Raw genomic sequence first — 72089 nt, 5'->3', positions numbered from 1 at the left:
ATTTGGGTCTCCTATTCGAGCTTGCTGTGTGATTAAGGCAACCCACTTGCTCCAGGTAGCATCAGTGGCATGATGAGTAGAAGGAACTTCACCCTCGAACATCCAGCCCAGCACTGGTAATCAGGGCACCAGGAGGAGCTGTGCTTCAGTACCAATTACTTCTGATGCAGCTATAACCCCTTCATATACTGCCAAGATTTCTTAGTTGGAGTATAGTTGGCCTCGGAGCCTTTATATACTCCACTCCAAAATCCTAGGGGCAAACCTCGAGTCTCCCCTGGTGCTTTCTGCCAGAGGCTCTAGGTAGGGCCATTGTCCCCGGCTGTGGTATAGAGCACGTTTTTAATGCACCATCCTCTTCGGACAGGTCCAAGGGCTACTGTGTGCACAATCTCTTGTTTCATTTGCTCAAAGGCCTGTCGTTGCTCAAGACCCCACACAAAATCATTCTCCTTTCGAGTCGCTTCATAGAGAGGTTTCACAATCTGACTGTAACCTGGAATATACATTCTCCAGAAACCCACAACGCCTAAGAAGGCTTGTGGTTCCTTTTTGTTAGTAGGTGGGGACATAGCTGTTATTTTGTTAATCACATCCATTGGGATCTGGCGATGCCCATCTTGCCACTTAATTCCCAAGAACTGGATGTCTCATGCAGGTCCCTTCACCTTACCTCTTTTTACAGCAAAACCTGCCTTCAGAAGAATCTTGATTATTTTCTTACCTTACTTGAAAACTTCTTCTGCTGTCTTACCCCACCCAATGATGTCATCACTGTTTTGCAGGTGTTCTGGAGCTCCAGCCTTCTCCAGTGCAGTCTGGATCAGCCCATGGCAAATAGCAGGGCTGTGTTTCCACCCCTGGGGCAGTCGATTCCAGGTGTACTGGATGCCTCTCCAGGTGAAAGCAAACTGTGGCCTGCACTCTGCTGCTAAAGGAATAGAGAAAAAGGCATTAGCAATGTCAGTTGTAGCATACCATTTGGCTGCCTTTGACTCCAGTTCATATTGGAGTTCTAGCATGTCTGGCACAGCAGCACTCAGTGGTGGTGTGACTTCATTCAGGCCACAATAGTCTACTGTTAGCTGCCAGTCTCCATCAGACTTTTGCACTGGCCATATAGGGCTGTTAAAGGGTGAGTGAGTCTTGCTGATCACTCCTTGGGTCTCCAGCTGATGAATCAGGTTCTGGATGGGAATCAGGGAGTCTCGGTTAGTGCAATACTGTCATTGATGCACTGTGGCAGTAGCAATTGGCACCTGCTGTTCTTTAACCTTCAGCAGTCCCACCACAGAAGGGTCATCTGAAAGGCCAGGTAAGGTAGACAGCTGTGTAATATCCTCAGTCTCTACAGCTGCTATACCAAAAGCCCACTGATACTCTTTTGGGTCTTTGAAATACCCTCTCTTGAGGCAGTCTATGCCAAGGATGCATGAAGCATCTGGGCCAGTCACAATGAGGTGCTTCTCCCTTTTATTTCCACTCAGGCTCACTTCAGCCTCCAGGACAGTCAGTTCTTGAGTTCCCCCCATCACTCCAGAGATAGTCACAGATTCTGTCCCTTTATGATGTGATGGCAATAGGGTGCACTGTGCACCAGTGTCCACCAGGGCTTTATACTTTTGTGGCTCTAATGTGCCAGGCCATCGAATCCACACAGTCCAATAAACTTGGTTATCCCTTTCCTCCTCCTGGCTGGAGACAGGGCAACCCTAATGTTGAGGACAACATCTACCATTAGCAGATGAGTTCCTACATGGACTCGAGAATAGCTTACCATGGACTGTATCAGCCACCCCACTGCAGAAATTCTTCCTTCCATCTGCTTTACCTTGCAACTCAAGTACTCATGCCTGTAGGGCCAGAATAGGTTTTTTATCCCACTTACTCATGTCCTCTCTACAGCTGCAGAGGCAAATCACAGGAAATCTCTGAGCAGGTCCTGTTTCCCTTGAGTTGATTTCGTAGGAGGTTTTTTTTTTTTTTGATTGAGACATGGGTCAGTTCAGGGGAAGAGTGGGTTTCTTTCCCCTTCTCAGACATTTTTTCAAGCAGTTCATGAAAAATTTTATCATTTTTCTCATTTTGCTCTGCTATTGTCTTAATCATTTTCTCTGTTGTCTCATCCATTTTCTCGGTATTCTTAGCCACTTTCTCAGTTGTCTCAGCCATTGTCTTGGTTTGATCAGCCATGGTTGTAGTTTGCTCAGGCATTTTCTCCACAGCTGCCACAGTGAGGGGATGAGAGAGACTGTCTTCATGCTGTCGCACCTTATTAGCTACATCATTTACAGTTGGTGTATCAGTATCAGATCCTCCCCAGACCATTGTTGACAATGTGTGGGAATAATTTGATGGTGCACTCTGCACAAACTTCCTCAATAAAAATCGTTTGCATGGCATTTCATCAGGGTCTATAATCACTTGCCAGTTGCTATAAATCACCTCTCGTACAGACAGTTCCCTCAGGTACTTAATACCTTTTCCCATGCTGGTCCATTTGCTTGGACGGCATTCAATGTCATCCTTAAAGGGATACCTGCCCTTCACAGCTGCTAGCAGTCGCCTCCAGAGACTGAGGGTGTCTGCCTGTCTCCCAATGGCTCTATCAATCCCTCCATCTTTGGACAGGTTTCCCAACTGCTTAGCTTCTCTGCCATCTAAATCTATGTAATCAGCTCCATTGTTCCAGCATCGGAGCAACCAGGAGACAAGTGTCTCCCCTTCACGATGACTAAAGTCCTTCCTTATATTTTGCAAATCCTTCATAGAGAAGGCTTTAATGATTATCTCTGCATCTGAGTCCTCATCCTGTGTTAATACTGGCTGAGAAGGACCCTCTCCTTTATCTGCTTTAGCAGGACCCTTTCCTTTATCTACATGAGAAGGACCCTCTCCTGGATCTTCCTCAGAGGAACCCTCTCCCATGCTGTCTGTCTTGGTCTGGTCTCTGTCGTCAGAGGCAAGGGAACGAGCTGACTTTCTTTTCTGCTTCCTGGTCACCGGGGCAACTCATGTCGGTTCTGCTGGAGTTTGAATAGCAGCAGTGCTCGTTGTCGGAGCAGTGACAGTGCTCCTTGTCGGGGCTGGAGCAGCCGGTGCCGCAACGGGCAGGGGAGGGGCTGGTGATACAGGTGTGGGGAGGGCAAGCGGCAGAGTAACTTTGACCGCGGGCTGCTGAGTGACTGCTGCCGGCATGGGCCGGGGCGTGGCTTGGGCCGGGGCCGGGGCCGGAGCCTGTGTGGGGGGCAGCCGATGTGGGCCTGGCCGATGTCGGGGCCGGTGGTGGGGCAGCCGATGCCGCTGGCGCTCGGGCTGGTGTCGGGGCCGGTGGCGTTGTTTGTGTCTGTGCTGTGGATTTCAGTGGGGGCGTTGTTTGTATTTATGCTGTGGCTTTTGGTGGGGGGGTTGTTTGAATTTCTGCTGTCTTTGATTTCAGCCGTGGGGTTTGAGTAGCAGTATCAGATGTCACATAATACTCACTCCTGCACTGATATTTAACAATAAACTGCCCCTGCAACACATTCAGGAAAACCGACAACAGAATCACGTACGAATGAAAGTAACATTCACTCTCAAAACAGCCCGAAGGTTTTTCATCCCCTAATTCTGTTAGTGTCACTTTGGCATAATCATCAAAGGGCAAGGTAAACTTTCCCCAGGTAAAAATGAAAGTGTAATTTATAAAAGAATCCGTCACATGATGCCCGAGATATGCAGGTAGAACCATTATCCAAGCAATTATTTTATACATCTGAAGGGCAATCCACACCAACATCACACGTTTAGCCCACCACATCCAAACACAAAGAAGAAATAAACTATGCAATATATTCGGCCAGTTAAACACCACTGCATCAATTAACTTCATACAAAGCTCTCTAAAGGCACGATATAAGATTTCACGTAAGAACGACATGATGTGAACTGTCTGTTCTCCCCGAGCAAACTGGAATTCAAACTATTCAGGCAATCTATCAGAGCTCCGTTCATGCCCCATGTTGGGTGCCAATAAATCTGTTGTGGTTTTTGCCAAATTGGCCAATGGCCAGCAACAGATGCTCTCCCCCCACCTCTCGCACACAGAGAGGAGGAGGAGGTAAGATAAAGAGATTTATGAGTTTAGAAGGAACTAAACTACTTTAATGAAATATTAATAATAAAATAAAAAGGAAATAATAAAATAGATACAATGTATACAAAACCATATTAAGCTCCCAGGATGATATCACCGGCAGGCACTGGGGAAGTCCCAGACTGGATTCCAGAGCTGGAGTCAGGAACTCACGGATCGGGATCAAAGGCAGATGAACAGACAGGGTCCTCCTCAGATGACGGCCATTGAAGAAAGAGGGCTGACTCTTTGATCCCTCAGCTTTTATACTGAACATGGGGCAGATGGGATGGAATGCCCCTGTTGGTCAGTTTTGGGTCACCCATCCCATCTGCTTCTCCCTGCAGGTGGAACCCCTCTACGCTTTTCCATTTCTGACCCTCCAATGGGGCAAATAACAAAATTAGCTGACCTTGGTTGTTATAGCAATAAGTATAAGCAAGATCCTCTCTGCGTACCATTCCTTGGCACTAACTACAAACATCGGTCTTATCACTGAGAATGAACAGTTTTCGACACAATATGCTGTTAGTTTCAGAGAGTTAGAAGAGGCCTGGCTAAGAAGTAAAATTACTGAACAGAAAGTTGGTTCTGTTTTACCTCAAACCAGGACATCTACCTGCATACCTCAGGCATCACATGATGGATTCTATTACTAATTACACTTTCGGTTTTATCTGGGGAAAGTTTACTTTGCCCTTTAATGCTTATGCCAAAGTGACACCATCAGAGCTAGGGGATGGAAATCTTTTGGGTCATTTCAAAAAGGAACGTTACTTTCATAAATTCATGATTTAGTTGTTGGTTTTCCTGAATGTGTTGCACGGTTGGATTTTACTGGATATTTGGAAACATTTTTACACTGAAAGGGTTATTAAGCATTGGAACAGGCTGCCCAGGGAAGTAGTTGAGGCACCATCCCTGGAGGTATTTAAAAGACGGGTCGACATAGTGCTTAGAGATATGGTTTAGTGATGGCTTTTGTCAGTGTTAGGTTAATGGTTGGACTAGATGATCTGAAAGGTCCCTTCCAACCTAGGCAATTCTATGATTCTTTGATTCTATGATTGGTGCAGGAGTGGGTATTATGTGACATGCACTGCTGCTACCCAAATCCCACAAGCCATTCCACAGCCTGCACATGCACAAACCATTCCACAGTCTGCACCGGCACCAGCCACTCCCCTGCCCATGCTGGCAAAAGCCACGCTGCATCCCGTACTGTCACAAGCTACTCCATCCTCAACAACGAGCACTGTCACTACTCCAGCTGCTTCAACAACGAGTACCGCTACTACTCAAATTCCATCAGAACCAGTACAAGTTGCCCCAGTGACCAAGAAGCAGAAAAAGAGGTCAGCTCATTCCCCTGCCCCTTACAATAAAGACCAGCTCAAGCCAGATAGCATGGGAGAGAGTTCTTCTGACGAAGATCCAGGAGAGGGTCCTTCTCAGGCAGCGTCAATGTAGGAGGAGGAGTCAGAAGCAGAGATAATGGTTAAATCCTTCTCTATGAAGGATTTGCGAAATATGAGGAAGGACTTTAGTGGTCAAGAAGGGGAGACACTTATCTCCTGGTTGCTCCGATGCTGGGAAAATGGGGCTGATTCCATAGACTTAGAAGGTAGAGAAGCTAGGCAGCTGGGAAACCTGGCCAGAGAATGAGGTATCGATAAAGCCATTGGGAGAAAGACACGCAGTCTCAGTCTCTGGAGGCGACTGGTATCAGCCATAAAGGGCAAATATCCCTTTCAGGATGATATCGAGTGCTGATCTTTGCTGAGGATGTTTCTGCAGAGTGCACCATCAGTGTATTCCCACACATTGTCAACAATGGCCTGGGGAGGATCTGATGCTGACACAGCAACTGTAAATGAAGTGGTTAACAAAGTACGTCAGTATGAAGACAGTCTCTCTCATCCCCTCACTGTGGCAGCCGTGGAAAAACTGGCTGAGAAAACCAAGAAAATGACTGAGAAAACTGAGAAAATGATTGAGAAAATGACCAAGAGAACAGCTGAGCAAAATGGGAAAATGATTCAGAAAACGACCAAGAGAATAGCTGAGCAAAACCAGAAAAAGACTGAGAAAATGGTGAAGAAAAATTATAAACTGTTAGAAACACTGTCTGGGATGGAGGAAGAATCCCACTCTTCCCCTGCATGGACCCACGTTGCAGCCGTTACGAAAAGATGCCCTCCTACAAGACTGACTGAAGAGAAACAGGACCCGCTCTGAGATTTTCTGTGGCTTTGCCTCTGCAACTATGGAGAGGATATGAGTAAGTGGAATAGAAAACCTACCCCGACCCTACAGGCATGAGTACTTGAGTTGCAAGGTAAAACAGATAGAAGAAATAATTCTTCCATGAGGATGGCTGCTCTGACCTATGGTGAGCGATCCTCTGGTCCGTGTAGGAACTCATCTGCTAATCGTAGGTACTATGCTCAACATTTATGTGGGGCCCTGAGAAACAAGAAGCCTTTGAACAAATTAAACAAGACACTGTGCATGCAGTAGCCCTTGGACCAGTCCAAAATGTAAAGTGGCTTAGCTACTTCATCCGCCAATTCCCTCAGGACCCTCTGTCAGTTATCAGCATTGATAGAAGCTTGAGTGTATTTCAGGGGAAAAGGAGAGGAGAAAGAGGAACATGCAACCAAACTGGCAAAGAAAACAGAAGTAAAATACATGTGGCAAGGAGAGATGAGAAGGGGAGACAACCAGAAGAAAGGATATGTAAACAAGAGTCAGGAAGAGCAGGAGTATCAGAGAGGGATATGGGGAAAGGGCTGAGATGAAAAAGCAAGGAGTAGACAGAACTCTGCACTGAACTTTAATTTGCTGCCTGTTGTGGTTTAACCCCAGCTAGCGACTAGGACCACGCAGCCATTCACTCACTCCCCCTGCCCCAGTAGGTTAGGGAGAAGAGGGAGAAAAAAAACACCTCATGGGTTCAGATAAAGACAGTTTAATAGAATAGTAACTGAAGCAAAAAATAATAATAATGGTAAAATACTATACAAAATATATATATATACACACAGTACAATTTGCTCTAGCCACACCATCCAAGTCACAGAAAGCAAAGGCAGGGGCTGGGAGAATGAAGAACCACCCACTGTAGGAGAAGATCAGGTTCGAGACCATCTGAGGAACCTGAAAGTGCATAAGTCCATGGGACCTGATGAGATGCATCTGCATCTGCATCTGAGAGAACAGGCAGATGAAGTTGCTAAGCCACTGACCAACATATTTGAAAAGTTGTGGCAGTCTGGTGAAATTCCCACTGACTGGAAAAGGGGAAACATAAACCCCCTTTTTAAAAAGGGAAAAAAGGAAGACCCGGGGAACTACAGGCCGGTCAGCCTCACCTCTGTACCCAGGAAGATCATGGAGCAGATCATAGAATCATAGAATCTGTTAGGTTGGAAGGGACCTTTAAAGGACATCTAGTCCAACCCCCCTGCAGCAAGCAGGGACTACAACTAAATCAGGTTGCTCAGAGCCTCATCAAGCCTGGCCTTGAATGTCTCCAGGGATGGGGCCTCCACCACCTCTCTGGGCAACCTGTTCCAGTGTCTCACCACCCTCATTGTAAAGAATTTCTTCCTAATGTCTCATCTAAACCTACCCTGCTCTAGTTTAAAACCATTGCCCCTCGTCCTATCGCTACATGCCCTTGCAAACAGCCCCTCCCCAGCTTTCTTGTAGGCCCCCTTCAGGGACTGGAAGGCCGCTATAAGGTCTCCCCGGAGCCTTCTCTTCTCCAGGCTGAACAGCCCCAACTCTCTCAGCCTGTCTTGATAGGAGAGGTGTTCCATCCCTCTGATCATCTTCGTGGCCCTCTGCTGGACCCACTCCAACAGTCCTTCTTGTGCTGAGGACTCCAGAGCTGGACACAATACTCCAGGCGGGGTCTCACGAGAGCAGAGTAGAGGGGGAGAATCACCTCTCTGGATCTGCTGGCCACGGTTCTTTTGATGCAGCCCAGGATGCGATTGGCCTTCTGGGCTGCAAGCGCACATTGTTGGCTCATGTCCAGCTTTTCATCCACCAGTACCCCCAAGTCCTTCTCACCAGGGCTGCTCTCTATCACATCATCCCCCATCCTGTATTGATAACAAGGGTTGTCCCGACCCAAGTGTAGGACCTTGCACTTGTCCTTGTTGAACTTCATGAGGTTTGCTCGGGCCCACTTCTTGAGCTCGTCCAGGTCCCTCTGGATGACATCCCATCCCTCTAGCACATCAACCGTCCTGGAATCTCTGCTAAGCACATGGAAAATAAGGAGATCATCAGTGATAGCTAACATGGCTTCACTATAGGCAAATAGCTCCTGAGAAATTTGGTGGCCTTCTACAATGGGGTTACAGCATTGGTGGATGAGGGAAGAGCAACAGACATCATCTACCTGGATTTGTTCAAAGCGCACTGTCCCGCACGACATCTTTTTTTCTAAATTGGAAAGACATGGATTTGATGGATGGACCACTTGGTGGATAAGGAATTGACTGGATGATTGCACTCAAAGAGTTGCAGTCAATGGCTTGATGTCCAAGTGGCGACCAGAGACGAGTGGTGTTCCTCAGGGGTTGGTATTGGGACCAGCACTCTAACATATTTGTCAGTGACATGGACAGTGAGATTGAGTGCACCCTCAGCAAGTTTGCTGACAACACCAAGCTGGGTGGTGCAGTCAACATGCTGGAGGGACGAATTGCCATCCAGAGGGACCTGGACAAGCTTGAGAGGTGGGCCTGTGTGAACCTCATGAAGTTCAATCAGGCCAAGTGCAAGGTCCTGCACCTGGGTCATGGCAATCCCAAACACAAATACAGGCTAGGTGGAGAATGGACTGAGAGCAGCCCTGAAGAGAAGGACTTGGGCATGTTGGTGGATGAGAAGCTCAACATGAGCTGGAAATGTGTGCTTGCAGCCCAGAAAGCCAACTGCATCCTGGGCTGCATCAAAAGTGTGGCCAGCAGGTCGAGGGAGGTGATTCTGCCCCTCTACTCTGTTCTCGTGAGACCCCACTGGAGTACTGTGTCCAGTTCTGTGGCCACCAAAATAAGAAGGACGTGAACCTGGTGGAGTGAGTCCAGAGGAGGGCCACAAAGATGATCAGAGGGCTGGAACACTTCCCCTCCTCCTACGCCCCCCCAACCCCTGCTTGGCAGGACCAACACTGGAACCAGGACCAGTGATCTCTTTATCTCTCTCTCTCTCGCTCTATCTCTCCTTCTGTATCTCTCTCTTTCTTTTTATTTTCTCTTTTCTTTTAAAGTTTTTAAGTAAGTAACGCAAGGCATACCTTACGACTCACCACAATTCATTGTATGTCTGTTAAGTACCGCTTGCCATAAGTTGTTGTATATCTGTTGCTAAGTAACACAAGGCATAGCACCATATCACTTGCCACAATTTGTTATATACCTAATCAGTTATCATGGACCTAGTTAAGACATATATTAATCACTGAGGGATTTTAATAAATGTTTGTATACAGACCTTGAGAGTTGTCTCACTTTATTCCGTGACACTGGGGATTTGCGAATCTGAGTCACTCACCCCCCCTGTCTCCTGAGTGGGGCGTGACAGCAGCCCAGATGGGTTTTCCTCTGCGGTGCCAGTTGCTCTGCTTCCCTTGCTGTAACTACACCCACAGAGCATTTGCCACCATCCATGAGTCAGTGTAGAGATAAAGTACTGGCCATTTTTCTCATTCAGCAATATCTAAAGCCAGCTGGATGGCTTTCACCTCTGCAAAATTACTCAATTCACCTTGTCCTTCAGCAACTTCTGTGACTAGTTTTCCTGCAATACAAGACCCATCAGTGAACAGGGCATATTTCTTCTCATTTTCTGGCAGTTTATTATATGGTGGGGCCTCTTCTGCACGCGTCACCTCCTCCTCCTCTGGTGACATTCCAAAATCTTTGCCTTCTGGCCAGTCCATGATCACTTCCAGAATTCCTGGGCGACTGGGGTTTCCCATTCGAGTTTGCTGTGTGATCAGTGTGACCCACTTACTCCATGTAGCATTGGTTACATGATGTGTAGAGGGGACACTCCCTTTGAACATCCAACCCAGCACCGGCAGTTGGGGTGCTGAGAGGAGCTGTGCTTCTGTGCCAACCACTTCCGAAGCAGCTCGAACCCCTTCATATGCTGCCAATATCTCTTTCTCTGTTGGAGTGTAGTGGGCTTCGGATCCTCTGTGTCTTCAACTCCAAAACCCTAGGGGTCGACCTCGAGTCTCCCCTGGTGCTTTCTGCCAGAGGCTCCAGGTAGGGCCATTCTCCACAGCTGTGGTGTAGAGCATGTTTATAACTTCTTGTCCTGGTCGGACTGGCCCCAGGGCCACTGCATGGACTATTTCCTGTTTAATTTGTTGAAAAGCTTGTCATTGCTCACGGTCCCATTTAAAATCATTCTTCTTCACTCGCCAAGGAGACCAGCTCCAGTGCAGGTAAGTCCGCACTGGGGAAGGGAATCACATCAAAAAAGGGCCGCCTAGGGGCTCATTTTTGAGGCTTTTCGAAGCCGGGAAAAGTGGCAAGCCCAGGCCAATACCCAGCACTTCCGGGGGGCGGAGGCAGCTGAGAAGCTGAGGGAGATGCCAGCACCCCCAGCGCAGATCTAATAGAGGTGGGGGTGGGACCATTCCCCCTCCCTCATAAAAGAAGCCCTTCAGGAGAACACTAACCTGGTCGCTGCGTACCCAGTAAACAAGCAGTGAGTGGGTGTTGCCTGGGCGTCACCCGGGAGCACCACAATAAGGGTGGGCTTCCTGGGCTGGCAAAGAGGGCGGCCAAACAGGGCGCGACACAACAGTCTGGTCACAGCACTTTGCACAGCAGTTCATGCGGGAGAGCGCCGAAAGACTGCCAACCCGGCCAGGAAGCGATGGTATCTACTTGTATGAAGACCATGGCATCCCTGAGCTCCACAACCGCCAGCTCTGATGCAGCCTCTCAGACAGAGCTCCTGTGTGAACATGCTGCTACACAGAAACTAGGCTGCAGGGTGTGGCCGGTGTCGGATGGCTGTGGTGGGCATGCCTGCGGGAGATGTGCCCAGGTAGAGGATCTCCTCCACTTGGTGATGGAGATCAGGGAGGAGGTAAGCAGGTTGAGGGCCATCAGGGAATGCAAGAGGGAGATAGATGCTTGGAGTAGAATCCTGCATCCCACGACAGAAACCCAGCAGGCAGACAGAACCCCTGCAACAGAGAACTCCCTGTCCTTGCTCCCCCTGACTGAATGTGGTCACTTGGAGGACAGGGGGCATTGGCAAGAAGTTCCTGCCTGGCACAACAGGTGCTGCACCTGGGACTGCCTGGCAACTACCCCATCTTCCTGGGTGCCATAATGTAACAGGTACAGTGCTCTGCAAGGGAACCTGGATGATGACAAGCATGATAGTTCTCCTACCTTGGAGGTGTCAGTGAGGTCTAGTCAGACCTCCCCCCGCATCAAAAACCTCTGTGGTACAGAAGAAAAGACGGGTCCTTGTCATAGGTGACTCCCTACTGAAGGGAGCGGAAGGCCCAATATGCAGTCCAGACCCAGTACATAGGGAGGTCTGCTGCCTCCCTGGGGCCCAGGTCAAGGATGTGAAGAGGAAGCTTCCTTCCCTGGTATGGCCCTCAGACTATTACCCGCTTTAGTTCCTTCAGGTAGGCAGCGATGAGGTAGCGAAAAGAATTTCAAGGGTATCCTGGTTCCGGCAGGGAGAGGGTTAGTTCTCCCCAGGCTCAGGCAGGGACACAGGTATTCCATCCCATGTGAGCCATGCCCACTCTGAGCTGCCAGGGGAGGGGGCAGGAAGTCACCACTTGGAGCAGGCTGGGGGGTCCCCGGGTCCAGTCAGTGAGCAGCGGTTCCGTAATCGTGTTTGTATACTCCTCTATCTGTGGTATTGTTATTGTTTTCTTGTTCCCTTTGCTGTTCTGTTAAATTGCCTTCGTCTCAACCCAAGAGTTTTGCCTTTATCTTCCAATTCTTTCCCGTATTGAGAAAGCTCGAGAGCGTGACATGTGGTTCTTTGTTGCCGTCTGAGGCTAAACCACGACAGTCCTTTTTGGCGCCCAACATGGGGCTCGAAGGGTTGAGATAATGACAAAAAATCCAACTAGAGCTTGTAAAAACGAATTTGTCGTATGCGTTTATTGTATTAGGTAAATAGTTGCTGGTCATCATGTTGCTTGGTTTGTTCTCATGGCTGTGTTATGTAAATTCCTATATGGCTTATGTACTCCCCGCGATGATGTTTGTTACTTCTGGGAGAGGGATCAGGATTATCATTTTACTGTCCTGTGCAATATTGGCTTATGATATAACATCACTGTTCAGACAGCTATTTTGGGGTGTTTATGTGGTATTGCTGTCCTGCCTGTACGTTGGGCACCATCTCTCAGAATTTATTAATAATCACACCTCGTCTATGGGGGAAACAGTGGGGGACACTTTCCCCAGCTCTTTTGCCTCCCTTTTCTCCTTTGGGTCAGGTATGACAGCTTTTGAGAATTTTGAATATCCTTGGGATGCTCAAACCAGCCTGGTCCTAGTGTTATGTCTCCTGAATACGTTCCAGGTCCTGTTTAGGGTTAAACAACTATTTAAGACGACCACCCAGAGATCTGCCCCGAGGCTGGATAGTCAGGGGTGGCATGGCATGTGGGAGAACATGGGCAGGTACCTAGAGAACTTCTCACCTCCAATGGTCTGGGACTTCACCCCTGAACAATTGCAGGACCCTGTGTCCTGGTTTGAGGTAAAACAGAACCAATTTTCTGATTTGTAATTTTACTTTTTAGCTGGGCCTCTTCTAACTGACTAAAGTCTGAAATTAACAGCATATTGTTCAGAAACTGTTCACCCTCAGAGTGATAAGACCTGATTATACCAAGGAATGGTATGCACAGAGGCTCTTGCTTAGACTTATTGCTATAACAACCAAGGTCAGCTAACTTCACTGCTTGCCCCGTTAGAGGGTCGGAAGTGGAGAAGTGTAGAGGGGTCCCACCTGCAGGGAGGAGCAGACGGGACAGGTGACCCAAAACTGACCAACAGGGTATTCCATCCCATTTGCATCATGCTCAGTATAAAAGCTGAGGGATCAAAGGGGCAAGGCTGCTCTGGCTCACTCTTTCTTCAATGGCCGACGTCTGAGGAGGACCCTGTCTGTTCGTCTGCCTTTGATCCCGATCCGAGCACTCCTGACTCTAGTTCCGGAATTCAGCTCCTGTCTGTCGCTGACTCCAGTCTGGGAGTTTTCCTGTGTCTGCTGGTGATGCGATCATCATCCTGGGAGCTGGATACAGTTTTGTATATATTGTATACTTTTTTCTTTAATTTTTATTATTCTATCTTTATTTACTGTTTCCTTATTTATTAATATTTTCATTAAAGTAGTTTAGTTCTTTTTCTAAACTTGTAAATCTCCTTATCGCTTCCTCTCCTCTCTGAGGAGAGGGGGAGAGGGCCATCTGTCATTCGGATTGGCCAATCCGGCCAAAAACCATGACACCCTGATAAAGTGGTAGAATATTTGAAGGGAAAATGCTGTGACTACTCCAGAGAGGCACAACTCACCGCACTGTGCTGGGCCCTGGCCAGTATCTACCAGGCACTGCTCAGAGTTACGCAGCACCCTCGGGGGAAAGAGATGGAAACTAGATCGGCAGACACTGCGGCTACTGCAACCCCTGCGACAGACACTGCAGTTACTCCAACCCCTCTGGCAGCCACTGCAGCTACTCCAGCCCTGGTGGCAGCCACTGCAGTTGAACCAGGGAACCAACCCATGCCAGTATCAGTTGCCCCCATACAGAAGAAGAAGTACACGAAGAAATCAGTTCGCTTAGTAAGGGATGATGATGAACCAGGGCCATCACGAGAACAGGAGGAAGAGGCAGAACCAGAGATAATTACTCGATCCCTATCCTTGAGTGAGCTGCGGGATATGCGAAAGGATTTCAGCCAACTTTCAGGCGAGCACATTGTCACCTGGCTGCTCCGGTGCTGGGATAACGGGGCCAGTAGCCTGGAATTAGAGGGTAGGGAAGCCAGGCAGCTGGGATCCCTGTCTAGGGAAGGCGGCATTGACAAGGCAATTGGGAAGAAGACCCAAGCCCTCAGCCTCTGGAAACGACTCCTGTCAGGCGTGAGGGAGAGGTACCCCTTCAGTGAGGATGTTGTATGTCAGCCAAGCAAGTGGACTACCATGGAAAGAGGTATCCAGTACCTGAGAGAATTAGCCGTGTGGGAGATGATTTATTATGCCTTGGACAATGCAGACTTACCCACAGACTCTGATGAGGTGCAATGCACAAGGCCCATGTGGCGGAAGTTTGTACGGAGCGCACCATCGTCATATGCCAACTCACTGGCAGTAATGGAATGGAAAGGTGAAGAGGGACCAACGGTGGATGAGGTGGCTGGCCGGCTCCGGCGATATGAAGGAAGTCTCTCTTCCCCCCTTGTCTCAGCTGTGGAGAAACTGTCCCGGAAGGTCCAGCAACTTGAAGAGAATATGTCCTACTCCCCACCTGCACGGGCCAGCATCTCAGCTATTAGGAGCAGGCATTTCCCCACTCAAGAGAGAGAGTACAGAGGGTACACACCACGAGGCACCCTGTGGTTCTACCTGCGTGACCATGGGGAGGACATGAGGAAGTGGGATGGACAACCTACTTGGATCCTGCGGACACGGGTACAGGAGTTGCAAGGAAGGACAACCACAAAAGGGGATCCCTCCAGGAAAAGTGCCACCCCAGTTTCCAGTGGGCAGGTCCCCAGACAGAGCAGAAGGCCTGATCTTGCTTCGGATCCTCTTGAAGGAACTTCCAAGTCATTTCTGCAAGAAGTGAGTAATGGATACAATGACCAGGATTAGAGGGGCCCTGCCTCCGGCCAGGTGGAGGAAAGGGACAACCGGGTTTATTGGACGGTGTGGATTCAATGGCCTGGCACATCAGACCCACAGGAGTATAAGGCTCTAGTGGACACAGGTGCACAGTGCACTCTAATACCAACAAGCTATAGAGGGGCAGAACCCATTTGTATTTCTGGGGTCACAGGGGGATCCCAAGAGTTGACTGTACTGGAGGCGGAAGTGAGCCTAACTGGGAATGAGTGGCAAAAACATCCCATTGTGACTGGCCCAGAGGCTCCATGCATCCTTGGTATAGATTACCTCAGGAGAGGGTATTTTAAGGACCCAAAAGGGTACCGTTGGGCCTTTGGCATAGCTGCCTTGGAGACGGAGGAAGTTAAACAGTTGTCTACCTTGCCTGGTCTCTCGGAGGATTCTTCTGTTGTGGGGTTGTTGAGGGTCGAAGAACAGCAGGTGCCGATTGCTACCACAACGGTGCATCGGCGGCAATATCGCACTAACCGAGACTCTCTGATTCCCATCCATAAGCTGATTCGTCAACTAGAGGTTCAAGGAGTGATCAGCAAGACTCGCTCACCCTTTAACAGTCGGTGCGAAACCGGCATATGGCTGGTGCAAAAATCTAATGGAGAGTGGAGGCTAACTGTAGAGACTATCGTGGCCTGAATGAAGTCACGCCACCACTGAGTGCTGCCGTGCCGGACATGCTAGAACTCCAGTACGAACTGGAGTCCAAGGCAGCCAAGTGGTATGCCACAAATGATATAGCGAATGCTTTCTTCTCAAGCCCTTTGGCAGCAGAGTGCAGGCCACAGTTTGCTTTCACTTGGAGGGGTATCCAGTACACCTGGAATCGACTGCCCCAGGGGTGGAAACACAGCCCCACCATTTGCCATGGACTGGTCCAGACTGCACTGGAACAGGGTGAAGCTCCAGAACATCTGCAATACATTGATGACATCATCGTATGGGGCAACACAGCAGAAGATGTTGTTGAGAAAGGGAGTAAAATAGTCCGAATCCTTCTGAACGCTGGTTTTGCCATAATACGAAGCAAGGTCAAGGGACCTGCACAGGAGATCCAGTTTTTAGGAATAAAATGGCAAGATGGACGCCGTCAGATTCCAATGGATGTGATCAATAAAATAGCAGCTATGTCTGCACCAACTAGTAAAAAGGAAACACAAGCTTTCTTAGGCATTGTGGGGTTTTGGAGGATGCATATCCCAGATTACAGTCTAATTGTAAGCCCTCTGTATCAAGTAACCCGGAAGAAGAATGACTTTAAATGGGGTCCTGAGCAACGACAAGCTTTTGAACAAATCAAACAGGAAATAGTCCATGCAGTGGCCCTGGGGCCAGTCCGGGCAGGACAAGATGTTAAAAACGTGCTCTACACCGCAGCCGGGGAGAATGGCCCTACCTGGAGCCTCTGGCAGAAGGCACCAGGGGAGACTCGAGGTCGACCCCTAGGGTTTTGGAGTCGGGGATACAGGGGATCCAAAGCCCACTACACTCCCAACAGAAAAAGAGATATCGGCAGCATATGAAGGGGTTCGAGCTGCTTCGGAAGTGGTTGGCACAGAAGCACAGCTCCTCTTAGCACCTCGACTGCCGGTGCTGGGCTGGATGTTCAAAGAAAGGGTCCCCACCACACATCATGCAACTGATGCTACATGGAGTAAGTGGATTGCACTGATCACACAGCGAACTCGAATGGGAAACCCCAGTCGCCCAGGAATTCTGGAAGTGATCATGGACTGGCCAGAAGGCAAGGATTTTGGAATGTCACCAGAGGAGGAGGTGATGCGTGCTGGAGAGGCCCCGCCATATAATAAACTGCCAGAAAATGAGGAGAAATATGCCCTGTTCACTGATGGGTCCTGCCGGATTGTGGGAAAGCATCGAAAGTGGAAGGCTGCTGTGTGGAGTCCTACACGACAAGTTGCAGAAGCCAGTGAGGGACAGGGTGAGTCGAGCCAGTTTGCAGAGGTGAAAGCCATTCAGCTGGCTTTGGACATTGCTGAGCGAGAAAAATGGCCGGTACTTTATCTCTACACTGATTCATGGATGGTGGCCAATGCTCTGTGGGGGTGGTTACAGCAGTGGAAGCAGGGCAACTGGCAGCGCAGAGGCAAACCCATCTGGGCTGCTGACCTATGGCAAGATATTGCTGCCCGGATAGAGAATCTGGTTGTGAAAGTACGCCATGTAAATGCCCATGTACCCAAGAGTCGGGCCACGGAGGAACATCAGAACAACCAGCAGGTGGATCAGGTTGCTAGGATTGAAGTGGCTCAGGTGGATCTGGACTGGCAACATAAGGGTGAACTATTCATAGCTCGGTGGGCCCATGACTCCTCAGGCCATCAAGGAAGAGATGCGACATATAGATGGGCTTGTGACCGAGGGTTGGACTTGACCATGGACACTATTGCACAAGTCATCCATGAATGTGTGTCACTGTTGTTGTTTTCTTGTTCCCTTTGCTGTTCTGTTAAACTGCCTTTGTCTCAACCCACGAGTTTTGCCTTTTTCTTCCGATTCTTCCCTGTGGGAGGGGAAGCTCGAGAGAGCAGGACGTGGTTCTTTGTTGCCGTCTAAGGCCAAACCATGACATCCACCCAGTCAACCCATCCTTGCTTCCACCCTCTGTAGGCCTCCTATGCCTCATAAATAAGGTAAACACAAATACAAATAGTGAAAACATCCTTCCCTCAGGGAAAAACTACTGCATTCAAAAGCCTTTTCCAACTTCGGAAAGAAAAAGAGCAAACTAGTAAATAGTAGTATAGGAATATCAGTGTTATTTCTCCTGGGACAGTTTAACATACACAGGATCATGCAAAACACGTTCCCTGCCACATGTAATAGCTTTCTTCTAAAGAAACATCACAACTGTGCTGTTGCCTGGCTAAAGCCGGGATGATAACAGTGAAATAGTTCAGCTAATACTCTACTTTCATATCCCCTAGCAACTAATTACAGAGTGGCACGGGGACCTTACAGCTGCAGTTGGGAGCTTAGCTAGCATATTGGAGAGCAGTCCCAGGAGCTGTTGAGGGGATGGAGGAGTGACTGAGAGCGCTGTCATCCAACACAAACAAGCGCCATTATTAGATCACTGGTGAGTAGCCTCCTCCATACCTGGCCATGTTTAAAGCTAGTTCCTGCCCACAGAGAGTTGAACACAAGTCACATGAAGAATGAGTTAGTTGTTTGGATATGGGTATGTGATTTTGAAGACAGGTACAATTCCCTGCCCTGACCTTGCCCCAGTCCTGCATGGTTTATGTCAGTGATAGCCACAGCCTCTGTCTGACCAGGAACTGCAAAGCTGAGAAGATGGTGGTGTTCAGGACCACATGTGTTTCACCAGATGCCAAAGGATAGGCTCTAGACTCTCCTTGCAGAAGCACACACCTTGTGCTGCTCCAAAAGCAAACGAGTGCCACAAAACAAGGGAGATGCAAGCACAGCTATGATGGCAACACTATTGACCCAGTCGAACCCGTCGACCAGAGGCAAAAGCTTCCCACTTTCAGCAGAGGAGAACTGACTGTTGCTGGAATGGGGAACATAGTCACAAAGCCCCATGGGGGACTCTTGCTATGGACAGTATGTAAACACCTCAGACACTGAAAAACAGCAGCACTTGCTTTGACTCCACAAGATTAACATTACATTATTCCCCACCCCCAATAGCAGTGTCCATGTCAAGTTCAGATAAAAGCACTTGGAGTCCAGGATTTAGCAAACTTAGTTCACTTTGCCTTACAAAGCTGTAGAAAGAGAACCAAATGCAATATATCAATGAGCCATTCATCAGCTAGCAATCTAAAAGATACTGGGAAATCCCTGGCTACGTGTCAGGACTAGGAGGACCAGAGCAAATCACAAGCCAACTGCACCAGAAACCCTGGAAGAGCTGGAACTGGTTTTGCTGCTCATGGCAGGGACTAACGGCCCCTCAGCTGCAGCAGGGGAGCTGGAAAACACATTCATGGGCACCAGGCCAATAGCAGAAAACATCAAGACAGAAGCCTTGAAAGGCCTAAATCTGAGCAAGAAGAGCTCCCACACTGAGCTAACCAGGATCACAGTGTCAAGGCCCTGAGAGCCTTGTCAGCAGGCTTGTGCATTTTACCTACTTAAATACTCCAGTTTATACAATGTAATAGCAGCTCCATATAATTGTCAATGCTGTGAAAGGACTCAGCCACAAGCACCTCACTGCTGCACAACACCGTACTTACAACATGAAGTCCTGTTCCCAGCAGGGTTGGTCACCTCACATGGCTACTGTCATGCTCTTCATATTTTGCACTTTTAGGGTCACATACATATTGAATTTAACTGGAGAAAAAGAGGCAAAAAGTTATCTCCTTCAGTATACCATTTTATCACATAAGCACAGTATTTCAACTTTACAGACCAGTCAGGGGCAGAAGGAAAATACAGTGATTTATGCTGAATGTGCTAAAACTGATCTGTATTGCTTAAACCATCTGACCTAGGAGAACCATGTTACACTCACATTTTGATAAGACAGGCTTTGTTTAGATGTTTTGCCTTTTTTTTTTTTAAATCTGAAAAAAAGCCCAGAGCAACTTATTTTCCTAGCTGCTGGATAAGGCATAAAGTCAACAAAAATTTGCAGTAACTGGGGGAAAGGTAAAGGTGGCAGTGGGAGATCGCGACCACCAACTCAATTGGAGACTGAATTGGACTACCCCACCCCCCGGTGCTGGAGCATGCGCACATCAATTAAAGGACCTTGTAACTTTAAATGAAAGCGAGAGACTGTACTAACCAATAGAAATTGTTAAGATAAGGTACTAAATAATAACTATAATAATTAAGGGTGTGTATTTCTGTGTTTTGAACTGTATAAGTATTCCTAAGAGTTTGTAGGCCTGTGTGCTAGCTTTGTGGATTACCACCTAGCACCCATCTCTGCAGAAATGAAATAAATAAATAATACCTCTACTCTGTGTGTATATTGGCGTCTGCACACCGGGTAAATGACCCTGCTTTGGGACAACACATCTATTTCCAGTATTCTGCTGCATCTATTTCCAGTGGGTTACTACAGCATGTCCCAGCATCTAGCTTCACATATCCCAATAGAAAGGAAGGAAAAGGAAACTACATGATCCAGAAGCTCAGGAAGAAGTGAGAGTCACTGAAAGTCAGATTCCCTCATATCTAGCTGCACCACTTGCATCCTCCTGGGACACTGGGCTTGTCAGTGAAGCGATACGCTTCAATTGAGTTAAATCTAGACTATAGGACAAATATTTTGCAGCCCTGAGCAGTTTTCTTGATTGAAGAAAGGCTAAAGTACACATTCTCCCTTCCATTCTGGGCACTCAGCTTTCCTTCCCTGGAAATTCAAGGTTGGTGCAAACACAGATCTTGACCTGACATGGAGTATGGACAAGGAGACAGCAAAAGAATATGCACGAGCAAGAGATTGGGGAAGCTTTCAGCTATAACCTGAGGACCACTATATCAAGAGAATAAAGCTGAACAAATAAGTCATGAATAGAGCTGTGCAATTGCTTTGGATCTAAGCACCTGAATAGGTGTTATTCCAGAAAAAACTGCTTATTCTTTTGTAAACTGTATATCAAATTTAATTCAATAAATGTATTTGCCTGCTAAGGGATTCCTTGCTAGCTACTGAACCACAGAGGAATAGTTGCCTAGACTGTAAATTCTCGGTGTCACCAGCTGTTTGTTTTTATTTTATTATGCAGACACAAAACCCGGTGGATGGGATTTATGGACTGCCATGTAAGAGAATTAATCACTTCTGTGGTACCATCCAGCAACCTCGATCATGATTGAGAAGGCACTGAATCCAGACAGGAATGCACCAGTACTACTTGGTGGTCATTTTCAGATCCTGTTTTTAACAGGGACAGAGGAAGGATGAGAGGAAAAGGGAGGCTGGGGTGGGAATTGGTGACAGTAAAGGAATATCTTTCCTTGCCCATCACCTGTTCAAGACAGGTGAGCACGTAGAGGTTTCTTAGCACTGTGACACCAGGTCACATTCTCAAGCTACTAGCTCAGGCTGCCTGGACTCTCAGTGTAGTATCTGTCACTCAGAAGAAGAACATGGAGGAGCAGAGAGGAGGTAGATGAAAACTGTAGGCAGCAGCATGAGCAGGAGTGAGAGAGCAGGTGTCACCATTGCTGCGAACAAGCAGCAGAGCATAGCTTACCTGATGGTCCTTGGAGTTTAGCTTTTTTTTACTGTAAAGAGAAAAGAGAAAAAAAAGAAAAAAGAGGCTGTTAGTGATTTTCTCCTGCTACAGTTTCATTCGAGTCAGAGTGTCACACGGAATCAGATTAATTGGACAACATCCCTCAGTAGAGGCCTGGAAGCTGGAAATCCATACTCATTTTAACAGTTTAACAGATCTGGAGACGGAGCCTCTTTTGTAGCCCAACTCACCTCTCTAAATCGATGCATTTAAAAAATAATCATAGGATTAATGTTTGGAAAGCAATGTGATATGGCTAATGCAAAGCAATTTCAAAAGAAGTCCTTTGCAACCAAAAGTTATTGCTGCTTAGCAAGATGTCATTTCATACCACCTCACTTAAAATTACAGATACTCTAGAAGAAATAAACATTTCTTTATAAACAAATAATCTCTCCTCAACAGTGCAGAGCAGACTTTAAACACAACTTGAAAGTAATCAATCCTGAATTGTAGCTCTATAATGTGATATCTGTAAATCAAATTAACGTGCTATGCAAATGAGCAGCAGTTTAAATTCAAATGTCACTTTTCAGAGCTCTCCTCTGTTAATTTAATTCCAGAAGAGTATCTATCAAAAACAATGGTTAGAACATAAAACAGCACTGGTTCTTATCTCACCAGATAGAGAAGGTCCATGTCTCCCTAGGGGAGATTTTATTTGCATTTCTCTTCTGCAAGCTCATATCCTCACTGGTATTGCTAAGTGTAAGCACTAAGACAAGACATCTCTAAGCTCCAGATATTTTTCCTAGTGGAAAACTAACACTAAAAAGAAAACATATTTAACAAGCTAGGAAGCAAGATACACCAGAGAACAAAAAGATATGAGAACCGACATAGTGAAGTTTCCTCCAGAAAACAGAGCACCCAACACTTACTAAAGGCTCACAGGGTCTAACTTAAAAAATAAATGTTCTAGAAAGGAACAGTGTTTAAAAAAAAAAAGGCCCTTACACAGTTACATGCACAGAGATGCAATGGATGCAATGAAGTGTGATGCTGGAGAACACCCTTGCTATTTGAGAAATTCTCCTTTGCAAGCATTTACAGTTCAGGTTGATGTTTGGATGAAGGAAATGCTGCACCAAGTATAGTATGAGCCAGAGGCATCTCAAACAGAAGTTAGAAGAGCTGTAGCTTTTAACTAGACTGCCAAGGTCCAAAGCCTTAGACAAGCCTTAGGTCCAAAATAAACAGGTTCATTTTCTCCCAGGTTCAGGGCCCTGAAGTATTCCTGATGCTAAACCTAACTGTGCAAGCAAAACACACAATGACGGGGGCCAGTGTTCCTGCTGACTGAAGATGCAGATTCCTTTTTAATCTCCAAATCAATCAGTCTGTTTAACCACTGAGAAACAGGCAGGGCAACCTACCCACTTTCTAGGTACCTTTGAATACAAAAGCAGGTGTTTCATGAATAAACACTGCCCTGGAGTGGGCAGACACCAGCTTATCTCAGGTCCTCCCCTCTCCCCCATTTTGCAAGAGGCAGGAGACAAAGGAACAAGCGCATGTGCTTGAGGGAAGGTAAAAGGGAAAAAGAGGGCAGGGGATGCACAGTCAGCTTCAGCTGGTCTTTCTCCCTGTTTGTAACAAGCTCCATTGCTGTTAACAGAGACGTGGAGGCAACCCAGTGTGGAAATTTGGTATCATTTGTCAAAAAAAACAACCAGAGTGAGCCAATGGCTCCTAGACACAGAGATGAGGCACTATCTCTGCAGCAAGTGATATGCAGACTAAGGAACAGATGCTGTCTGTACATTGTGGTCTCAACCTCTTAATATTTAGGAGGTTCATTTGCTGAAAGGCAGCAAACCCTACACTACCTTGGCACACCAAAAAGAGTGCCCATGTGGGGCTTCAGCAGGAGCTGTCCCAGGGCTCAAAGCAACAGGGATATCCTGGGGCAGCAGTGAGGTTAAAAGACGACCTCGAGCCTGCTATGGACCCACGTAACAAAAATGTAGTCTTGCATCTTTATAGTATGTGTCTGGAATGAACCCCATGCCCCCAGACAACCCACATGTAACAAATTACACTTTCAGTTGCAGAAGCAGGGCTCATAAATAAGAGCTGGATCACAAACCTGGGAGTCTCATCTCACCAGTAACTCTCGCTCTTTCTGCGAGTTAACACAGCATGTCCAACAAGTACCCATGAAAAGTGACTTGGACATGTTTTTATTTTGTTAGCACTGGAAACCACTTCCTAGGGGTGTGTAAAATTCATTGCAAATGTACAGCTCCTACGACATCTCAGGATCAGGATTGATCGCAAGATCACAGGGTTCCCCATACCGCTGGGTGAGTGGCACAGGAGTTCAGAGCTGGAAAGAGCCATTAAACCTTGCCAAGACCTAGCCTGTTCATCAGCCCAGGGAATTCACAGGTCAGGTGCAATGTGCAGAATGGCATGCACCATGCCACTGCTAAAGGACCACAGCTTTGGAAAGGTACAATAGGTTAGCTTCCCTGGGGAAAATTTTGTACCCACACCTGCTCGTTCTGTCTCACTAGAGCTCCTATATGCCAAGTGTCCAAGAAAGGACACAAAGGAGCAACGAAGCTGTGAAGACACCTGGTGCATTAACAGATAATTACTCACAGTGTTGCAACAAAGACTGAAAACTCATTGCTACTCTGGGGGCAGGAGGACGTCAGGCTGAAATAAAGCCATGTGAAACAGATTTTATTTTATAAAATGTACTATCACAAAAGGAAACCATTCTCTAGAGCACTCAGCAATACCAAGTTTTACAGACGCAGTTGCTTCTGTATTGCCACAAAGGAAAAACCTGAAGACAAAATAAGTCAAAGGAGATATTTTCCGAGTCACTTCCATTTATCCCACAGACAATTCTGAGCTCTGGGAAAGCAACATTTTTAAACTAACTGAAAATGTTAAATTGCATTCAGTTTCAAATGGCTGCTCTCAACAAACTGAGCAGCACAGAAAGCCCAGCCATTCAGAGGCTCTGTCCTCAGTCCCTGGGAAAGTTATGGAACCAATCCTCCTGGGTATTATCACAGGTCAAATGAAGCATGTGATTGGGAAAAGACAGCATGGGTTCACCAAAGGCAAATTCTGCTTGACAAACCCAATTGCCGCCTACAACAAAGTAACCTGAGGGGCAAGCAGTGGGCACTGTCTACCTGGATTTCTCCAAGGCTTTCGACACGGTTCCCCACAGCCTCCTCCTAGAGAAACTCATGCGTTACAGTCTAGACAAGTGGTCTGTGCGGTGGGTGGGGAACTGACTGACAGGCCACACCCAGAAGGTGGTTGTAAATAGCTCCTTTTCAAACTGGCAACCTGTCACAAGTGGGGTCCCCCCGGGATCGATACTGGGCCCAACGCTGTTTAATATCTTCATAAGTGATCTGGATGATGGGATCAAGTGTACCCTGACAAAGTTTGCTGATGACACCAAACTGAGTGGGGAAGTGGACACTTCGGAAGGGAGAACCACCCTGCAGGAAGACCTGGATAGGCCGAAAGAGTGGGCTAACAAGAACCTTATGAAGTTCAACAAGGACAAGTGTAAGGTCTTGCACCTGAGAAAACATAATCCAGGAGTGCAGCACAGGCTGGGATCTACCCGGCTGGGGAGCAGCTCTGTGGAAAGGGACCTGGGGGTCCTGATGGACAACAAGCTCAATATGAGTGAACTGTGCTGCTGCTGTGGCAAAGAAAGCCAACAGGATACTGTGTTGCATCAACAAGGGCATCAGCAGCAGAGACAAAGAAGTCATTATCCCACTCTACTCAGCGCTTGTCAGGCCACACCTGGAATACTGTGTTCAGTTTTGGTCCCCACTATGCAAAAAAGATGTGGACAGGCTGGAGACAGTCCAGAGAAGGGCCACAAAGAGGACCAAAGGACTGGGAAGCCTGCCATATGAGGAAAGGCTGAGAGAATTTGGTTTGTTCAGCCTTGAGAAAAGAAGGCCTTATCACCGTGTTCCAGTATTTAAAGGGTGGCTACAGAGGAGATGTAGACTCCCTTTTTACAAGGAGTCACATGGAAAAGATGAGGGGTAATGGGTACAAGATGCTCCAGGGGAGATTCCGATTGAACACAAGAGGAAATTTTTTCACAGTGAGAACAATCAACCATTGGAATAATCTCCCCAGGGAAGTGGTGGATTCCCCATCATTGTACACTTTTAAGACTCAGCTGGACAGGGTGGGTGGCCATCTTGTCTAGACTATGCTTTCATCAAGAAAGTTTGGTCCAGAGGATCCTTGAGGTCCCTTCCAACCTGGGATTCTATGATTCTATGCAGAAGGGAGGGAATCCCTTCTGGGAGGGAAGCACTGGCTAGGCAGTGCTCCAGCCCTTCATATTTGTTACCTTTTCTGTAACTGAGCCTTTGGTAATAATTTTGCTGTCTGAACTCTGCACCAACAGCTATAGCACACATATTTCAGAGCCAGAAACTCAACACCTACTACTCACTTCTTGAAAGATATTTATAAAATCCATGAGAGGCTGGCGAGTGGTGCAAGACTGGCATATCTAACAAGCACTGTTCTGTCCCTGGGGAACCCACCCTGACGCACAGGTACCTTTTCCTCCCCTGGTCATATTTTACATGCATGGCCCCTGCTCATCCTCACCTCCCACTTGTGGGCGACTACCTGAATCCAAAAGGTGCTCCACACTGGAGGAAGCAGAAGCCATGCAGTGACCTGACCCCCTGATTTTAAGTCAGTCACCGTTTTGTTTCACATGATCCCTAGAAAAGCCCATCAGCATCTCAAGTATGCTATTAAATGCAATTGCACATGCCATAGAAGAACAGCAGTACTGACTGTGCTGTGAAACTCTTCTCATCCCTTCATAACTCTAAGAAAGAGCTTGATAAAACAGCACTTTAATGGTTTCTTGAGCCTGTTACAAGGATTTGGCATGTCACACCCACCTTGGTATTTCCAGCTTGAGGCAAGTTTAAAAGAAACACTCCACTGCATTCTCATACATTCAGAGCTAAATTGTGTTCAGAAGGAAAAGATTTTTCTGAACTAGGTCAGAGGATGGATAAGTGCACAGGAGCCCCCCCCAGGGACCCACTGGCACTCAGCAGCACCTCAATAGTCTCTACTATAACTGCAGAGAGCCCAGAGCAGGAGCTGCTTGGGCTCTGTCTCCTCACAGCAGAGCCCTGCTGAGTTAATGTGCTTATTGCAGCTGAGAGATTCCTTCAGCCTCAGGGGCCGTTGAGAGACGAGAGTTATGCTTTGTCTCTCTGACAGGGAAAACAAACCACTAGTTTACATATAAACATTATTTCACTGGACTGGGGAAGAGCATGCTTGAATGACATGATGGAAACACAGTGGGTACCTTCATTTATCAAGAGACATAAAAACTGAGACCGTGTTCACAGTAAATGGAAGATAACATTGTGTTATTGGTTGATGTGAATGGAGAACTGGGCTGACCAGAGAACTGCTCTGCCAGCAGGAGGAAGAGCCACTAAAAAATGCCACTTTCCTTGGTAACTGTCAAAGAGCGAGAACATAGTGCAGATTTCCATCAGTACCTGAAGAACTAAGGTTGCACTTAAGAGCAGAATTTTTCTGAGTTTGGAAGGACTATTTCAGGTACTGCTTAACTGAGACAACTGCAGAAGAATCCAGCAGCAAGCCAACAGTACCACTAAATTTACCTCAACTGAACCAAGAGACTGATTTGCTTTAATAAGTAGTCCAGTACGAATGGAATGGACACAATAAGAGTTTATTCATTTTTAATAGTTCAGAAAAATTGAGGGTGAAAAAACCCACCCACTTTTACATTAGAGTTCCCATTGAGAATGAATTAGAATTCCACCTAATTCACATGAATTAGCACCTTCCTGCTCAGACGATCTGCAAATTCATTATCCTGTCTAGAGACACGTAAAGCTAAGTTTATTTGATTTACAATACAATTTCCAACAAACAGCTTTCTAACAGTCTGTCATGGTCGGTGCCTGACTGGCCACTGAAACTAACAACAGATGCTCTCCCCCACCTCTCTCTCCAAGGAGAGGAGGAACATAGAGAAAGAGACTTATGAGTTTAGAAAGGAGACTAAACTACTTTAACAAAATATTAAGAAAATAATAGAAAGAAAATAATGAAAAACATACAATTGTCATGATTTGGGCCAAATTGGCCAATGACAAGACAACAGATGCCCTCCCCCACCTCTCTACCCTCCAACTCTTGCTTCCACCTCTTATTCCATACCATTTGCATCGTGCTCAGATCACTAATACTTTTATCTATCAAATCTATACACACATATATATAGATAGATACACGCAGGTCACTTGGTTATGATTTATCTTAATCACAAAAGTTCGCTAAGTCAATTTAGTTCATAGCTGTAGGATGTCATCTATCCTAGCAGATTCTCAGGGCTGGAAAGATGGTATGAAATTTATTGTGGTTCGTGCCCATGGGTATCATGTCCATCTCGAAGAGTCTTGCTGGATGCCACTTCATGAACTTGGCTCAGGTTTCATCACTGCTATGTTATCCTGAAAACACTTACTGAACACTATTAGTATTATAACAATCAATTATCACCATACAGCTCAGAATTGAGTATTCTCACCAAGGGTTAAATTTCCTTGAGGTACACATTGAATTTCTCCATTCTCCAGTATCATCCACCAAGTACATCCAGGTCCTTGAGCAAAAACAGTCCCACAAATGGGTTTGCCTTTGCCTGAGGCAGGAAAAACCCAAACAGTTTTCCCTAGCATATTCCTTTCATGCACCACAGGGACTCTATCCCCTTCTATATTATGTAAAAGGTCTGATTGAGCAGGATCAGCTTGACTGATGGATCCCATGGTGTTAACTAACCAGGTAGCTTGTGCTAAATGCTTGTCCCATTGCCTTCAGGGTAGTTTTTAACAATCCATTGTATTGCTCAATTTTCCCCTGAAGCTGGTGCACGATAGGGGATATGATATACCCACTCAATGACATGTTCGTTGGCCCAGTTACTTATAAGACTGTTTTTGAAATGAGTCCCATTGTCTGATTCAATTCTTTCTGGAGTACCATATCACCACAAGACTTGCCTTTCAAGGCCCAGGATGGTATTCCAGGCAGTGGCATGGGGCACAACATAGGTTTCCAACCAGTCGGTGCTTCTTTCTACCATTGTAAGCACATAACGCTTACCCTGGCGGGTGCCAAACTCATGACATTAAACCATCATCCCCCATACCACAAAGGTTTTAACCCTTTAGCTTCCTCGATTTTGGCACATGTTTCACAATTGTGGATAACCTGCGCAATAGCATCCATGGTTAAATCCACCCCTTGGTCACGAGCCCATTTGTACGTTGCATCCCTTCCCTGATGACCTGAAGTGTCATGGGCCCACCGAGCTAAAAACAGTTCAACTTTATCTTCCCAGTCCAAATCTGTCTGGAAAATCTTAGCAGCCTGATTCACTTGTTGATTGTTTCAATGTTCCTCAGTGGCCCAACTCATGGGTACGTGGGCATCTACATCTGCCTTTGCGGTGCCAGTTGCTCTGCTTCCACTGCTGTAGCCACACCCACAGAGCATTTGCCACCATCCATGAGTCAGCACAGAGATAGAGTACTGGCCACTTTTCTCATTCAGCAATGTCTAAGGCCAGCTGGACAGCTTTTACCTCTGCAAATTGACTTGATTCACCTTGTCCCTCAGTCGCTTCTGCAACTCATCCTGTAGGACTCCATACAGCAGCTTTCCACCTTTGCTGGTTTCCTACAATACAACAAGACCCATCAGTGAACAAGGCATACTGTTTCTCATTATCTGAGAGTTCATTATATGGTGGGGCTTCCTCAGCACGAGTCACCACCTCCTCTGGTGGCATTCCAGAGTCTTTGCCTTCGGGCCACTTTCTGATCACTTCTACAATTCATGGACGATTTGGGTTTCCTATTTAAGCTCGCTGTGTGATTAAGGCAACCCACTTGCTCCAGGTAGCATCAGTGGCATGATGAGTAGAAGGAACTTGACCCTTGAACATCCAGCCCAGCACTGGTAATCAGGGCACCAGGAGGAGCTGTGCTTCAGTACCAATTACTTCTGATGCAGCTCTAGCTCCTTCACATGCTGTCAAGATCTCTTTCTCTGTTGGGGTATAGTTGCCCTCGGAGCCTTTTTGTATCCTTGACTCCAGAATCCTAGGGGTCGACCTCGAGTCTCCCCTGGTGCTTTCTGCCAGAGGCTCCAGGTAGGGCCATTGTCCCCAGCTGTGGTATAGAGCACGTTTTTAATGTCCTATCCTGTTCGGACAGGTCCAAGTGCTACTGCAAGCATGATCTCTTATTTAATTTGCTCAAAGGCCTGTCGTTGCTCAGGACCCCACATAAACTCATTCTCCTTTCGAGTCGCTTCATAGAGTGGTTTCACAATCTGACTGTAACCTGGAATATACATTCTCCAGAAACCCACAACGCCTAAGAAGGCTTATGTTTCCTTTTTGTTAGTAGGTGGGGACATAGCTGTTATTTTGTTAATCACATCCATTGGGATCTGGCGATGACCATCTTGCCACTTAATTCCCAAGAACTGGATGCCTCATGCAGGTCCCTTGACCGTGCCTCTTTTTACAGCAAAACCTGCTTTCAGAAGAATCTTGATTATTTTCTTACCTTACTTGAAAACTTCTTCTGCTGTCTTACCCCACACAATGATGTCATCACTGTGTTTCAGGTGTTCTGGATCTCCAGGTGAAAGCAAACTGTGGCCTGCACTCTGCTGCTAAAGGAATAGAGAAAAATCCATTAGCAATGCATTAGCAATGTCAATTGTAGCATAACATTTGGCTGCCTTTGACTTGAGTTCATACTGAAGTTCTAGCATATCTGGCACAGCAGCACTCAGTGGTGGTGTGACTTCATTGAGGCCATGATAGTCTACAGCACTTGCTGTTCTTTAACCTTCAGCAGTCCCACCACAGAAGGGTCATCTGAAAGGCCAGGTAAGGTAGACAGCTGTGTAATGTCCTCAGTCTCTACAGCTGCTATACCAAAAGCCCACTGATACCCTTTTGGGTCTTTGAAATACCCTCTCTTGAGGCAGTCTATGCCAAGGATGCATGGAGCATCTGGGCCAGTCACAATGGGGTGCTTCTCCCATTTATTCCCATTTAGGCTCACTTCGGCCTCCAATACAGTCAGTTCTTGAGACCCGCCTGTCACACCAGAAATAGTAACAGATTCTGTCCCTCTATGATTCGATGGCAATAGGGTACACTGTGCACCAGTGTCCACCAGGGATTTATACTTTTGTGGCTCTAATGTGCCAGGCCATCGAATCCACACAGTCCAATAAACTCTGTTGTCTCTCTCCTCCTCCTGGCTGGAGGCAGGGCCCCTCTAATGTTGAGGACAACATCTACAATTAGCAGATGAGTTCCTGTCTGGACCAGAGAACCACTTACCATGGACTGTATCAGCCACCCTCCTGCAAAAATTCTTCCTTCCATCTGCTTTACCTTGCGACTCAGGCAGCCTGACTAGTGACTAGAGTAGTGACAGTGCTCGTTGTCAAGGCTGGAGCAGCTGGTACCGGTATGGGCAGGGGAAGGGCTTGCACTACAGCTGTGTGTGTGGGTGCAGGTGGCAGAGTAACTTTTACCACACACTGCTGAGTGACTGTTGCCAGAATGGGCAGGAGCATGGCTTGTGCCGGTGGGGGGTGGCCGGCGTGGCCAATGCCTCTGGGGGGATGGCCGGTGCCGGGGTAGCCACCAATGCCTCTGGGGCCAGTGGCAGGGTAGCCGCTGATGCCGCTGGGGCCAAGGGCGTGGCTTCACCCCATACGTGTGGGGGCAGAGGCGTGACCGGTGTCGGTGAGGGAGGTAGCTTGGGGAGTTTGTGCCTGTGCCAGCTGTGAATTGGCCCGTGGGATTTGAGTAGCAGCAGCACATGGCACACAATACCCACTCCTGCATCAATGTTTAACACAAAACCACCCCTGCAACACATTCATGAGAACCAGCAACAAAATCACGATCTTATGAAAGTAACATTCATTTTCTAAACAGCCCAGAAGGTTTCCATCCCCTAGCTCTTTGGCATAAGCATAAAAGGGTGAAATAAACCTTCCCCAGGTAAAATAGAAAGTGTAATTAGTAATAGAATCCATCACGTGATGCCCAAGAAATGCAGGCAGAACTGTTATCCAAGTAATCATATTATACATCTGAATGCCAATCCACACCAAAATAGCACATTTAAACCACCACATACAAACACAAAGAGTAAATAAACGATGCAACATATTCATCAGGTTAAGTAGCATTGCATCTATTTGAGCAACCTGGTCTAGTGGAAGGTGTCCCTGCCCATGGCAGGGGGGTTAGAACTAGATAGTCTTTAAAATCCCTTTCAACCCAAACCATCCTATAATTCTATATGATTCTGTGATATAGCATTTTGCTTAAGAATGACATCATGTGAGCTGTCTGTTCTCCCTGAGCAAGCTGGAATTCAAACTATTCAGGCAATCTATCAGAGATCTGGTCAAGCTCCACTCGGGCCCCACGTTGGGTGCCAATTAATCTGTCGCGGTTTGGGCCTGATTGGCCAATGATGAGACGACAGATGCTCTCCCCCACCTCTCACTCCAAGGAGAGGAAGAAGAACAATAAAGAGATTTATGAGTTTAGAAAAAAACTAAACTACTTTAATGAAATATTATTAATAAAATAAAAATGAAATAATGAAATAGATACAATATATACAAATACATACAAAACCATATCAAGCTCCCAGGGAGATGTCATCAGCAGGTACTGGGGAAGTCCCAGACTGGACTCAGCAACAGATGGGAACTGGAGTCTGGATCTAGATTCAGGAATGCACAGATCAGGATCCAAGGCAGACAAATAGACAGGGTCCTCCTCAGACATCAGTCATTGAAGAAAGAGAGCCATTGAAGAACAATTATAACCCTTTGATTCCTCAGCTTTTATACTGAGCATGATGCAGATGGGATGGAATACCGTGTTGGTCAGTTTTGGGTCACCTGTCCTATCCGCTCCTCCCTGCAGGTGGGACACCTCTATGCTGTTCCACTTTCAACCCTCCAGCGGGGCAAATAACAAAGTTAGCTGACCTTGATCGTTATAGCAATAAGTGTAAGCAGGAGCCTCTCTGCATACCATTCCTTGGTATTCACTATAAACATCAGACCTTATTTGCTATAAGTGGACAGTGTCTGAAAAATATGCTGTTAATTTCAGAGAGTTAGAAGAGGCTTAACTGAAAAGTAAAATTACTGAAAAGAAAATTGGTTCTGTTTTACCTCAAACCAGGACAGCTTCTAAACACTTTCAATGACAAAACAGATTCAGACAGTTGGAGAGACATCTCTATCTCATTTACAGGTTAATCTGTTACCAAATATGATTTGACACACTGACGTAAGATCATACAGGTTTTCATCCTCCTGAAGTTTTTCATATGCATTCTTGTTTGTTGCTTAGCTCAAGAACTCACCTACCTGAAATATTCCTTGAACTATTCCAGCAACAGAAATTCAGAGGTGAAGAAAAAAATGCTACAGAAATTTTAAAAGTTATAAATAGTGCTACAGAAGATATGCCACAGGGATTGCAGTTGTGAATGAACAGGGTTTTGGACAGAAGAAAAAAGTCAAACCTGTATCTCAAAGAAACAAACTGAAAGCAGAGCATCTTACAGAATAGGAAAAATGGAACTGAAACCACATACACAACTTGTAGAAAGCAACGGTGACAGGGAACAAAATGCAAGAGGAAAACTAAAGAGATCTCCAACTGGTTCCTTCCCTGAAGTCAGAGTAGACATCAGATTGGTCTTCCAGGGTCCCTACACCAGTACTTCTCTTGAAAATAGGATCAGACAGCAAGGTCATGCTGTTATTTGTTGGTCTGAAAACAAAATTTTAAGCTGAGCAATTAGGACCGGATAGGTTCACAGAGAGAAAGGGAGAGAAGAGACTCACAAAACAGCAGATCCCAAAACCCAGAGCTCCCCTCATCTGAACTCGCAGAAAGATACGGTGATTTTACTAAAAAGCTAACACAGAACAGGATCTACACTGGCAAAATACAATCAATATACCATGACCATTAGGTACTGCAAAAGGATTCCTGCATTTTAAAACATTCAAATCATTTTATCCAAAAGCCTCAGGAGATCTTACCAATAAAATGCTTAAAACATCAAGAAGTTATTTTGTAAACCACAGTTCAAATCATTATTACATTGAGCATTAGCACTTAGTGGAACTTCTGCTTTGCAGTAAGGAAGCTGCAAGAAGTTTACTTACAGCTGATCCCAGAAAAACTTCCTGAAAGGCAGTAGGAAGCATTCAATCGTTTTCAGATAAGCAGCAGCTGAAATAAGCTTGACAATATTGTTTCTTGGGAGGGGGGAAGGCAGCATATTTATGAAGCATACAGCCAAAAAAGCTGGAAACAGATTTTGGGAAGCAGTAAAGAAAGTAGGAGCGTGCAAGCCTTGAACTTTACAACCCCCTGTAACAGATTAGCACTACCAGTGAACCCAGAGTGCCAACAGCCCATAAAATATTTTCCATTTTTTACGTGAAATATACTTGGAAACAGAAAAAGTGCAAAAGCTTCTACTTCTAGGCAACTTGTGTGGCTAAACGCTGCACAGGAGAGAGAAGGCAGCAGCAGTTTGAGGAGAGGTGTGTAACATGTCACTCTGGAATTCCCAATGCCAGGTGAGACACATCAATGCAGACGTTCTTCCAGGCTATGGGGCTATCTATCCCCCTTTCTCCTGCCTGCATGGTCCCTCAGTTCAGCTGGCAGGCAGGCAGTCTCAGGACACTTCCCCATCCAACACAAAGATCAATCCATTGAGTGCAAGTCACCTTTCAAGTAACTCGAACAATTTGAGAATCATAAGCCATTTTCTGACGGCTTTGGGATTTGCTGGAATAACAGCTTCCCAGTGCCTAGACAAAAATCTTCCCTCTAGCAATGCATCTCATTATCATTCTTAAAGGCTGTGCATAAACTATTACCTCCAGCTCTCAAGAGCCCCACAGCTTGTTCTGGAATACAAGCTGCCTCAAAGATACACCAAGCCTGCGTGCTGCTCTCCAGAGCTCTCCTCCTCAACTTATCTGACAATAATAATGATCTCAATGCATACTGACAAGTTAATTCTAGCAAGGTGAGAGCCAGCATACTCAGATGCTTATTTAGAATTGTACTTTACTTCTTTATAGCCTTCCCACAGACATGTAAACATCTACCTGAAATTTAACTTCACTTCTAGCTGTCACCTCAACATCCATTTGCTACTCAAACCCAAAGGCCCAGACTCTGAGACGTAGTTAGTGGAGCACTCAAGCTGTCTTCAGATAGTGTTCTTCATCAAGGAAAGACCCTGAAGTGTCAGTTCTCCTGCCCTATTTCTCCACCCCAAACTGCAACCAAGTCACATTGCAGTATTTGCAAACAATACTCCATAGAGACTTTTTTGCCATCTCACAGATGTTTGCCTTGTGGTTACTGCCTCTCCCCCACCAGCACCATGGTGAACCCAGTCAGATTCGTAATTTCCCAAAACATCAGTTGTTTGAAAGGGTCTGACAGTCCCACAGCTCTAACTGTATGTTGGAATCCTCTGAGAGCTGCTTTGATATCAGTGATGTCTTGCACTTGGATCCCAAATCAGATGTCTCCTGCCCTGCAGGCCAAGGGGCTCTTTGCACACCTTCAGCAGGAGTTTGCACTAACTCCCATGTCTGCACACACATATGACAAAGAGAAGTCATATCACAATAGGAAGGGCTGCACTACAAGTTCATTTTCATTTAGCCTGGTATCTTGTCCATACAGACACCTAAAAGATTTCTAGGACAGAGCATGACATGATGATACAGCAGTACCTACTCTATATATTAATATGCCCCCAGGCTCAGGACCCAGAGGTGACATTCTGGGAAGTAGAGTTTCATACAGTCTGTTCTACCACCAAATCTCCCCCATCCCCAGTATAACCAAGACTTAAGGGTGCCAACAGGCAATCTCAGGTGAATTACACTTTGTCATTTCCTCAGTAGCAAGGGGGAACACATGCTTTAGAGACCTCACTTCACAATTTAGCCTCTTTGCTATATATCTTTGCGCTCACTTGACAGCAGTATCAGATGTTTTAAAGTAGGCAGGCAAAACAAGCAAACCCCTATCACTCTCCATTGAGAAGAAAGGGACTATCACCCATAAAGAGAAGCAAGATACTTTGTTACCTGTGTGACACAGCAAATATAGCCTGGGAGGTTTTTTTGGTTTGTTTGTTGATGTTTTTTTAATAAATAAAATAAATAGCCTCCCCACAGCCACAATACACAAAAGAAAATCCTTCTTCAAATTTTGTGGGGCTATAAGCAGAGTTAAGTAGATATCTTACTAACACCACCATTACTCAAGGGTAGATACACAAACATTAGTTGACTGTGTAATCCCTCCTAGCTTTGGCCTGACCTAGCACAGGCAGAGGAGCATCACCTCTGACTGTTTGGTCTGGATCATTTACATTTTTCTTGAGAACTGGGAAAACAAGCACAACATAACAAAACTTCAGTGTGTGTTTACAAACCAAGAGATGATGCCTTTGTCCAAAGCTTGCTTTCCAAGGGGAGTGGAGAAGCAGAGTGTGGTGATGGAGAAATGGATTTTATACCATTTGTGTAACAAAACACCTTTTAAACAAAAAGGCAACAGAGGATGTAGCCAACTTCTCTGATTCTATAGAACAGCTCCACCTATACACACTTACCATCCAAACACTAAAACCAGTTGCTAAAAAAGTACAGCTAGGAGAAATCCTCTAACATCTATTTCTTCCTTTTTTAAAAGGTTGACCAACACAGACATGTTGCTGAAGATTCACTGAAGTTTCTGCTCAGCAGCTGCTTTGAACTGAGAAGGGAGGACAGAAACAAAACCTCTTATTCAAATCACAGAGATTATGAGAGGTTAATCCTCCTGACACTGGCAACATAGACAACTCTGTCAGGCAACCTGGTTCCCCAATGTCATGGTTTAACCCAAGCCAGCAACGAACAGTCGCTTGCTCACCCCCCTACAGTGGGATGGGGAAGATAATCAGAAGAGTAAGTGAGAAAGTTCGTAGGTTGAGATAAAGACAGTTTAATAGGTAAAGCAAAAACCACACGCGCAGGCAAAGCAAAACAAGGAATTCATTCACTACTTCTCATCAGCAGGCAAGTGTTCAGCCATCTCCAGGAAAGCAGAGCTCCATCACACATAACAGTTACTTGGGAAGACAAATGCCATCGCTCCAAATGTCCCCCCTTCCTTCTTCTTCCCCCAGCTTTATATACTGAGCATGATGTCATATGGTATGAAATATCCCTTTGGTCAGTTGGGGTTAGCTGTCCCAGCTGTATCTCCTCCCAACTTTTTGTGCGCTCCCAGCCCTCCCTGGCAGGGTGGTGTGAGGAGCAGAAAAGGCCTTGACTGCTTAGCAACAACCAAAACCACCAGTGTGCTATCAATACCATTTTTCATCCCAAATCCAAAATATAGCATTACACCATCTGCTAGCAAAAAGTTAACTCCATCCCAGCTGAAACCATGACACCCAACCAAGAGGTGAGATAAACAGTAATACAAGCTGCCACTTCTGTCCAATATTCTGTTGCAGCCTTTATTTTATTTTATTGGTAAAAAAGCAACTTGGATGCCAAGTACTGGAGTGAGTTAGTTACTGTGTTTGTGACTCTCTCAGAAGATGCATTGTTAGATCGTGCGTCAGTACTTTTGCTTTAAGGAGTTCCCTGCAGGTTACAGATTTCTCCTGAACTTTTCACTGAGAGACAGCATACCTACTCATGAATCTGTGCCTGATTAGAAAAAAAAAATAAAAATCCATAAAATCTTTCAGAATTTTTAGATATGGAATATAAATACTACTGGGCAGAGAAGAAAGTAGGCTTCCAAGCATAAATTACTCTTCTTTCAAGTTCTGTGAGGTTCAGAACTCCATTAATTACTGTAAATGCCTTAATCTAAAAAGTAAGCAAAACCCACACTACTTAATTTTACACAAAACAGACTTCAACTCATATGCCTCCAGCTGTCAAAGACTAAGAAAATATGTGTAATGAAAGCCATATCCTTGCACCAGAAGGCAAGAAAAGACAGACAGATAATGTATTAATCCTGCTAGGAGCCAGTCTGAGTTGGTGAACTGAATTTGCTGACAAACCGATAGTTCAACTAGTTTATAAGAACAGCTTCAGTGCAAAAAAAACCCCAAGCCAAAGAACAAACACCCCATCCAACCCCACAAAAAAAAACCCCAAACCAACCAGCCTTAAAACTAATTCAGAAACCAGATGAGTGGACAAGTTCTTATCTTCTTTTTATTTTGAAAATAAGATATACCTCTTTACAGAATAATTTCTTCCAACACACAAAACACATGCAGCAGCTGTTCAGACATTTCATGCACAGGTAAAGGTCACTTAAATGACTAGAAGCTTGCTGAAGTTATTAGGTCAAATCATACAGCCTGGTCACGGCAAGGTAACAGCTGCTTGAAGACACAAGTACTCCGGTATTAAACAAAGAAGAAAAAGCAGGAATTACAGATAGAATAAGACAACTTGTGTACTTTTCATTTGGCTGGCATGTGCTTCTCAGTAGTCAACAAAAGCACTGAAGTCATCTGTATTGTCTCCTGAATGACTCAGGTTTCTGCACTCCCTGTTCATTCAGATTTAGCTTAAATGAGATGGACACTGGAACAAGAGTTGCTGACTAACCACACCAGAAGCGATTGCACAGCCTCAATATCTTTTCTGGTAGTTTTTATTTAAGTTACAGGATTGCATGCAATCAACCAACTGGAAGATGGCTACTTGTCAAGCAGGACTGAGCACAAACTTGCCCCGAAAGGCATCAAGCTAAAAACTGATACTAACAAATATTACCGTTCAACTTCAGAAGTCTAACATATTCACCAAAATAGAAGCTCAAAAATAAAACAACAGCATATTTGTAGTGGATTCAATAACTACTTGTTTTTGTTAAAAAAAAATAATGCCACCATACTACAGCAAGTGATAAGCTCCCAGGAAAAATGGCACCCGTGTTTTCCTGCACCAAATAATGAAGCAGGATTGGTCTAGTTTGAAAAAGAGTTGATTGATATTGTGTCACTTAAGTATTTACTTGCTTTACAGAGAAAAGCTTAATATCTAGGAGATAGAAACAAGCTGATCGTGAGCATTAAGAGTAAAAGAACTATTTAGAATATCAGTTATGGTGTAACTGGATGAGATTCCCAGACAGGAACAGGAGATCTAACAGAACACTGTTTGCAGATGAAATCTTTGTCAGCCTGACTTTACCCTTAGCATCCACAAACTGCTCAGACAACACTGGTCCCTAGAGGAGTGTCCTGGTTTGGGATAAAGTAGAGCCAACTTTCTGTTCAGTAAGAGAGGCTCTTGCTTACACTTGTTGCTGTGGCAACCAGGGTCAGCTGACTTGGTTGTTTACCCCGTGGACAGATCAGGTGACCCAAACTGACCAATAGGGTATTCCATCCCATCTGCCCTGCTCAGTATAAAAGCTGAGGGATGAAAGGGATCAGGTTGTTTCCTCTCCAAGAACTCTTTTCCAAGGGCTCATCTTCTTTTGATCTTCTCTAGTGGACTGCTTCTTCAATGACTGATGTCTGAAGAGGACCCTGTCAGCTCATCTGTCTGTTGGTCCTGGTCAGTGTATTGCAGTTCTGATTTGTCAGTGAGTCCAATCTGGAGTTTTCCCAGTGCCTGCTGATGACATCTCCCTGGGAGCTTGATATGGCTTTGTATGTATTTGTATATATTGTATCTCTTTCATTATTTCCTTTTTATTTTCTTATTATTTCATTAAAGTAGTTTAGTTTTTTTCTAAATTCACAAATCTCTATCTCTCTCTTTCCTCTCCTTAGAGTAAGAGGTGGGGGAGAGCATCTGTTGTCCTGTCATTGGCCAACCTGGCTTAAACCATGATAAGGAGATACAGATCTTTGAAATATGACAGTTAGATTGACACCAACTTTTTTGCAGTTTTTTTGCTTAAGGTCTTGGGACATTGGTTGCTTACAATATTCCCTGAGAAGGAAGCTGAAAAGGATGGTTTGGGGGTGTTTGGTTTTTATGTTAAGTTTGTAAAGACAGAATGTATTTTATAAAATTCAGCATAGAGACTGATACCTGAGCAAGCACTTGATTTTAACTCCATTTTGGAGAAGCAGCTGAATGGCTGCTCCCCATGTCAGTTTTACTGTATCTGAAGAAGCTGCATCTCCCAAACACATTAGCATTCACCTGCCAATACTTTTGTTTTGACACAGCATGTACACAAAGAACTGAATCACAACCAGGTGTTAATAAAACAAGGATTATGTCCAAGACTGTTCTGAAACCCATGCTGTTTTCTTGCATTTGGGCCTCCATAAAAATTAAAGTGGAATTCCATCATGCTAAATGCCATTAGAATCAAAATCATTAACCAAAATAAACAGCCCTAGATAGTGTCCTGGTTCCGGTGGGGATAGGGTTAACTTTTCCTGGTATTCCATGCCATGTGAGCCACGCCCACCCTGAGCTGCCGGGGGAGGGGGCAGGAAGTTGCTGCTTAAAAGCGGGCTGGGGCGTCCTGGGTGTGGTCCGGCTGGCGAGCGGCGCGGAGCGGTGGTTCCGTAATCGTGTTTGTATATTCCCCTATCCGTGTTGTTGTTTGCCTGTTCCCTTGCTGTTCTGTTAAACTGCCTTTGTCTCAACCCAAGAGTCTTGCCTTTTCTTACGATTCTTCCTGTATTAGGAAGGGGCGAGTGAGCGGCATGTGGTTCTTTGTTGCCGTCTGAGGCTAAACCACGACAGTCCTTTTTGGCGCCCAACGTGGGGCTCGAAGGGTTGAGATAACTGGTCATCATGTTGCTTGGTTTGTTCTCATGGCTGTGTTACATAAATTCCTATATGGCTTATGTACTCCCTGCGATACTGTTTACCATGTCTGGAAGAGGGATGAGGATTATCATTCTGCTGTCCTGTGCGATATCTGTTTATGATATGATAACATCACTGTTCAGACGGCTATTTTGGGGTGTTTATGTGGTTTTGCTGTCCTGTCCGTACATTGGACACCATCTCTCAGAATTTGTTAATAGTTTCCCCAGCCCTTTTGCCTCCCTTTTCTCCTTCGGGTCAGGTATGACAGCTTTTGAGAATTTTGAATATCCTTGGGATACTCAAACCAGCGTGTTCCTAGTGCTATGTCTCCTGAATGCGTTCCAGGTCTTGTTTAGGGTTAAGCGACTATTTAAGACTACCACCTGGAGATCTGCTCCGAGGCTGGATAGTCAGGGGTGGCATGGCATGTTGGGAGAGTATGGGCAGGTACCTAGAGAACTACTCACCTCCAATGGTCTGGGACTTCACCCCTGAACAATTACAGGACCCTGATAAAGTGGTAGAATATTTGAAGGGAAAATGCTGTGGCTATTCTAGAGAGGCACAACTCACCGCGCTGTGCTGGGCCCTGGCCAGTATCTACCAGGCACTGCTCAGAATTATGCAGCACCCTCAAGGGGAAGAGATGGAAACCAGCCCCTGCGGCAGCCCCTGCGGCAGCGGCAACCCCCATAGCAGCCACTGCCACTGAACCAGGGAACCAACCCGTGCCAGTATCAGTTGCCCCCATACAGAAGAAGTACACAAAGAAATCAGTTCGCTTAGTAAGGGATGATGATGAACCAGGGTCATCACGAGAGCAGGAGGAAGAGGCAGAACCAGAGATAATCACCCGATCCCTATCCTTGAGTGAGCTGCGGGATATGCGGAAAGATTTCAGCCGACTTTCAGGCGAGCACATTGTCACCTGGCTGCTCCGATGCTGGGATAACGGGGCCAGTAGCCTGGAATTAGAGGGTAGGGAGGCCAGGCAGCTGGGATCCCTGTCTAGGGAAGGCAGCATTGACAAGGCAATTGGGAAGAAGACCCAAGCCCTCAGCCTCTGGAAACGACTCCTGTCAGGCGTGAGGGAGAGGTACCCCTTCAGTGAGGATGTTGTATGTCAGCCAAGCAAGTGGACTACCATGGAAAGAGGTATCCAGTACCTGAGAGAATTAGCTGTGCGGGAGATGATTTATTATGACTTGGACAATGCAGACTTACCCACAGACCCTGATGAGGTGCGATGCACAAGGCCCATGTGGTGGAAGTTTGTACGGAGCACACCATCGTCATATGCCAACTCACTGGCAGTAATGGAATGGAAAGGTGAAGAGGGACCAACGGTGGATGAGGTGGCTGGCCGGCTCCGGCGATATGAAGGAAGTCTCTCTTCCCCCCTTGTCTCAGCTGTGGAGAAACTGTCCCGGAAGGTCCAGCAACTTGAAGAGAATATGTCCTACTCCCCACCTGTACGGGCCAGCATCTCAGCTATTAGAAGCAGGCATTTCCCTACTCAAGAGGGAGAGTACAGAGGGTACACACCACGAGGCACCCTGTGGTTCTACCTGCGTGACCATGGGGAGGACATGAGGAAGTGGGATGGACAACCTACTTGGATCCTGCGGACACGGGTACAGGAGTTGCAAGGAAGGACAACCATAAAAGGGGATCCCTCCAGGAAAAGTGCCGCCCCAGTTTCCAGTGGGCCGTTCCCCAGACAAAGCAGAAGGCCTGATCTTGCTTCTGATCCTCTTGAAGGAACTTCCAAGTCATTTCTGCAAGAAGTGAGTAATGGATACTATGACCAGTATTAGGGGGCCCCTGCCTCCGGCCAGGTGGAGGAAAGGGACAACCGGGTTTATTGGACGGTGTGGATTCGATGGCCTGGCACATCAGACCCACAGGAGTATAAGGCTCTAGTGGACACGGGTGCGCAGTGTACTTTAATACCATCAAGCTATAGAGGGGCAGAACCCATTTGTATTTCTGGGGTGACAGGGGGATCCCAAGAGTTGACTGTACTGGAGGCGGAAGTGAGCCTAACTGGGAATGAGTGGCAAAAGCATCCCATTGTGACTGGCCCAGAGGCTCCATGCATCCTTGGTATAGATTACCTCAGGAGAGGGTATTTTAAGGACCCAAAAGGGTACCGGTGGGCCTTTGGCATAGCTGCCTTGGAGACGGAGGAAGTTAAACAGTTGTCTACCTTGCCTGGTCTCTCAGAGGATTCTTCTGTTGTGGGGTTGTTGAGGGTCGAAGAACAACAGGTGCCGATTGCTACCACAACGGTGCATCGGCGGCAGTATCGCACTAACCGAGACTCTCTGATTCCCATCCATGAGCTGATTCGTCAACTAGAGGTTCAAGGAGTGATCAGCAAGACTCGCTCACCCTTTAACAGTCCCATATGGCCGGTGCAAAAATCTAATGGAGAGTGGAGGCTAACTGTAGACTATCGTGGTCTGAATGAAGTCACGCCACCACTGAGTGCTGCCGTGCCGGACATGCTAGAACTCCAGTACGAACTGGAGTCCAAGGCAGCCAAGTGGTATGCCACAAATGATATAGCGAATGCTTTCTTCTCAATCCCTTTGGCAGCAGAGTGCAGGCCACAGTTTGCTTTCACTTGGAGGGGCGTCCAATACACCTGGAATCGACTGCCCCAGGGGTGGAAACACAGCCCCACCATTTGCCATGGACTGATCCAGACTGCACTGGAACAGGGTGAAGCTCCAGAACATCTGCAGTACATTGATGACATCATTGTATGGGGAAACACAGCAGAAGAAGTTTTTGAGAAAGGGAGTAAAATAGTCCAAATCCTTCTTAACGCTGGTTTTGCTATAAAGCGAAGTGAGGTCAAGGGACCTGCACAGGAGATCCAGTTTTTAGGAATAAAATGGCAAGATGGACGCCGTCAGATCCCAATGGATGTGATCAACAAAATAGCAGCTATGTCTCCACCAACTAGTAAAAAGGAAACACAAGCTTTCTTAGGCATTGTGGGGTTTTGGAGAATGCATATCCCAGATTACAGTCAAATTGTAAGCCCTCTGTATCAAGTAACCCGTAAGAAGAATGATTTTAAATGGGGTCCTGAGCAACGACAAGCTTTTGAACAAATCAAACAGGAAATAGTCCATGCAGTGGCCCTGGGGCCAGTCCCACCAGGACAAGATGTTAAAAATGTGCTCTACACCACAGCCAGGGAGAACGGCCCTACCTGGAGCCTCTGGCAGAAAGCACCAGGGGAGACTCGAGGTCGACCCCTAGGGTTTTGGAGTCGTGGATACAGAGGATCCGAAGCCCGCTACACTCCAACAGAAAAAGAGATATTGGCAGCATATGAAGGGGTTCGAGCTGCTTCGGAAGTAGTTGGTACAGAAGCACAGCTCCTCTTAGCACCTCGACTGCCGGTGCTGGGCTGGATGTTCAAAGAAAGGGTCCCCACCACACATCATGCAACTGATGCTACATGGAGTAAGTGGATTGCACTGATCACGCAGCGAACTCGAATGGGAAACCCCAGTCGCCCAGGAATTCTGGAAGGGATCATGGACTGGCCAGAAGGCAAGGATTTCGGAATGTCACCAGAGGAGGGGGTGACGCGTGCGGAAGAGGCCCCACCATATAATAAACTGCCAGAAAATGAGAGGAAATATGCCCTGTTCACTGATGGGTCCTGCCGGATTGTGGGAAAGCATCGAAAGTGGAAGGCTGCTGTGTGGAGTCCTACACGACAAGTTGCAGAAGCCAGTGAAGGACAAGGTGAGTCGAGCCAGTTTGCAGAGGTGAAGGCTATTCAGCTGGCTTTGGACATTGCTGAGCGAGAAAAATGGCCAGTCCTTTATCTCTACACTGACTCATGGATGGTGGCAAATGCTCTGTGGGGGTGGCTACAGCAGTGGAAGCAGGGCAACTGGCAGCGCAGAGGCAAACCCATCTGGGCTGCTGAACTCTGGCAAGATATTGCTGCCCGGATAGAGAATCTGGTTGTGAAAGTACGCCATGTAGATGCCCATGTACCGAAGAATCGGGCCACGGAGGAACATCAGAACAACCAGCAGGTGGACCGGGCTGCTAGGATTGAAGTGGCTCAGGTGGATCTGGACTGGCAACATAAGGGTGAACTATTCATAGCTCGGTGGGCCCAGGACTCCTCAGGCCATCGAGGAAGAGATGCGACATATAGATGGGCTCGTGACCGAGGGGTGGACTTGACCATGGACACTATTGCACAGGTCATCCATGAATGTGAGACATGCGCTGCAATCAAGCAAGCCAAGCGTTTGAAGCCTCTTTGGTATGGAGGACGATGGCTGAAATATAAATATGGGGAGGCCTGGCAGATTGATTATATCACACTGCCACAAACCCGTCAAGGCAAGCGCTATGTGCTCACAATGGTGGAAGCAACCACCGGATGGCTGGAAACATACCCTGTGCCCAATGCCACTGCCCGGAACACTATCCTGGGCCTTGAAAAGCAAGTCCTGTGGCGACATGGTACCCCAGAGAGAATTGAGTCGGACAACGGGACTCATTTCCGAAACAGCCTCATAGACACCTGGGCCAAAGAGCATGGCATCGAGTGGGTATATCACATCCCCTATCACACACCAGCCTCTGGGAAGATAGAACGATACAATGGACTGTTAAAAACTACACTGAGAGCAATGGGTGGTGGGACTTTCAAACACTGGGATACACATTTAGCAAAAGCTACCTGGCTAGTTAACACCAGGGGATCTAACAATCGGGCTGGCCCTGCCCAATCAAAAGTTCCACGTACTGTAGAAGGGGATAAAGTCCCCGTAGTGCACATGAAGAATATGCTAGGGAAGACAGTCTGGGTTAGTCCTGCCTCAGGCAAAGGCAAACCCACCTGTGGGATTGCTTTTGCCCAAGGACCTGGGTGCACTTGGTGGGTGATGCGGAAGGATGGGGAAGTCCGATGTGTACCTCATGGGGATCTGATTTTGGGCGAGAATAGCCAATGAATCAGATTGTGTGCTGTTAATTGATAAGTAACACTGTCACTGGATGTCCTCATTGTTATAATTGATATCAGTTGTACTACAAGTAAGGCACAGGGATGATGGGATAAGAACTGATCTCAGCAGCTGGCGCCCAGCAGTTTCCTCAAGATCTACATCTTCAGCCCACGGACTGCGTGCATGAGCCACACTGGGTGCACCAGTCACAAGCTCTGAAAAATACAGCATGCAACAGGCCAGCACCACACAGCATCTCACCTGCCCTGAGAGACTGTTCTAACAGATGGAGCCCAAAGCCGTGGATTAAAAGAACTCAACGGACACTTTGGAGGGATGGCCCATAAACTAAGGGCATTATATGTGTGTGTATATATATATATATAACAGGGGAAAGTGGTGGCAATTCGTTGGAACCTGCTGGGCATGGCATAGATGGTATGGAATAAGGGGTGGATAATGTCCTGGTTCCGGTGGGGATAGGGTTAATTTTTCCTGGTATTCCATGCCATGTGAGCCACGCCCACCCTGAGCTGCCAGGGGAGGGGGCAGGAAGTTGCTGCTTAAAAGCGGGCTGGGGCGTCCCGGGTGCAGTCTGGCCGGCGAGCGGGGAGCGGCGGTTCCGTAATCGCGTTTGTATATTCCCCTATCCGTGGTGTTGTTGTTGTTTGCCTGTTCCCTTTACTGTCCTGTTAAACTGCCTTTGTCTCAACCCAAGAGTCTTGCCTTTTCTTACGATTCTTCCTGTATTAGGAAGGGGCGAGCGAGCGGCACGTGGTTCTTTGTTGCCGTCTGAGGCTAAACCACGACAGATAGCAACTGAGTATGAGCAAGTTACCCCACATGTAGTTTGGTTTTTATTATCAAAACTTATAACTAAGCAAGACACTACATCAAAATTTTACCTTAATATACAATTTGTCTATAGCAAGTAGGTGCCAAAGCAGTAATTTGCATCCTAATGAAGTTGGTGCTGTTAGAATCATAAGATTGGAAAGGCCCTTTGGTGTCACCAACTTTATTGTTGGTTCTTCAAGCACCTATATCACTTACCCACATTCATCACCCATCTCCTTATCTTCTTACCAGCCCACTGAAACCACCTTTCTTGTTCTCCAGTTAGGTGATGCCATTGCTTGCTTACAGCAGTAGTTAAACTTCTGCTAATGGAGTTCAAATTTCAAGTGTTGCATGTTTTAGCACCCTGGGCTACAGGTTACCATACTCAAAATCAATGTGTTAAAGTTTTGCTCTCACTCCATATATCTCTATCATTTTCAGCATCATACTCCTAAGAAACAATTCCTACAGTGCAGTGATCACACCTAGACCGTCTTTATTCAGTTCCCTGTCCCTATGCACAGTGGTCTGATTCCTTCCTTTTTGAGATTGGCTGTTTTTCCTTTTCACCTGACCAAAGCACCTTCTGTTATCTGTTTTAATACCCTTTGCAAAATGTCACCTTGTCTGCTGAGTTGGTAGCCCCTGCCTTAGTCCTGGACTTCCTGATCCTCAAGATACACCTTCCTTTACAAACTAATTTTTTTACCCATACCTCTCAGAGGTTCTATGTTTGCTCACCATATCCTGAAGCAATGATCAGGTGAATTATCAGCTCTGGGGTAATTTCCTAGGTGGAGGTTTTTCTTGTTGTTTGAGATGCTAATATTTACCCCTGTAGCTTCAGTGAATTTCATGCCCTATTCCACATCTGTTGCATTTAGTGAATAGATGATTTTTGTTGAGCTGTAGATGACAGTGGGAACAGGCAGTTACTATCTGTTCGCATAGTTTTACAGAAACAGGCCATCCTCAGGCTATATTTTCCCAATATAAATTGGATCATCCAGTGTGCCCTCATTTTATGTGTAACCATTTGAGTAAATGTTCCCATTCATGATCATCATTTATGATATCGACTTGTTGCAACTGGGTAAGGCTATCGACCTGTTGATTAAATCGAGCAGCTACAGATGTTGATCGACCATGTCCCTTCACCCAACCAATATGCAATGATGTTTGCTGTTCTATTTCTAACAACTGTTTCCAGCTGTCAGTCTGCCAGACTGGGACTCTGTTCACTTGCCAGTTGTTAGCTGCCCAGTGGCCTATCCACTCTGTGGCTCCTTTAAAGATGGCATATGAGTCTGTATAGATATGGTCAGCACCATGTTGTGCTGCTAGTAGGACTGCCTTAAGTTCCCCTACTTGTGCACTCCCTTTGCCTATTTCACTTAGCCTCTCTCCCGTGGTCACGTTTAGTGCTACGGCCTTATTTTGTCTATAGGATGAGGCATCAGTAAACCATACCCTGTTAAGGTTGCTATCTTCTTTTAGTGGAGGTGCCTCTCTGATGGGAGATGGTTTACTTGGTGGGGTTTGCAATAACAAATTGCTATCTATATCTTCCTGTAATTTAGATACTTTGATGTTGCCTTCTATAATGGGCATGATTTCACTAATACTTTCCAAGTAGGCGTAACGTTTACGGACCGTCGGTTTCTGGGCAATACCTGCAGGTGGCGCTGCACCCTTACGAACTACATCTAAAAGGTGGAAAGGTCCCGGGATAATTACACTTTCTCTCCTTATCTGTTCTACTCAATTCACTGCTCATACCAATGATAACAAACCTTTCTCGAGGTCTGAATACCTGGTTTTAGTATCACTGAAGGAATATGAGAGCTAACTTCTAATGGTCTCTCTGGTCCTTCTGGTCCTCGTTTACATAAATTGCAATGGGAGCCGTGTTCACTGAATCCCCATTCTGCATGGATTGGATCGAGCGGGCGTAAGGGGCCTATTTGTTGGAAAAGTCTCAATTCTTTAATCAGTAAATCTAATGCAGTTTCATGTTGTTCAGTCCACTCCCATGATCTGCCTTTTTTGAACAGGTTATATAAAGGGTGGGCAACAATAGAAAAGCCAGGGATGTGTTCGTGCCAGTAATCTAAAGTTCTTAAAACTTGCTGTAATTCCTTTTTACTAGTTGGTTTCTGTCCATGTTTGATTTTCTCTAGGGTGTCTGAGGGGACTGAAGCAGCTCCTTTAATCCACCAGACCCCCAAGAACTTAACCTCTTGTGTGGGACCTTGATACTTGCATGGTGGAATGTCTAGTCCTAAAGCTGCCAATTTTTCTCATATATTTCCATTGCATTTTTTGACCTCTTTGGGTTTTTCTCCTCCTATCAGTATGTCATCAATATATCGATATACTGTAACACCTGGCAGAATAGAAATTTCTGCGAAAACCTTTGCTAAGGCATTGTGGGCAATGGTGGGAGAGTGTTTATTTCCCTGAGGTAACCTGTTAAAGGTATACTGTATTCCCTTCCAAGTGAATGCAAACTGATCCTTATGTTCCTGAAGTGGGATCATGAAGAACGTACCTTTGATATCTAGGGTTACCATCCAGGAATGAGCTGCTCCTTGAATTTGGGTCACTAATTCTGCAATGTTTGGCACAGCCGCTGTCAACGGGGCAGTGTTGGCATTCAGTCATCTGTAAGTCGCCACTGTCCATTTGGTTTCTTTACCAGCCACACCAGAGAGTTATAGGGAGAATGTGCGCAAATAATGTTTCTTTTCTCCAAATCTGCGACCACCCCGTCAATACCTGAATGTGTAGGTGATGGCAGGGGATATTGTTTTACATTAGTAATTTTGGATGGAGGCAAAGGTATAGCTATTTCTAGCAAATTGATAGTCTTAGGTTTACCTCATCCCACAAAACTCCATATTGATCCACCAGGGAGTTTCCACACTCTACCATACAATAGGTCAAATCCTAATATGTTATTGTCAGCAACCCCTACCAGAACTTCAGCTCGGGTCAACCTTTTTTCCCTAGGGAGCCACAAAGTAATTTTTGCTGTTAGATGTTTCTTTAGGATACCATCAATTCCTGTAATGCCTATTTTGTGATGACTAGGTTTCGCATTTAGATATTCTGCAGTTTCTCTAGTGAATACTGACATTTGAGCACCTGTATCAATAAGAAAATCTATGCAAATTTTCTTTGGGTTAATCAGGATACTAATAATCGGTTCATGACGTTTGTTTGAGAGCCATTGTAGAGCCATAACCTGCCAAGTAGGGTGTCTCACTGCCCTGCCTGGGTACTCAAGTTTTTTGTCTGGGGGCTATCTAGATCACTCAAGTCTCGCTGCGGGGCTGAAGGTACAGTCCTAGCAGGAGTGGATTTGTGCCCAGGCAATTGGTTTATCTTATTTTGTTCTGAGTTTTGTCTTAATTGTACTAAGGCTTGGAGATCACCTGTGGTCATGCCACGTATAAGTTGGTGCAGTGCCCCCAAGACTAAAGCTGTGTGCCACCAGGCATTTTGTTCTGTATCAAATCATGGTTTAGGTTCTGGTTTATGTGTGTTGGTATGTATTTGATGGACTCACCAGGGAGGTTTGGGTGGTTTCCCAGAGGTCATTCCAACCCATCTCATGCAGCGCCCGTAAATCACTACTTCTTGGACAAATTCACTCCAGGTAGGTATGTGAATTTGCTCTCTAGGTGGTTATGCTGCTTCTGCAGCAGCATTCATAGTGTGATTCATTTGAATATGATCTTGGGCATTGGATACATATATTTTTATGCTGTCTGGAAGGCCACAAATGAGAGGAGTTAATCTGTCTGGATTGATGGGAGCTAGCATCGGGGATCATCTAAATGCATCTCTCTCATACATTGCTTGTATACGAGCTGCCTTTTGCACAGAGGCTACTAGATCTGAGAATCCTGAAGTCTTAATGGTAAGAGGATCTCCTCTCTCCTGTGGGTCTATGCCCCCAGACCAATAAGCAGCTCAGGCTGTTAATGATTAATTGTGGTTGCTTGGGGTAGTAGTTAAAAATACTCCAGGTCCCCAATATCCTTCTCCCTCTTCCTCATTTAATCATAGAATCATAGGGTTGGAAGGGACCTCTGGAGATCTAGTCCAACCCCCCTGCCAGAGCAGGGTCACCTACAGCAGGTTGCACAGGAACGCGTCCAGGCGGGTTTTGAATGTCTCCAGAGAAGGAGACTCCACCACCTCTCTGGGCAGCCTCTTCCAGTGCTCTGCCACCCTCAGGGTAAAGAAGTTCCTCCTCATGTTTAGGTGGAACTTCCTATGCTCAAGTTTGTGCCTGTTACCTCTTGTCCTGTCCCCGGGCACCACTGAAAAGAGCCTGGCCCCATCCTCCTGATGCCCACCCTTTAAGTATTTATAAGCAGTGATAAGATCCCCCCTCAGTCGTCTTTTTTCCAGACTGAAGAGACCCGAATCCCTCGGCCTTTCTTCATGAGAGAGGTGTTCCAGTCCCCTAATCATCTTGGTAGCTCTCTGCTGCACCCTCTCCAGCAGTTCCCTGTCCTTCTTGAACCGGGGAGCCCAGAACTGGACGCAGTACTCCAGATGCAGCCTCACCAAGGCAGAGTAGAGGGGGAGGATGACCTTCCTTGACCTGCTGGCTGAGGGAGGTCATCTTCCCCCTCTACTCTGCCTTGAGATCCAGTCTCTACCTGTGAGGGAAACCCTCCACACATACTTGGTTTCCAATTCCTTTGGGCACCTGGAATATTTTTCCTGTAATTTAGTTAGTTCAGCAGGGAACCAGGGGATGGTATGTACGGTAGTGTGGGCTTCTTCACCCTCCTCATTAGCATTTTCAGTTTTAATTAATGGCTGAACCTGTATTGGTTCTGGGAGATCATTGCCATTGTAGCAAATGTCCCATGTTTCGGGACCCTCACAAAGTACCACATTACAAATGTGCTGGATTGAACTAGAGCAGCCTCAATAAAATAATTTATCTAACCTTTCCTGCAGCTGTTCCTCTTATATTTCAGCTGCAGCCAGTAGTTTTTCTAATTGCTCGTTTTTACTTAAAAGTTCATCTACTCGTCTTTCCATTTTTCCCCATGTCTCCTTTTCAAAAGCTAATGATGTTTTAAGTATCTCATTCTCTGACTTCAAAGTTGTATATTCTACACTTGCAATCTTTTCATTGGGTGGAGACATTTTGATTTCTTTTTGCGTGCAAGATAAACAAGCCCCCAAGACTGCACAAATCACTGTGTTATCTTTTCCTTTTTTTAGTTTCTGTTGACTCCTACATTGTTCTACTTGCTCTACTAGCTTGTCCTCATCTTTCCAAAATTTCTGGGCCCATTCAGTCCCTGCCTGGGATGGTGCACAATTGTGTTCCTGCAGTAGTTTATCCATTGCAATCCTGTCCCTGACGCCAATTTAATGTTGCATTTAGTGAATAGATAAATTTGGTAAGAGATGAATCCCCTTGTGTTCTAGCCGATCCTCAGAGATTAGAGGGGCTAGGGGGGGCTGGACTTACCTCTTAATGATAGGCCAATTATTGCCATGACTATAAGCCTGACACCAGATGCATGAACAGCTTATCTGTAGGTCTGTCCGTTTTCAAAAAGAAGCAGTCAGGTGCACGAATAGTATGGCTTATTCTTATGAAAAATTTACAGATTCTTTAAGATTGCCAGTGATAAATGCACTAAGCTGCAGGACAGCTATATAGCTTTAAAGATATTTCCCGGGTAAGCACTTGGTGAGGCTGAGGTCGCAACTCTGGAGGGGTCGAGGGGCTGAGGAAGACAAACCTGTTGATCTGGCCCTGTGATTTGGCATCAGATTCTCATCCCCAACTCTAGGCATGAAATTGGAGTAATACTTATACTCCTTTTTGGGCAAAGCGAGTGGGTGGGACTGTGGTCAAGCCATTGTTCTTTATGGTTGCACTGTCAGCATTTGTATATCTCTTGCAAGCAGTTGTCACATTTCCTGTGAGAACCAGGAGAATGGGACCGTGCAGCCTCCACCTTGCTTCTCGTCCCCCCTTTGAGCCCGTGGAAACACAAATCACCGGATCTTCACTCCCTCTCTTTCCAGAGCAGGACATCCTCTCCAACATCTCTGTTCCCCTCATAACCCCAACTCCTTGTGGCTCCTGCTAACCCTATAAGGGCTAGTTCTGAGTCCTACACCAACAGCCCCGTTCCCACCATTTTATTCACAAGCTCCCCGCTTTGCTTTATAACATTAATATGTTTGCACTGTCTTGGAAACAAACTCAAAGCTACTACTTAAAATGCTTTTTGCTGTTTACTTTATATAATTATATATGACTTGTTGTTTCAGGATCATGAAATCCCCCTACTTAATCTCCAAAACCAGCTCTCTCCTGATGCTCTAGGAGGAAAAAAAATGCAATGCAAACCCCAACAAGTGTGCACAGGGTTAACTCATATGTATTTGGATTTCTGTCATGTGCTGCTCTGCTCCAATAAAGCCTGAACACATTTTTATATCTTTGACCCAAGCATCAGATATATACAGAACAGTAACTTCAAACTCAAATTTACAATAGAAGTAAAAGGCTTGTTAATAGAGCTCTGTTAAACCACACTCCTCCACCTATCTAAAGTGTAATAAAATACTGATTTAACACAGCAATCCAATAGGTCGTGGTATGTCTTGATCTCTTTTTAACCATGGAAAAATATATAACCACTTCTCATTGCAGTCAGATTAGTCATAATAAAATAAACGTCTGTGTACCTCCACTCAAATAACAGATGTTACCAAACTCCATTTTTGCCAGTCCTGAAGTACTGGAAGGGCAGTGAGTACAAATTTCATAATAGCTTCTCCAATCTAAGGAAAGGCACACCAACTTCTGCTATTGTGATGTTGAACCAAGAAAACTAGTTCAGTCTAGAAAGCATAAATTGTCATGTACGATGATAATCAACATAAAGCTGCCTAGACCTGCAGAAAATCCTTCATCAATTTTAATTCAAATTTTTTCTAGAAGACTCCAGGTTGTTATGCACTGTGTCCTACAGAGGGTCATATTAGATTATTACAACAATCCCTTATGGTCTTATAACTACAGAGTTTCTAAGCAACTCAAAAAATCTGCTACTGAATTGAAGCGTACACAGACTCCACTTAAATTGATATGTCAAAATCTAATAAAATTTTGTGCATGCATTAAGTTATAGCAGGTAGGAAAGGCTGAAATAAAATTAATGTTTCACATCCATTTTGCCCTCCCTGCCAATACATATCCATGTTGTGTGCCAAATTCAAGTGACATACTACAAGTTTAGGTTCAGATTAGGGGTTCAAGTTTGGAGAATCATAGAATGGTTAGAGCTGGAAGGGGCACCTCCCACTGGACCAGGCTGCTCAAAGCCCCATCCAGCCTGGCCTTGAACACTTCCAGGGATGGGGCATCCACAACTTCCCTGGGCAACCTGTTCCACTGCCTCACCACCCTCACAGGAAAGAATTTCTTACTGATATCTAACCTAAATCTCCCCTCTTTCAGTTAGAAACCATTACCCCATGTCCTATCATTACACTCCCTGATAGAGTCCCTCCCCATCTTTCCTGTAGCCCCCATTTAGGTACTGGAAGGCTGCTATAAGGTCTCCCTGGAGCCTTCTATTCTCTAGGCTGAACAACCCCAACTCTCTCAGCCTGTCTTCATAGGAGAGGTACTCCAGCCCTTTGATCATCTTCGTGGCCATCCTCTGGACTCGCTCCAACAGGTCCATGTCCTTCTTATGTTGGGGATGCAAGAGCTGGATACAGTACGCCAGGTGGAGTCTCACAAGAGCAGAGTAGAGGGGCTTAGACCTGCTGCCCATGCTTCTTTTGATGCAGCCCAGGTTGGCTTTCTGGGCTGCGAGCGCGCATTGACAGGTCATGTTGAGCTTCTCATCTACCAACATTCCCAAGTCCTTCTCCTCAGGGCTGCTCCCAATCCATTCTCTACCCAACCTGTATTTGTGCTTGGGATTGCCATGACCCAGGTGCAGGACCTTGCACGCTTGGCCTTGTTGAACTTCAGGCCCACCTCTCAAGCCTGTCCAGGTCCCTCTGGATGGCATTCTTTCCCTCTAGTATGTTGTTGGCACCACACAGCCAGGTATCATCAACAAACTTGTTGAGGGTGTACTCAATCCCACTGCCCATGACACTGACAAATATGTAAAACAGCACCGGTCCCAGTACCCAGTCCCTTGAGGAACACCCCTCGTCACTGGTCATGACTTGGACATTGAGCCTGTGTGAGCTGATGCAGGCAGGACACAGGACCAACCACAAAACCAAGTTTAATCTCGATACCTCACACACCGGGGAATCTCCGAAGCAACACCTGGGTAGAGGGATGCAAGCAGGGGATGCGGGCACCGTGGAGTGAGAGAGTCCTTGTGTCGTGGTTTAGCCTCAGACGGCAACAAAGAACCACATGCCGCTCACTCGGGCCTTCCCGATACAGGAAGAATCAGAAGAAAAGGCAAGACTCTTGGGTTGAGACAAAGGCAGTTTAACAGAACAGCAAAGGGAACAAGCAAACAACAACAATAACACGGATAGAGGCATATACAAACACGATCACGGAACCGCCGCTCCCCGCCGCTCACCGACCAGACCCGGGACGCCCCAGCGGTGACTTCCTGCCCCCTCCCCCGACAGCTCAGGGTGGGCATGGCTCACATGGCATGGAATACCAGGAAAAATTAACCCTATCCCCGCCGGAACCAGGACATTATCCACCCCTTATTCCATACCATCTATGCCATGCCCAGATCTTACAGGTTCCAATGAATTGCCACCACTCTCCCCTGTCATATATATATATATATATATATATATATATATATTCATGCAGATATAATGCCCTTAGTTTATGGGCCATCCCTCCAAAAGTGTCCGTGGAGTTCTTGTAATCCACAGCTTTGGGCTCCATCTGTTAGAACAGTCTCTCAGGGCAGGTGAGATGCCGTGTGGTGCTGGCCTGTTGCATGCTGTATTTTTCGGAGCTTGTGACTGGTGCACCCGGTGTGGCTCATGCTCACAGTCTGTGAGCTGAAGATGTAGATCTTGAGGAAGTTGCTGGGCGCCAGCTGCTGAGGTCAGCTCTGATCCCATCACCCCTGTGCCTTACTCGTAGTACAACTGATAGCAATTATAGTAATGAGGACATACAGTGACAGGGTTACTTAGTAATTAACAGCACACAATTTGATTCATTGGCTATTCTCACCCAAAATCAGATCCCCATGAGGTACACATCGGACTTCCCCATCCTTCCGCATCGCCCACCAAGTGCACCCAGGTCCCTGGGCAAAAGCAATCCCATGGATGGGTTTGCCTTTGCCTGAGGCAGGACTAACCCAGACTGTCTTCCCTAGCATATTCTTCATGTGCACTACGGGGACTTTATCCCCTTCTACAGTACGTGGAACTTTTGATTGGGCAGGGCCAGCCCGATTGTTAGATCCCCTGGTGTTAACTAGCCAGGTAGCTTTTGCTAAATGTGTATCCCAGTGTTTGAAAGTCCCACCACCCATTGCTCTCAGTGTAGTTTTTAACAGTCCATTGTATCGTTCTATCTTCCCAGAGGCTGGTGAGTGATAGGGGATGTGATACACCCACTCGATACCATGCTCTTTGGCCCAGGTGTCTATGAGGCTGTTTCGGAAATGAGTCCCGTTGTCCGACTCAATGCTCTCTGGGGTACCATGTCGCCACAGGACTTGCTTTTCAAGGCCCAGGATAGTGTTCCGGGCAGTGGCATTGGGCACAGGGTGTGTTTCCAGCCATCCGGTGGTTGCTTCCACCATTGTGAGCACATAGCGCTTGCCTTGACGGGTTTGTGGCAGTGTGATATAATCAATCTGCCAGGCCTCCCCATATTTATATTTCAGCCATCGTCCTCCATACCAAAGAGGCTTCAAACGCTTGGCTTGCTTGATTGCAGCGCATGTCTCACATTCATGGATGACCTATGCAATAGTGTCCATGGTCAAGTCCACCCCTCGGTCACGAGCCCATCTATATGTCGCATCTCTCCCTTGATGGCCTGAGGAGTCATGGGCCCACCGAGCTATGAATAGTTCACCCTTATGTTGCCAGTCCAGATCCACCTGAGCCACTTCAATCCTAGCAGCCCGATCCACCTGCTGGTTGTTCTGATGTTCCTCCGTGGCCCGATTCTTCGGTACATGGGCATCTACATGGCGTACTTTCACAACCAGATTCTCTATCCGGGCAGCAATATCTTGCCAGAGTTCAGCAGCCCAGATGGGTTTGCCTCTGCGCTGTCAATTTCCCTGCTTCCACTGCTGTAACCACCCCCACAGAGCATTTGCCACCATCCATGAGTCAGTGTAGAGATAAAGGACTGGCCATTTTTCTCGCTCAGCAATGTCCAAAGCCAGCTGAATAGCCTTCACCTCTGCAAACTGGCTCGACTCACCTTGTCCTTCACTGGCTTCTGCAACTTGTCGTGTAGGACTCCACACAGCAGCCTTCCACTTTCGATGCTTTCCCACAATCCGGCAGGACCCATCAGTGAACAGGGCATATTTCCTCTCATTTTCTGGCAGTTTATTATATGGTGGGGCCTCTTCTGCACGCGTCACCTCCTCCTCTGGTGACATTCCGAAATCCTTGCCTTCTGGCCAGTCCATGATCCCTTCCAGAATTCCTGGGCGACTGGGGTTTCCCATTCGAGTTCGCTGCGTGATCAGTGCAATCCACTTACTCCATGTAGCATCAGTTGCATGATGTGTGGTGGGGACCCTTTCTTTGAACATCCAGCCCAGCACCGGCAGTCGAGGTGCTAAGAGGAGCTGTGCTTCTGTGCCAACCACTTCCGAAGCAGCTCGAACCCCTTCATATGCTGCCAATATCTCTTTCTCTGTTGGAGTGTAGTGGGCTTCGGATCCTCTGTATCCCCGACTCCAAAACCCTAGGGGTCGACCTCAAGTCTCCCCTGGTGCTTTCTGCCAGAGGCTCCAGGTAGGGCCGTTCTCCCCGGCTGCAGTGTAGAGCACATTTTTAACATCTTGTCCTGGTGGGACTGGCCCCAGGGCCACTGCATGGACTATTTCCTGTTTGATTTGTTCAAAAGCTTGTCGTTGCTCAGGACCCCATTTAAAGTCATTCTTCTTCCGGGTTACTTGATACAGAGGGCTCACAATTAGACTGTAATCTGGGATATGCATTCTCCAAAAACCCACAATGCCTAAGAAAGCTTGTGTTTCCTTTTTACTAGTTGGTGGAGACATAGCTGCTATTTTATTGATCACATCCATTGGAATCTGATGGCGTCCATCTTGCCATTTTATTCCTAAAACCTGGATCTCCTGTGCAGGTCCCTTGACCTTACTTTGTTTTATGGCAAAACCAGCTTTCAGAAGGATTCAGACTATTTTAGTCCCTTTCTCAAAAACTTCTTCTGCTGTGTTGCCCCATACAATGATGTCATCAATGTACTGCAGATGTTCTGGAGCTTCACCCTGTTCCAGTGCAGTCTGGATCAGTCCATGGCAAATGGTGGGGCTGTGTTTCCAACCCTGGGGCAGTCGATTCCAGGTGTACTGGACCCCCTCCAAGCGAAGCAAACTGTGGCCTGCACTCCGCTGCCAAAGGGATTGAGAAGAATGCATTCGCTATATCAGTCGTGGCATACCACTTGGCTGCCTTGGACTCCAGTTCGTACTGGAGTTCTAGCATGTCCGGCACGGCAGCACTCAGTGGTGGCATGACTTCATTCAGACCACGGTAGTCTACAGTTAGCCTCCACTCTCCATTAGATTTTCGCACCGGCCATATGGGACTGTTAAAGGGTGAGCGAGTCTTGCTGATCACTCCTTGAACCTCTAGTTGACGAATCAGCTTATGGATGGGAATCAGAGAGTCTCGGTTAGTGCGATATTGCCGCCGATGCACCGTTGTGGTAGCAATCGGCACCTGTTGTTCTTCGACCCTCAACAACCCCACAACAGCAGAGTCCTCTGAGAGACCAGACAAGGTAGACAACTGTTTAACTTCCTCCGTCTCCAAGGCAGCTATGCCAAAGGCCCACCGGTACCCTTTTGGGTCCTTAAAATACCCTCTCCTGAGGTAGTCTATACCAAGGATGCATGGAGCCTCTGGGCCAGTCACAATGGGATGCTTTTGCCACTCATTCCCAGTTAGGCTCACTTCCGCCTCCAGTACAGTCAACTCCTGGGATCCCCCTGTCACCCCAGAAATACAAATGGGTTCTGCCCCTCTATAGCTTGTTGGTATTAGAGTGCACTGTGCACCCGTGTCCACTAGAGCCTTATACTCCTGTGGGTCTGATGTGCCAGGCCATCGAATCCACACCGTCCAATAAACCCGGTTGTCCCTTTCCTCCACCTGGCCGGAGGCAGGGCCCCTCTAATCCTGGTCATAGTATCCGTTACTCACTTCTTGCAGAAATGACTTGGAAGTTCCTTCAAGAGGATCAGAAGCAAGATCAGGCCTTCTGCTTTGTCTGGGGAATGGCCCACTGGAAACTGGGGCGGCACTTTTCCTGGAGGGATCCCCTTTTATGGTTGTCCTTCCTTGCAACTCCTGTACCCGTGTCCGCAGGATCCAAGTAGGTTGTCCATCCCACTTCCTCATGTCCTCCCCATGGTCACGCAGGTAGAACCACAGGGTGCCTCGTGGTGTGTACCCTCTGTACTCTCTCTCTCTTGAGTGGGGAAATGCCTGCTCCTAATAGCTGAGACGCTGGCCCGTACAGGTGGGGAGTAGGACATATTCTCTTCAAGTTGCTGGACCTTCCGTGACAGTTTCTCCACAGCTGAGACAAGGGGGGAAGAGAGACTTTCTTCATATCGCCGGAGCCGGCCAGCCACCTCATCCACCGTTGGTCCCTCTTCACCTTTCCATTCCATTACTGCCAGTGAGTTGGCATATGACGATGGTGCGCTCCGTACAAACTTCCGCCACATGGGCCTTGTGCATTGGACCTCATCAGGGTCTGTGGGTAAGTCTGCATTGTCCAAGTCATAATAAATCATCTCCCGCACGGCTAATTCTCTCAGGTACTGGATACCTCTTTCCATGGTAGTCCACTTGCTTGGCTGACATACAACATCCTCACTGAAGGGGTACCTCTCCCTCACGCCTGACAGGAGTCGTTTCCAGAGGCTGAGGGCTTGGGTCTTCTTCCCAATTGCCTTGTCAATGCTGCCTTCCCTAGACAGGGATCCCAGCTGCCTGGCTTCCCTACCCTCTAATTCCAGGCTACTGGCCCCGTTATCCCAGCACCGGAGCAGCCAGGTGACAATGTGCTTGCCTGAAAGTCGGCTAAAATCTTTTCGCATATCCCGCAGCTCACTCAGGGATAGGGATCGAGTAATTATCTCTGGTTCTGCCTCTTCCTCCTGTCCTCATGATGGCCCTGGTTCATCATCATCCCTTACTAAGCGAACTGATTTCTTTGTGTACTTCTTCTTCTGTATGGGGGCAACTGATACCGGCACGGGTTGGTTCCCTGGTTCAGTGGCAGTGGCTGCTATGGGGGTTGGAGTAGCCACAGTGGCTGCCACAGGGGTTGGAGTAACTGCAGTGGCTGCCACAGGGGTTGCAGTAGCTGCAGTGGCTGCCGCAGGGGTTGCAGTAGCCACAGTGTCCGTCGCAGGGGTTGCAGCAGCCACAGTGTCTGCTGGTCTGGTCTCCATCTCTTCCCCCTGAGGGTGCTGCATAATTCTGAGCAGTGCCTGGTAGATACTGGCCAGGGCCCAGCACAGCGCGGTGAGTTGTGCCTCTCTAGAATAGCCACAGCATTTTCCCTTCAAATATTCTACCACTTTATCAGGGTCCTGTAATTGTTCAGGGGTGAAGTCCCAGACCATTGGAGGTGAGAAGTTCTCTAGGTACCTGCCCATGTTCTTCCACATGCCGTGCCACCCCTGACTATCCAGCCTCGGAGCAGATCTCTGGGTGGTAGTCTTAAATAGCTGTTTAACCCTAAACAAGACCTGGAACACATTCAGCAGACATAACAATAGGACCAGACTGGTTTGAGTATCCCAAGGATATTCAAAATTCTCAAAAGCTGCCATACGTGACCCAAAGGAGAAAAGGGAGGCAAAAGAGCTGGGGAAAGTGTCCCCCCCTGTTTCCCCCACAGACTGGGTGTAATTATTAATAAATTCTGAGAGACGGTGCCCAATGTACGGACAGGACAGCAACACCACATAAAAGCCCCAAAGTAACTGTCTAACAAGTGATGTTATCATCTCATAAGCCGATATTGCACAGGACAACAAAATGATAATCCCCATCCCTCTCCCAGAAGTAACAAAAATCATCGGAAGGAGTACATAAGCCATATAGGAATTCACATAACACAGCCATGAGAACAAACCAAGCAACATGGTGACCAGCGACTATTTGCCTAATACAATAAACGCATACAACACATTCGTTTTTTTCAAGCTCTAGTTGAATTCTGTCGTTATCTCAACCCTTCGAGCCCCACGTTGGGCGCCACAAAGGACTGTCGTGGTTTAGCCTCAGACGGCAACAAAGAACCACGTGCCGCTCGCTCGGGCCTTCCCGATACAGGAAGAATCAGAAGAAAAAGGCAAGACTCTTGGGTTGAGACAAAGGCAGTTTAACAGAACAGCAAAGGGAACAAGCAAACAACAACAATAACATGGACAGAGGCATATACAAACACGATTACGGAACCGCCGCTCCCCGCCGCTCACCGACCGGACCCGGGATGCCCCAGCCCGCTCCAAGCGCGTCTTCCTGCCCCCTCCCCCGGCAGCTCAGGGTGGGCATGGCTCACATGGCATGGAATACCAGGAAAAATTAACCCTATCCCTGCCGGAACCAGGACACCTTGTTAGCAAGAGTCCTTGGCAGCGAGAGAGTCCTTGTTCTCGCTGGTATTTAAAGGGTTCAAACAGGCATAGTTTTCCCACTGTGCTTTGATCTTCTTCCACAACAGGCCAGGATTCTCAAGCAGCTAGATAAGGTGTCCCTGAGTCCATCACAGACTTATGTTATCTAAGTGCAAGTGTTTTTCTTGCAAGCACCCAAGACTGAATAACAATTAGTGTGATATATGTGTTTTCCAGCACCCAGGTGTGAGTCCCTTGAGTGTATTTACAATCCTCCTTGCCAATCTTCCATTGCTTTCCCACACCAACAAATTCTATTGTTACCCGGGTACTCCTTTTTTTCCTTCTTAAAAATGGGGGTTATGTTTCCCCTTCTCCAGTCAGCAGGAACTTCACCAGACTGGTACAACTTTTCAAATATGTTGGGCAGTGGCTTAGCAACTTCATCTGCCTGTTCTCTCAGGGCCCGCAGATGCATCTCATCAGGTCCCATGGACTTGTGCACCTTCAGGTTCCCTAGATGGTCTTGAACCTGGTCTTCTCTTACAGTGGGCAGTTCATCTTTCTCCCAGTCCCTGCCTTTGCCTTCTGCAACTTGGGCAGTGTGGCTAGAGCCCTTGCCAGTTAAGGCCGAGACAAAAATGTCATTGAGCACCTCAGCCTTCTCCATATCCCAAGTGACCGGGTATCCTGTTTCCTTCCAGAGAGGGCCCACATTTTCCCTAGTCTTCCTTTTATCACTGATGTACCTGTAGAAGCTTTTCTTGTTGCCCTTGACATCCCTGGACAGATTTAAGTCTATCTGGGCTTTAGCTTTCCTAACCTGATCCCTGACCGCTCAGACAATTTCTCTGTATTCCTCCCAGGCTACCTGTCCTTGCTTCCACCCTCTATAGGTTTCCTTTTTGTGTTTGAGTTTCTCCAGGAGCTCCTTGTTCATCCATGCAGGCCTCCTGGCGGTTTTGCCTGACTTCCTCTTTGTCAGGATGCATCGCTCCTGAGCTTGGTGGAGGTGATTCTTGGGCCCCTCTTCCCTCCAGGGTTTTATCCCATGGTACTCTACCAAGCAGATTCCCGAAGAGGCCAAAGTCTGCTCTCCTGAAGTCCAGAATAGCGAGCTTACTGTGTGCCCTCCTCGCTGCCCTAAGGATCTTGAACTCCACCATTTCATGGTCACTGCAACCAATGCTGCCCTTGAGCTTCACATTCCCCACCAGCCCTTCCTTGTTGGTGAGAACAAGGTCCAACATGGCACCTCTCCTCGTTGGCTCCTCTATCACTTGGAGAAGGAAGTTATCATTGATGCATTCCAGGAACCTCCTGGATTGCTTATGCCCTGCTGTGTTGTCCTTCCAGCAGATATCGGGGTGGTTCAAGTCCCCCATGAGGACTCAGGCCTGTGAATGTGAGGCTGCTCCTATCTCTCTAGAGAAGGCCTCATCCACTCGGTCTTCCTGGTCATGTGGCCTGTAGCAGACCCCCACTGTAACATCACCTGTCCCTGCCCTCCCTTTAATCCTGGCCCATAAACTCTCAGTCAGCTCCTCATCCATCCCCAGATGGAGCTCCATGCACTCCAGCTGGTCCTTGACATAGAGAGCGACACCCCCTCCTCGTCTCCCCTGCCTGTCCTTCCTGAAGAGTCTGTATTCTTATATTCCAACACTCCAGTCATAGGAGCCATCCCACCACATCTCCATGATGCCAATAAGATCATAGCCCTGCAGGCATCCACACATCTCTAACTCCTCTTGTTTATTCCCCATGTTATGTGTGTTTGTATAGAGGCATTTAAGTTGGACCACCAATGAAGCTGACTTACTGGCTGGAGCGGCTGGAATTCCTTTGTGCTGCACTCCAGGTGCTGTCCTGTTGACCTGCAACCCTTCTCCAGGCTGTGGGCATCTATTGCTGGTATATTGGCATCATACTGGTAGGAGTGGCATGGATTGAGGTTCCCTTCCCCCGGCAACTTTAGTTTACAGCCCTCTTCACAAGCTTGGCAAGCCTCTGACCAAAGATGTTCTTCCCCTTCTCTGACAGATGGACCCCATCCCAGTAGACCAGGTTTCTCAAAGCGAGTCCCATGGTCTAAGTAGCTAAACCCCTGGCTGTGGCACCAGTCCTGTAACCATTTGTTGACTTTACAGATTCGAGTGGCCCTTTCAAACCCTTTGACCAGGAGGACTGATGAAAAAACTACCTGTGCTCCAGAGTTCTTTACTGCTGCTCACTGGACTCTGTAATCCTTGATACTCCTCAGACTGCTCTTGGCAGTATCACCGGTGCCCATGTGAAACAGCAGCAGCAGATAATAGTCAGTGGACTGTACAAGGCTTGGTAGTCTCTTGGTGACGCCCCTGATACGAGCCTCCAGTAAGTAGCATACCTCTCTATAGAGTGCATCAGGTCAGCAAATATATACCTTTGAGAAGAGAGTTGTCTACTACTATCACCCATCACTTTTTCTTAGTTGCACTGGTTGTTACATGGGGAAGCAGATAGGGCTGCCTTACTCAGCTCTAGCATCTCTCCTGATGTGACTGGTCTTTCCTCTTCAGTCTGCAGGATGGTGAAGTGGTTCTGCAAGGGCACCTCAGGCTTCAGGGGGTTTCTTCCTCCTGCTGGTCCTTGTCATTGCAAGCTTCCATTCTTTTGCATTATCGGCCCCCCTCCCTCCTGTGTGTGCTAGTGGAGGAGTTTTTGATTGTTTGGCTGTGGATCCACTGCAGACTGCGCTTGGAACCAGCTATCTAACTCCTTCTTGGCCTCCCTGATGCTACGCAGCCTTCTCACTGCCTGCTGCAGGAGGTCCTCCATTTGGGTCCACCTTTGGCAGGCAGGTCTGCTGCCTATTCCTGCCCCAGGAGAAAAGTCTAGGCACTTCCTGCAGTCTGAGGTCTGCACTGCAGCCTCTCCCTTTATCAGCTCTGTCTGGATGGAGGCATCAACCACCATTGGGGCAGATGGTGGAGACTCTCCAGCTGGAGCTGCAGCCTTTGCTGTCAGACAAGTGCCTGCCATTCTGCCTTGAGGATCAGGTAGGATGAGTGCCCTTGACCTCTGTAGATGGTCACAGAATGGTGCCCTGTTGCTGGGTTATGTGTACTTCACTCACTTCCCGCTCAGCCAGTGGAACACCCCTCCTTCAAAGAGACGCCATGCCATGCCCTGTTTGCCTGCTTTGGTCGCAGTGCTCCCTAGGCTGCTTTTTATAGGCACGGGGAGTGGTCACGGTTGCTCTGGCAACGCCCAGGCTTCATCAGTGTCTCCCGCGAGAGCTGCCAGTTCCTGGCGGGTCTCTCTGCTGCCCTGACATTTCCCTACCTCAGGAAACCCCCTTGTGCATCAAGATCTGCCCATCCGCTGTGGGTCGGGCCAGCTCAGGAGCAGCTCCCCTCGGAGACTCAATCCAAGGGGATTAACTCTCAATTAACTCTATCCCAGCCAAAACCAGCACACATAGATGGGTTAGCACAGTCACTCAAGTCCTAGCTTGGCCAGTGGTGGACAAAGAGGGTGATTCTCAAGGTCCTCTATGCTGTGGCTGCCCACAAAATAAAGCAGTCGTGGCATCAAGTAGCAGGTCTGAGCTTTGCTTTCAATTCTAGGAGACAGCAACAGCTAAAAATATGAGCAGTTTTTGAGGAACTAGAATATTCTCAGGCTTTTTGTCTGGGGCTGGGCTGCCGACCTCTGCCCTGGGCTGACAGTCTGGGATCTTAAGGTATTTGCAATGATCTGTCCTGGCCATGTGATAAATCTGGATAGAGAGAACGCAGAAATCGGTGGCATCAAGCTGCCACCCTGAAAGTTGCTCCTCTTGCTGCTGTGCCTGTTCCCTGTAACGGAAGGGCCATTTCATGGCTTAGATTTGTTGAGGAAACAGACTTCAGATCTGAAATAGCTCCCCTCTTTCTCCTGTGTGGCTATGTCCCTGGCAGCTCAGTAGGAATGATTTATTATAGATACAGCTCTGTTTAATTCTGTTTCCCTGCAATATCATACTGTTAGAGTAACTGAGCAAAATGCAGCGGTGCTTCTGGTAGGAAGGCTGCTATCAGAGGCCAGCCCTGTAGCAGAGGCTGGAAGCAAGGAGGAGCAGTTTACCAGGAAATGCCTGTGTTCATGTGCTGGTTGCTTTTGGGAAGGAAAAGGCATCTCATCCTTGAAAGCTTCCTTACTACACAACTCCAAATGTTGCTGATGGAGCTGCACCAGTGTGAGCAGTAGTGAGAATACTGCCCTCCAGAGCCTGGGAAAGGTCTGAACAAAGTGGTGGTCTGGAAAGAAAAGTCAAATTCTGTCTTTAAGTGAACCTCCAAGTGGTTTTTTTATGTGTTTTGTTGGTTTTATTTGGTTGTTGGTTTTTTTTAATTGGTATAGTTTGGGCTTTTTTGCTACCAAAAAGAAAAGGTATTGCTTGTACAAATCCTTGTAAGGAAAGAGCAGGGAATTTCCTTTGTAGTGAGCTTGCCTGAAACGTGAGACATCTCAGATGTGTGTTAAGAGAGAAATTAAAAGATTGTGCCATAAAGTGATAGGGGACAACGAATTTAATCTACTATTATGTTGTCCTGGGAGATAGAGTTGGGGCAAGAATATTGACAATAATGTTATACTTTGCATGACAACAACAGCAAATACCACCTGAACACGCTTCCCTGGAGAGGGGTGAAAGGGTCTGTTTTCAGAGAGTCCCCAGGAAGGTGGAGTGAGGCAACCCAGAGACATGAGCCTGGGGAAAGATGCCAGGAGATTTGCAGATGAGCAGTGCATGACAGCTGTGCATCTTCCTGCAGCATGAGTTCTGCTTTCCCATTCAGTGGCCCAGTTGAACTGGACAATGCTGGGTTCTTAACCTCATTGCAATCTTGAGAAATGCAGTAAAGAAATAGTAACTTTAACAACATTAGTGAGATGTCTGAACTGGAGCCTGTATGAACAAATCTTTATCATTAGCTTCTCTGCCTACAAGATAGATGGGTGGTGATTTGCTACTGCACCAGACCTAGGGATTTTAAAGGATGATGGTGTGGGTGAGCACTGCTGTGCTCAGCTAGAGCAGGGGCTGTAGGTAGAATCTGGTCCTGGGAAGGCTTAACTGGTGAACAGGGCCCCAAAGGGCTTTTGGAGGGGTGTGGTGAGAACAGAGAGGCTGTAGGCAGTACCCAGAAACTTATCAGCTCCTAGAGCTGGATTGGAGAATCTAAATCTTTACTCAAACACACGAATCTTTTAAAGTAAAGAATGCAACGTTCTGCTCTCAAGGAAAAGTCCAGTCCCCTACCAGCCTTTTGGGAGCCAGGGCACTCTTCTGTTTTATAATGCTGTATCTGGGTCTTTAATTTGGTTCCTATGTGGCATTACCTTTCTTTTCTGGGCCCTGCTAAGTTACGTGCATCTGGTGCAGAACCCTGTATGTCCCCATCCCCTCTGGTGCCAGAGAGTGTGTGGGTCAGTCTGTGGGGCCATATGTAGCCCAGCAGAGCTGGGTGCAGTCCATATGGCTGGCAGCAGAGCGGGGCCAACTTCTGTTTCAAGAGAGGTGGGAACAGAGGAGGCTTATGAATCAGGTAGATAGCTGCTTAGCGCAGGACACCTCTGAAAACCCTAGTGATGGGGAGAGATAAAGACACCATCTCCCCATCACTGAGGTTTTCAGAGGTGGCAGTACTGCCCTTGCCCTACTCCCCACACTCTGTCCAGTGACGGAGGCTGCTCACCTGCTCCCCTTCCCCGGGGCAGGGACAGTACACTGTGACTCAGTTTCCCTGTGGCCTGGAGAACAGGGAGGGGTGAAGCAGGACTGGTAAGGGGCAGAGGGAAAGTTGCAGCAGCTGGTAGGAAATGTCATTTTAGGGTGCTGCAAGATAGCATTTCAGGGTGCTGCAGGGCAGCCCTGCTCCATCCCAGCTGCAGAGCTGGCATTTTTGGGTGCCGCAAAACAGCCCTGCTCCATACTGCCTTCTCCTGTGCCAGGGATCCTTCTAGGGCAGGGAGGACTGGCTGCACTTTCCATCCCCTCTGCATCCCCACGTGCAGGCTGTATGATTATGGACAGTTCCATGGCCCTGCTTCCTCCAATGTGTGACACATGGGCTGTTGCTCGGGATGTGGGTCTGAGCTTGTCTCAGACAAGGCAAGTCAGGAGTGCTGTTGCCATGCTCTCACCTATGCACAGGCTGTGGTGGTAATGGTGTGGCATCCCTCACTGTCTCTGCTTTGCATCTGGGAATGGAGCAATGGCTGTACCTGGTGGCAGGACCAGAGAAGTCCTTGAAGGAGAGGTGAGGGGAGTGCCTGTTCCCACCTTCTTCCTTCCTTGTGGCCCTGAATCTGTCTGCGTGGAGCATGTTTTGTAATAAACCTGCTGAACTGAGGGCAGGCAGAGTGAGACCAGGAAACTATAGAGAGTTGCAAGCCCTACCCATGCCCACGTCGCTGCAGCTGTGTGAGGCACAGGGTCCCCACATAGCTTGGTAGTAGTTTGTACTGAGGATGAGGATGGTCAAAGACATCTCCCCCCCTTGTGTGTATCCGATGCCTCCTGCAAGCCACCAGCAGATTGTCAGCACAGCTCTTCCGTAGATAGAGGGTAGGTCCACCTTCCCATGGATGTTGTAACCTGCCTTGCTTCTATGAAGCACTTCTTATTTGAGGCAGTGCCCCAAGGGTTAAGCCATGGTCTGGGGTAGGGTTTGTAGCAGGAACAAAGAGGGCTTTTAAGGTCTGTATTGGGATAAGAATAGAGAGGATGGATTGAGCCTTTCCCAGTGTGTTGAATTACAAAGGTCATGGAGACTTTTTTGCTGGGAGGCAGCAGCAGTTGAGGTCCCTGTTGGAAGTGAGACAGAGAGAAAAGAGATTGTGAAAGTCAGTGAGAGAAACTTGCTCAACTGACTTGTCCTATTGCAGCACCAGCAAGGCTTTTCCTGAGTAACCTGTGTGCGGCTATAGGCAAAAATGCTGCAGCTGGCCAAGCGCTCCTGGGTGGAAAGGACCAGAGCCCCTTGTCAGCATGACACTGACCCATGGGTTGTGTGAGAGAAGAGCACGTGACTGATCCCAGTAGTTTTCTCCCCTAGTCAACAGGAAATGGATCCTTCAGCCAAGAGGCAGCGAGCTGTGCAGACCGGTGTCTTCTGTGCATGACGGTGCTCTTGCGCACTTCTTGACACAGATGGATATGCGGAGTCACTTGATGGCTGGGAGGCTTGCACCACAGCTCTCACTGGGCTCCAGCACAGACATGGTGTGTGATCTTCCTCTTATCAACTCTGTCTGCTCTGGTCCCCTCCAAGAAGGAGGCTGAGTTTAGCCGGAGAGCCCTCAGAAAGGGGTGATGCCGGGGGGGAAGGTGAAGGAGAAAGTACAGGGGGTAAAACCTGTTTGAGCTTCAGCCCCTAGCATTAGGGGAATTGCTAGTCTGAGAAGCAGCCTGCAGAGGACATGTATACATGGCATCATGTGCGTAGCTTGTACTGTCCACATTCAAGAACTGGCCAAGCCTGTGGTCCCTGCAAGGGCAGTGGCACTAGCTGATGCTGAGTGTAATAAGTAACTAAAGGTGATTTGCCGATCAAACAAGTTAAGCAAGAGGAACGAACCCATTGTGGCAGTCTTGAGAACTCCCTGTTTAACCAGAAGAGACATGTCCACAATGTTATCTTGCTACACCAACATGGGAACTCCTGTTTGACAAAAAGCTTAACCACAATGTTATCGGAATGTATTATTCTGAGCTGATTCTGTGACCGACATTTTATCTAAACTACCTCAAGCAAGAAGCTACAGAGGGGCGTACCGAAGATGTCGAAACCGACCTCCGTGAAGATAAAAAGAGCTGCTCAGCTTGCTTGAATTTGCGAGCCTTTGGTGGAGTTGCGACTCCCCGGCCGCCCAGCGCTGCTTTTGCCTTCCTACCTCAATAAATATTTATTGAATCTATTTCGGACTCGATTTATTTTAAATTCAACTATAACACTGAGCGACCATAGCCATTCTTAGAAGAAATCCTTTCCTGGCTTCCAGGAAACTCTCCACCTTGGAGAGTCAAATTGGGAAGAGGCACAGCCAGGGGCAGCCTGGAGGGACATGTTTGGCTGTACCCAAAGGCAGGTTAGCTGGCACATGGCAGCACTCCCAGCCTGCCTTTCTACCCTGTCTCCCCACCGTGGACTTGAGCCAGCGGCATCATCTCTTCCCCTCCTGCTGATGGGTGCTGCAGGAAACAAGGGCTGTGGCACAGCCCAGCCAGGCTCTCTGCCCGGTTTGCTGTCTTGCAGTTTGGGGCATTGCCCTGATGACTGCCACCAGGTTGCACACACACACTCACACACAGACATGAGTGCATTTGTGCACAGGACTGTGGCAGAAATGGGTGAGTCAGGCAGGAGGAGGGGGTGAATCACAGGGGAATGAGTAATTGGGAAGCAGAGGACAGGTGCTCTCTCAGGGCTGGGCTTTAAGGGAGCCCAAGGGCCTGGCAGCCTGTGCTGGGTCCCCCAGGCAACAGGGTGAGGGTGCCAGAGGAGAGCTGGGAAAGCTGCGGGGCTTAGCAGGTGGAGGCAGTGCCTGTGGTTTGGGCTGCAGAGCAGTGGGAATGGGCCAGGATCTATCTTGGCCATGTGCATCTCCTCCAGCAGTGGGTATGTGTAAGAGAAGGCCTGTAAATTCCCTGAAACAAATGTGAGCAAGAGGGGGAGGAGGAGGCCCTCCAAAGAACGTCTCAAACGCTGGAAAGTAAGGATGAATAATGCAGTCCTGGTGTTCAAAGAACTGATAAGACTTAACACTTCGCTTCCTGGAAATGTGGGAGGATTGACAAGATAGTTCTGCCACTCATGTGGTGAGCTTGCTAGTTCTCTGTTCTCAAGGCCATCATATCTGATAAGTGACCTTTGCTTCATTATCCATGAAATGCATATGAAAGCACACACCCCTGCATATACTAATGAAGATTATAGAGATCATGCTAAACATGTATGACTATGACACTCATCTCTCCATCCAGAACATGCTACACATCACCTGGGGGGAGAGAAACCTGAGATGACACTGCATATTCAGTGGGGCGGGTCATGCTAATTTGGCAAACTTAAAAGGGGAAAATAAGTGCCCCTGGGGGAACAAAGAAGAAGACCGTGCCTGGTGTGAGAAATAAGTTCCGGTCCGAATGAAATAGGCTCAGGCAGAATCCTCTGTGAAGCACGTTTTTATTCACGTTCTTGCAAGAGCGGGTGACCTAGCAAGTAGGCACACTTCCAGTTCTTGAAACACACCTTTTTATTCCCTAATCCCGGCCAAATTTTTCCCTCCCCTGTTTCCCATTGGTTAAGTACTCCAGGGTTCACAGTCTGTCCGAGGCGCCTAAAATTCTTCCTGCATGTCCTGCCTCTGTTTACTTCTCTTTATGCTACACCTAAAGGGATTATCTGACTAGTTTATTTCCTTCCTTTTTGGTAAAAAAAATTGCTCAATGTCATTAGCCCTGGTTAAATGTTTGACTACCCTTCTAGACACTAATCCAGTAGGAATCAGTTTGTCCTTTTGTCTGTGTGATAAGAGATGTTCTACAAGCCTTTGCTGGAGCCTCTTTGTCTTAGTCATTCCCTTATCATGCCACCTCTGATGGAAATGGCTTTTCTCCTCTGCAAAAGCAATACCTGCCTTTCTTACACTGGGAAGATTCTTCCCAAGAAAGAAGATTGTGCCTGGGAAGATTTTTTCCTGAAGAGACCCTGAAGAGGTTTTTCCCTGGGGATACACAGAAGAGCACTCTTATGGCAGTAACCCTCCTTCGGCAGTAACCCCCCTTCGGCTGGTGATCTCTTTATATCTCTCTCGATCTCCCTCTCTTGATCTCCCTTTGTTTCCTTTCTTTTCCATTTCTCTTTTCTTTCAAAGACGTATTAAGTACCGATTGCCATAATCTGTTGTATACCTGTTGCTAAGTAACACAATGCATACCTTACTGCTTGCCATAATTTGTTATATACCTAACCGATTATCGTGGACTTAATTAAGACCTATATTAATCATTTGGGGAAACTAATAAATGTTTGTATACGGACCTTGAGATTTGTCTCACCTTAGTCCTCGCAGTTGGGGATTTACAAATCTGAGTCACTTACCTGCCCTCTTTCCTGAGAGTGGGACGTGACAGTACGTTACTGTCCCGGAGGGGACTGGGGCATCCTCGGTGCTGAGGCTTTCTCAGGAGTGACTGAAGACGAGCACCACAAGGGAGCAATGCGGTCACCAGGTATCCCAGCCTCTGGTCCATGGGGTGGATCCTTGTCCCCAGGAGGCAGTGGGGTGTCCAGCTAGCCCTGGGCAAACTGAGCAGGTCTCTGTCCTGGTTGGATCCTGCCCAGTAACCTTCCCTTCTGCTCTGAGAGAGCGGGGAGAGGATGGAAAAATGAATGATCCCTTCTGGAGCAGAGAGGAATAAGCAGATAGCTCTGAAGTGAGGGAACACAGCATGGAGGAAGAGCTAGGACAGGGACGATGTGCAGATTTGGGGACACGGTTGGTTGTTGGCTCCAAAATTCCTTGTGTGATATGGGCTCTGCTGCAGATCCCAGGGGGTGCTTGGGGGGATCGTGGATGGCTGCTTCCCTCATCCAGGAACTTGCTCTGGGCTGCTGAGCTTCCATCTAGCCCAGCTGGTCTCCGCTGAGTTTGACTCCTGATGGTCCTGCTTGTCGCTCCCGAGGACAGGTCCCCCATGGATGTTGTCATGGCTTAGCCCCAGCTGGCAACAAAGAGACACGCAGCCGTTCCCTCACTCCCCCCCACAGCAGCAGGATGGGGGGAGAATCATAAGAAAAAGGCAAAATTCCTGGGTTGAGATAAAGGCAGTTTAACAGAACAGCAAAGGAAAGGGGAAAACAACAACAATAATACTGATAAAGGAATGTACAAAACATGATTAATGTACAACTGCTCACTGACTGGAACCCAGAAAAGCCCCAGCCCACTCTGAGCTGTGCACTCTACCTTCTGTGGGCAGTCCACTCATTACTCAATACTGCCCTGGGCACTGTTGCGTTACTTGGATATCCCTGTTACAACA

The sequence above is a fragment of the Larus michahellis genome, chromosome W, assembly GCF_964199755.1.
Source record: "Larus michahellis chromosome W, bLarMic1.1, whole genome shotgun sequence".
NCBI lineage: Eukaryota > Metazoa > Chordata > Aves > Charadriiformes > Laridae > Larus > Larus michahellis.
This window is presented reverse-complemented; position numbering follows the sequence as displayed.